Genomic DNA, 72,089 nt, shown 5'->3' on the forward strand with positions numbered 1-72,089 from the left:
TAATCAGCAGCCTGATGACCTAGAGGCCAGAGAGGGAGTATACGTGACATGAACTGGGTGAGTCATGTCAAAGAAATTCTATAGGAAAAGAGACTGCAGATTCTTTCAAACAACAATTGTAATATAAGATTAGCAAAAATGAAGCAATCAACCATCACTAAGAATAGTCAGAGTTGAAAGCGCAACGAACAGAGTTGGCTCTCAGCTTTTATAGAAAAGTCCAACCTCTTTGTCTATGTGGCAGTCAGCAGATGTGTGCAAACAAGGGAACATAGTGTATAAAAGGCGTTTAACTTGTCTGTGCAGATTAAGATAGCTGACGTTGCCACCATTGTCTGTTCCTTCCTGCAAGTTTCCATACAGAGCAGTTCCTGCAGATAGTAAAAACGGGATGTCACACACTCTGGGCGTACAGATAAGAGCCGGGTGCGACCGCAGTCGCACCCGGCTCTTATCTGTACGCCCAGACTAATAACTAAGTCACACGACAATAAGCCTGCATCAGGGGAAAAAAACACTAGCATATTACAATGGACAATTCTCTATGTAAAAACAGCATAGTATGTCTAATTCTGTAATTTTCTACGACAGGCATTTTCTTAAAGAAATATGGCAGTCTTAGCAGCCAAATCTAAACTAGAAATTGAACAGAATTATATAATACTACGTAATTATGCAGTTAAATTAAATCGTAATAATTTTTTAAAACAAAAATACTTTAACTGATTGTAAAAACGTATGGAATACACTTAAGTGCTTACTTGGTACATCCATCTCATCATGCCCATCTAGTGTGGAGGTTGACAGGAAAACAATAACAAAACCAGCTGATATTTCCAATGATTTTGCAGATTTTCCCCCCAAATGTAAATGTATTTACTGAGCGATAGTGTAAACCCCCATTCTTCCAAACAAGCTATTGTCCAATGGTTTGATGATCATATTATGAGCAAAAAAAACAACATATCTTTTAGTCAACACATGGTGTCAGAGGAGATGTTAAACCTATTGAAGTCATTACCCAGTGGTAAATCTACAGGTTATGATCTTATGGACAATATTTTACTTTGCTATGCTGCTCCCCAGATTGCAGCTCCAATCAAATACATATTCAATGGAGCTGCAAGCAGTGTCAGAGGAAAGCCCAAAAAATGGTCAGAGTGACTCCAGTCACCGAAGTCATAGACTGTTTTCTCTGCTACCGCATGGCAAGCGGTACCGGAGCGCCAAGTCTAGGACCAAAAGGCTAATTAACAGCTTCTACCCCCAAGCCATAAGACTGCTGAACAATTAATCAAATGGCCACCCGGACTATTTACATTGACACCCCCCCTCCATTTGTTTTTACACTGCTGCTACTCGTTGTTTATCTATGCATAGACACTTCACCCCCTACCTACATGTACAAATTACCTCGACTACCCTGTACCCCCGCACATTGACTTGGTATCGGTACCCCCTGTATATAGCCTCGTTATTGTTATTGTGTTACTTTTTGATACATTTTTACTTTAGTAAATATCTTCTTAACTCTTCTTGAACTGCACTGTTGGTTAAGGGCTTGTCAGTAAGCATTTCACTGTAAGGTCTACACTTGCTGTATTTGGCACACGTGACAAATAGTTTGATTCGATTTTTTAATTGTTCACTGGAAAAGGGGACATTTCCAAATGTATGGAAGCATGCTAAACTTTGTCCAATCCTGAAAGACAGCAAAGAACCCATTACTCCTGCCAATAGTCAACCAGTTATTCTACTCCCTTCACTCAGTAAGATATTCAGGATATTGTGAGTAGACAAATATGGGGGTATATGGAAAATAATGATCTGATCACAGCCAATCAGCATGCTTATCACAAAAACCATTCCACTACCACTGCATTGGTTGACATGGCTGACCAGTGGCTCAATGCTTTGGATAATGGGTATACTATTTTTTTTAAATTTTAGTGCAGCATTTGATTTACTGGATAATGAAATAATTTTGACAAAACTATTGCATTATGGGTTTAAGGAGGCAGCATTGAATTGGGTACAGTCATATCTAACTGACAAGAAACAGTCCACCTATATCAATGGGTAATTTTCTTCCACTCATGCTTTAAACTGTGGAATACAGCAGGGCAGCTACCTTGGGCCACTTATTTACTTAATATATACCAACTTAATAGAAACTCAAGCTACTATATTTGCAGATGATACTACAATGTATACAGCAAGACAAATCGGTTAAACAGTTTTTTTTTTTATTATAATAATTGAACCTTTATTTAACTAGGCAATACATAAATCTGGGAAATATCAGGGAGTGGGTTTGCCGGAACAACCCTGTTTTGAACACCAAGAAAACAAAGGTTATATTGGTCTGTTCCACCAGGAAAAGGCCAACACAGCATGGGATACAATTAAGTATGAGGAAGGGGCCAAGAAACTAAAATACTAGGGGTATAGCTGGACAATTGCTTATCATGGTCGTCTAAAATAACTATGTAAAAGATTCTTAAGCAAAACAACCCAAACATTAATTGAGAGTCAGGTGAACTACTGTTCTGTGGTCTGTGGAAATGCATCAGCATGTTAAATTAGGAGGCTGCAGATTGCACAGAACAAAGCAGCAGTCTCAACATCAACACTGAAGAGGCGCCTCCGGGATGCTGGCCTTCTAGGCAGAGTTGCAATGAAAATGCCATATCTCAGACTGGCCAATTAAAATAAGATTAAGATGGGCAAAAGAACACAGACACTGGACAGAGGAACTCCGCCTAGAAGGCCAGCATCCCGGAGTTGTATCTTCACTGTTGACGTTGAGACTGGTGTTTTGCGGGTACTATTTAATGTTTTGAATGGTCATCCAACTCGGAATTGGAATTCGGGATGCTTTCTAGAGCTCAACCTGAAAATCACTGACGTCATCATGATTCGACATTGTTTTTTCAGAGTTACCAGTTGTCTTGAAAGCACCATAAATCCAGAGAATGCCAGACTTTGATGACAAAATTTGCCCACCAAGGACCCCCGCACCACCTTCCTGATCAAGTGAGCACAGCACAACAAGGTGAGTCCAAAAATGTCTTGTATGCTGCTGCATTAATGATGTAATATGCCAGGGAGATATGTATACTGTAGCAAGCTGCTAGTAGCCCATGTGCCTCACCCTAATAATTTGGTCCCTTTTCCGGTCTTAATTTCGCTTGTTTGGACGGTGGTGCACATGTAGCCTATAGCCTGCTTTAGAGAAATGTAATCATTGAATATTGTAAAGAGCTTTCAATGTCTGCTTATATGCCCCCTTTATTTATCCTACAGTTCTGACTTGGTGTACAATGAGAATGCTGTAAGAACGGCCCATGTTCTGAATTCTGTCCTAGTTCGCTCATTAATGTCTTAATCGAAATTACGGATTGCCTCCTTTCCTGCTCGTCGTCCCCTTATGCCTTAGTTTGTACATCTTAAATTGTCAGTAGAAATCCCATTTGTTTAAGCTGAGGCTGAATGAACTGTTTCGCTGCCAGACAAGGCTCCGCTGATAGCCAGGTGTAGCAGAGGCAAGGTGTTGGGACAGCTTTATGTAGGCTCTTAATTAAAGTATTGTTTAGTGTTGTGGATTTGCTGGCATGCATCTAAAACATATTTTGTTGCCCCACCAAGATTTACGTGCTAAAATCGCCACTGCATGTAAGTCATTTGAATGGGGGCATCACTACCAGAGCTAGTCAGGGATGAGCTGCGAGCATAGGCATGCAGGCAGCCCATGGCCCTTACTGCCAACTCACCCATCAGCTACGTCAGCAGCTTCCAGCTCAGAGGTAACTGGTTTGGATTTTGAATGTAAATCGATATTTCCGAGACATGTCTGTGATATTTAAAGGATATAATGTGTGTCTGGTAGCCTGGTCCCAGATCTGCAGTCTTGCAACTCCTATAGTCATTGTTATGTTTGACAATGATCAAAAGAGTTGGCAAGATGGGACTACGATCAGGGAACAGGCTATTTATCTGTTTGTATTATGTTTCTCAAGGTGACTGTGTTGAGGTCATTATGAGAAGTCTAGTGTATCCTCGTTATGTCCCCTCTGGTTGAGTTCTACGACGGACCCATTCCCATCAAGGTCACCTTTTGCTCACCTCAATGACAACAAGGAGCAGTTCCTGGCTGAGACATGTGCCAAGTTTGGAAAGGTGGAGATCTTCACCAGCACTAGGAAGGCTAAGGACACGGTCAAACACCTGCATAACATCTCATGGGCAACATTGTTCACACTCAGCTGGATATCAAAAGGCAGGACTTGGCTTTATGTCTGTGTGGTTTGAGTGTTGGGACTTTTTTATTTTATTAATATTGACGCACAGAGGAGTTTTATGGAGACATGAGAAATTATTGTACTCAATATTCCGGGCCTTTGTCAGGGAGGTGGGCCTTGGTCAGGGAGGTGAACAAGAACCCGAGAGTCACCCTGACAAAGCTCCAGAGTCCCTTTGTGGAGATGGGAGAACCTTCCAGAAGGACAACCATCTCTGCAGCACTCTACCAATCAGGCCTTTATGGTAGAGTGGCCAGACAGAAGCCACTCCTCAGTAAAAGGCACATGACAGCTTGCTTGAAGTTTGCCAGTCAGGATCGAGGGAAAGATGAAGGGAGCAAAGTAAAGAGAGATCCTTGATGAAAACCTGCTCAGGACCTCAGACTAGGGCAAAGGTTCACATCCAACAGGACAACGACCCTAAGCACACAGCCAAGACAACGCAGGAGTGGCTTCGGAACAAGTCTCTTAATCTCCTTGAGTGGCCCAGCCAGAGCCCGGACTTGAACACGATCAAACATCTCTGGAGACCTGAAAATAGCTGTGCAGCGACACTCCCCATCCAGCCTGAGAGGACCTGCAGACAAGAATGGGGGAAACCCCCCAAAGTGTGCCAAGCTTGTAGCATCATACCCAAGAAGACTCAAGGCTGTAATCGCTGCCAAAGGTGCTTCAGCAAAGTACCGAGTAAAGGGTCTGAATACTTATGTAAATGTGATATTTAAGTTTATAAAAACCTGTTTTTGCTTTGTCATTATGGGGTGTTGTGTGTTGAGGGCAAAAAACTATTTTATACATTTTAGAATAAGGCTGTTAACAAAATGTGGGAAAAGTCAAGTGTTCTGAATACTTTCCGAATGCACAGTAGATACGTTTCAACACAGATCCAGAAATTGCACGAGACTGAGAAAAACGAAGTACACCATTTATTTCCATCGCTTTTCCCAACCTATTTGAAAGCTTCTAAAACGCAGCAATCACCTTGGTGGAGGATGAGGTTCATTACCATCTCAGAAGTTTTCAGGAGAGTCAAACCAAAACCTTGTAGACGCTTCGTGCAAATGCCAATTTTGGTTCAGTATTAACTTTTGTATGGAGGTATTTAGAGATTCAGCACATAAAAGTAATGGTTTGTAAAAACAAAAACGGGAAGATATTTATATTTTGGCTGGTGCATATGAACACTGACCTGGAAAAAATATTATTTTCATTTCAGCAGGAAGGAGAGAATAATACGTTTGGGAATCGTAACAGAGGTACACGAAGTAACAGAAAAGAAACAAGCGCAGCACAAAACCTAAATGATTCCTATGAGCCTATTTGTGTGATTCTGTATTAGTTATTTTTTGTAGTGAAATGTAACGCGGGACACGTTCGTAGTGTCAATCATGAGTGGATTACAATAAAAGTTCCTTGCCGCAGAAGCTGCTTTAAGAGCTTCCATGAGTCAATGACTGGCAAAAAGCACACTGATCTACCCATGGGAGTCTTTTTCTTCCCCGTCACTGAATAAGCACATCGTTGGAACACAACTAAGACACCAAACTGTTAATCTTATAATAAATTCAATTTTGAAATTGTGCAAAGATAACAACAGTGAACATACTAGCATTGAAAACATTTGAGTCAATTGTGGCTTACAAGTCTAATAAGTGGACTCTATATGAAAAAATTACTTTGCTAAACTTGGATCGCTTTAAGAAAAACAAAAGGTACAAAAAAGTAGGGTAGGAAAATAGTGTTATCTTGCATCAAACAACAATAATGACATGAGGATCCCGTCCGTTTTGTTTCTTATATCTCCCTTTCTTTACCGACAGTAACATTTAACAGTAACGCACCAATAAAATATATCCCAACTAAAATTGCACATGGTTAATCCAGCAGATACCGTACTACTTGAACCTGCTGTTATAGAGCGTCTTTAGGCTGTCATAGGCGTGACATAGCAGCAATGTACAGTATTATTCCATCGGGCTAAATGTCCAGAACGTTGGAGACATAAATGTAATGTTAAGAGCTGATAAGTGTATACGACTATTCTTGAGGACAGAATCATATCAATATTACAAAACTTGTTTCTATCTGGACATTGCACCACCCTGAACAGACCCCAGGTGTCGTTGGTGGTAATAATACCTTCTAGTGTCATATACAGCGGTAGTCAGCCTAAGCATAACAGCTTATTACCATTAACAGTTATGACTTTTCTATTTATTTAACTAGGCAAGTCGGTTAAGAACAAATTCTCATTTACAATGACGGCCTATCCCGGCCAAACCCTAACGACGCTGGGCCAATTGTGTGCCGCCCTATGGGACTCCCAATCACGGCCAGTTGTGATACAGCCTGGAATCGAACCAGGGTCTGTAGTGACGCCTCAAGCACTGAGATGCAATGCCTTAGACCGCTGCGCCACTCGGGAGCCCTTATAACAGATTATATAATTTATGTCATGCTTTTAACGACGATGTGAGCGTTCTATGACAGAGTTCCAGGAAAGTGTTAACAGAGATACCCTACAGAGGGTATGTGAAAAAACATGACAGATTAAATGAACAAGGTATTGCACAGATTAATAAAAAGGCAACAATAAATATATACCCAATTCATAGAACATTTACATTACAATTTTAGTCAGGTTTTGGAAGATTTTAGGATCAGTTTAGTGTCAGGTGTGCTCAGGTGGAGGGGGAGGAAAGACTTAACTAGTCATCCCATTCGTCGTCATCTTCAAAATCCTCTTCGTCATCATCATCATCTTCATCTAGGAAATGACAAAACAAATTTGTAAACAAAGCATAGAGATGTACATCTTTATTTTGAGGGAAACTGGCAATAACACAATTCAGTACTTAAATTATTGGCAAACTGGCAATAACACAATTGAGTACTTAAATTCAGCGTCTTGACAACTGCTCACCAATGCCTGCTCGGCACAAGACTTTATTCGGACGTTAAATTAAAGCCTATTAAAGCAAGTACTCAGATCTCAGGCAAGGTTATTCCTCAAGCGAGTGCTGTGAACTGAATCACTTCCATCACACTGACAGTAGGCACCTACCTGAGGAGTGGATGGCTTTGCTCCTCTTCTGCATTACTTCCATAAGTGCCCCCACTATGCCTGCCGAGGGTGCTGGTGTAGGGGAGCCAGAGTCTGGGCCGTCTGGTACCTGACGCACGCGCACACACACACACACACACACACACACACAGTTACAAACATGGAAATGCACACAAACATACACAGGCAAAGATGGTACACTTACAGTTTTGAGCTGGATGCCCTGCCGTATCTGGTCGAGCAGCGCATCGCGCCCCACAGTGGTGGCCGGTGTCTTGGAGGCCGGTGCCTCCACCTTCTTCAGCTGGGTGCCCCCACGGATCTGCTCCAGCAGGGCCAACTTACCCCCCGAGCCCTGGGGTGAGCGGGACAACGGCACACCACAGTCCAACTCTGGAGGGGGCAGGGGTCCAGGTGGGGGTGGTGGAGGTGGTGGTGGAGGGGCTCCCCCACAACCGGAGGGTGGTGGTGCTGGTGGGGGAGGTGGTGGTGGGGCCTGGGGTGCTGTGCTGGCATGCAAGGGTGGAGGAGGAGGTGGTGGTGGCTGGTGGTGGCCCCCTCTGGTGGGGGGCGGGGGTGGAGGGGGTGCTCCTAGGGCACCAGGCCTGGAGGGTGGGGGTGGGGGAGGGGCCGAGGTGGGGGCCCGTGAGGGTGGAGGTGGCGGGGCACCCCGGCCACCTCGCAATGGTGGTGGTGGGGGAGCTGGGCCCGAGCTGTGGGGTGGTGGAGGGGGAGGTGGGCCTCCCCGAGAGGGAGGGGGTGGTGGGGCTGTGTGGGACAGAGAGGGAAAGAGAGAGAAATCCGTTAAGGAGTCGCAATATTCCATCCAGCAGGGTTCAAATTACTGGGGTGCACAAGAGTACTGCACGGTCCCAATACAAATCACAGTTCTTTCACTTAATAAGCACTGAAAATAAATGTTGTTTCCAATTATACAGTGGGGAGAACAAGTATTTGATACACTGCCGATTTTGCAGGTTTTCCTACTTACAAAGCATGTAGAGGTCTGTAATTTTTATCATAGGTACACTTCAACTATGAGAGACGGAATCTAAAACAAAAATCCAGAAAATCACATTGTATGATTTTTAAGTAATTAATTTGCATTTTATTGCATGACATAAGTATTTGATACATCAGAAAAGCAGAACTTAATATTTGGTACAGAAACCTTTGTTTGCAATTACAGAGATCATACGTTTCCTGTAGTTCTTGACTAGGTTTGCACACACTGCAGCAGGGATTTTGGCCCACTCCTCCCTACAGATCTTCTCCAGATCCTTCAGGTTTTGGGGCTGTCGCTGGGCAATACGGAGTTTCAGCTCCCTCCAAAGATTTTCTATTGGGTTCAGGTCTGGAGACTGGCTAGGCCACTCCAGGACCTTGAGATGCTTCTTACGGAGCCACTCCTTAGTTGCCATGGCTGTGTGCTTCGTGTCGTTGTCATGCTGGAAGACCCAGCCACGACCCATCTTCAATGCTCTTACTGAGGGAAGGAGGTTGTTGGCCAAGATCTCGCGATACATGGCCCCATCCATCCTCCCCTCAATACGGTGCAGTCGTCCTGTCCCCTTTGCAGAAAAGCATCCCCAAAGAATGATGTTTCCACCTCCATGCTTCACGGTTGGGATGGTGTTCTTGGGGTTGTACTCATACTTCTTCTTCCTCCAAACACGGCGAGTGGAGTTAGACCAAAAAGCTCTATTTTTGTCTCATCAGACCACATGACCTTCTCCCATTCCTCCTCTGGATCATCCAGATGGTCATTGGCAAACTTCAGACAGGCCTGGACATGCACTGGCTTAAGCAGGGGGACCTTGCGTGCGCTGCAGGATTTTAATCCATGACGGCGTAGTGTGTTACTAATGGTTTTCTTTGAGACTGTGGTCCCAGCTCTCTTCAGGTCATTGACCAGGTCCTGCCGTGTAGTTCTGGGCTGATCCCTCACCTTCCTCATGATCATTGATGCCCCACGAGGTGAAATCTTGCATGGAGCCCCAGACCGAGGGTGATTGACCGTCATCTTGAACTTCTTCCATTTTCTAATAATTGCGCCAACAGTTGTTTCCTTCTCACCAAGCTGCTTGCCTATTGTCCTGTAGCACATCCCAGCCTTGTGCAGGTCTACAATTTTATCCCTGATGTCCTTACACAGCTCTCTGGTCTTGGCCATTGTGGAGAGGTTGGAATCTGTTTGATTGAGTGTGTGGACAGGTGTCTTTTATACAGGTAACGAGTTCAAACAGGTGCAGTTAATACAGGTAATGAGTGGAGAACAGGAGGGCTTCTTAAAGAAAAACTAACAGGTCTGTGAGAGCCGGAATTCTTACTGGTTGGTAGGTGATCAAATACTTATGTCATGCAATAAAATGCAAATTAATTATTTAAAAATCATACAATGTGAGTTTCTGGATTTTTGTTTTAGATTCCGTCTCTCACAGTTGAAGTGTACCTATGATAAAAATTACAGACCTCTACATGCTTTGTAAGTAGGAAAACCTGCAAAATCGGCAGTGTATCAAATACTTGTTCTCCCCACTGTAGGTTACAACTTGTAAGTCGCTCTGGATAAGAGCGTTTGCTAAATGACTTAAATGTAAATGTAAATGTTACCCCCCAAGAGTTAATGTGTCATCCAAACCCTGTCATCCAGATACTGTTTCAAATCACTCCAATACACAGTCAAAACAACTCCCAGCACAGCGATGTGGCATTTAACATCCAAAATCAAACAGTGCTAAAAACTAAACACTCTACCACAATTCTCCAATCCATGCTTGATTTTCTGAGTCGAGTAGTAGAATACCTGGATCCCCATTAAGATTTTTTTAAATGAGTTATACTTCTGGCACGTTGAACGTTCAAGAGCTCAGAAATTCACTGAAATTCTGGCACCATTTTACATTATAGCCTTTCAACTCTGTTAATTAATAATTCAGACAAACCACAAGCTAGTTAGCTTCATCCGGTCAAGCATGTCAAAGCTCACAGTCAACACCTGAGGCAGAAACACACCAACCACAACTCTATGGAAACACAGTCAGTTACCCACCACACCACCTGCGCGGCCCTGGAAAAATACCACATAATTAATCCCCATCTGGCTTGCACCATCTCATTACCAGTGGAGTGCATTCTCAACAAGGAAGTTCATCACATTCACAGTGGGTGGAATCCTTAATACTTGAGATACACGGAACTCAGAGGGTGGTTCTGGTGAGCTCACCTTGCCTACGGAGCTCGTTCTTGACGGCCTCCACCCCTCCTTTCTTTTCGATGAAGTCGTAGATGACCTTGGAGGTCTCCTTGTCTTTGAGTTGAGCCTCTGAGATGCCACACATGTCAAACAGGTTCTTCAGCTCTGGGTCCAGGTTATTCAACTGGGACAGAGAAAGGGGGACAGAGAGAAAGACCTGTTCAGGACAATCCAAAAAAACAGACAGGCTAGCATCTGTGGTGTTTTGTAAAGGGCTAAAATGACGCTGTACAAACATGGCCTAAAATAAAAAAATGCAATGCCAATATCATTTAACTCAGAAAACTTCATATTGAGCACACAATAATCAAATGACCTTGTCAATCTTAGTGCCATTCTGCCTTCTGGTGGATTAAAAGGGGAATTGCACCTGGTGGTGCACACAATAACCCCACGCACACATCAAACTCCACAAAGAAATGGTACATTGAACACAAAATCAACATTTTGCAATGGCCATCTCAGTCTCTGGACTTGAAACCCATTGAACACCTGTGGTTTGAATTTAAGAAGTTAGGCCACAAGAGCAGACGAAGGATATCAAGGATCTGGAAAAATTCTGTATGGGAGGAATGGTCTAACCCTCCCAATGTGTTCTCCAATTTCATAAAACTTTTTTAGAAAAAGCCTCTGTCATTATCCTCTCAATGGGCGGGTGCTAGAGCCCCAATAAATTTGACCCATATATTTTTTGTATTACTTGTTAAACAAAATCTGTTAGTAATTGTATTAGTATAAAATAATATAATAGCTCAGTATTTGTATTATTCATTTTATAGTATTTTTTGCTCATCTTTATAAAAGGGTGCCAATAATTACAGACCTGGCTGTTTATTCAGTGTCTGCTAAATGGAATATTTATATTATACACAGTGTACAAAAATGCTGTTTCAATGACAGACTGACCAGGTGAAAGATGACTAGTTAAATCCACTTCAAATCAGTGTAGATGAAGGGCAGGAGACATGCTAAAGAAGGATTTTTAAGCCTTGAGACAATTGAGATATTGTGTACGTGTGCCATTCAGAGATTGAATGGGCAAGACAAAAAAGATTTAAGGGCTTTTGAATGGGGTATGGTAGTAGTACCGGTTTGTGTCTAGAACTGCAAAGTTGCTGGGTTTTTCAAGCTCAACAGTTTCCCGTATGTATCGAGAATGGTCCGCCACCCAAAGAACATCCAGACAACTTGACAACTGTGCAAAGCTTTGGAGTCAACATGGGCCAGCATCCCTGTGGAACTCTTTCGACACCTTGAAGAGTCCATGCCCCGATGAACTGAAGCTGTTCTGAGGGCAAACTAATTGCTCACAGCTGCACCTGCTTGCCAGACAGGCAGGTCTTGGCGGGGGAGCTGTGCTTTGATGAACGTTGGGCTTGTAGCCTTTGCAAGTATCCGCATTGTACTCACCATAATGGGGAAAGGTTGTCGTTCGCTGCTGGGTAGGGCAGCCGGCGACGAAGGCCGGTTGTAAGTGAGAATTTGGGGAACCAGATAAGATAGCGGGGTTGCTAGGAGTGCGAGCCATCACCCCAGGGTTTGCAAACAGAGCGTGCTGCGAGTGTAGTGCGCTCCTCTTACCTACGTAATTAATCACACCAAAACCTACGCTGATCAACCTGATTCAGAATATAGCCTGGTTGTTGTTCCTCTCCAGTTTGTAGCCTATTCAGTGCACCGTGTATTAGCCTGCCACTATCCCCTGCCAGTCTGCCTCCGACCGCCCCAACGGTGGTGGACATGCCCAGACCCCATGAGGGGGTCCCGTAAACTAGGAGAGCTGTTTTTAAATGTTACATTTAAAATGTTCAATGTTGTCTATGCCCTCTTTCATTGGCCTAGTCTTGTTAAATGTTTTTAGAATATATATATATTTTTAAATCAGTCAGCATCCACAGCGTGGGTTATGTGGAGCGAACAAAACGGGTATGTTCTATGACTTCACTATCAGGTGTGGGTCTCTGAACAGTGTGTAGGCTATTATGACCCTTGGGGTGCAGTGAATTTGCATGTTTGTACAATTGCATTTCATTAGGCTACAGTGAAGTAGTAGTAGAACCTTGGATGTTCAGTTCTCCCTAACCTTATTATCTCATCAGTGTTTGTAGTATCACTTTTTACCACGTTATCACACTTAAGCCTGTGTGCCTTACATCTTCTTCGGGTCATTGCAGCACTTCCGATTGGGTTATGGACAGATTATTATATCTTTTTTTTTTTTTAACATACAAAATATTTCCACATGACCTTCCCCTTGTACTGTACATTTTTTTTACATAATTACCCTCAAAATAATTTTCCACCAACAGGTTTCTGTGCCAATGCACAACACAACGCAATCCATGTCGGTATTGGTTAACACCACAATAAATAGACAAACAGAAAACAGATCCTTCCCTACCTTGTAGGCTTACCCAGTATCAAAGGCTTGGCAATCTCTGAATGTAATTAAACTTTTTGGTGTTTTGTAACAGTCTCTTTCCATTTGTCAAATTGCCTCTGCACAGCTTGGATTGCATATGCTACAGTAATACAAAGGACTGAATGCACGTCTAATTTATAAATCTGTATCTGGCTTTCACCTTATTTTTTAACATGGCTACATCTATGGGCTTTTATGTTTTTCTGTTGTGCGGTAGCCTATATCATAGGCTACGTATTGGATAACGGCACAATCAACTGGGCTTGGGCTCATAAAATGTATTCAATATATGGCTTATCAGGCTCAGGTAGCATCAGGCTTGCATTTTCATGCAGATCAAAGCTCTAATCAAATCCAGACATTAATATGCTTTAGAATGACTCTCCTGGTTTGGGCGGGAAATACTGGGTTACCCGGGAGCAATGTGATTATTCTCGGGATGGAACATTTGTAAAATACCGGGAAAATATTAAACCCTAGTCTGTAGCTTATTCTTTAGATGTTTGGGGCTGCTGGTGAACCATGTTATGCAGGCATAATCAGTGACACTGGACTGGCACACTTGCCATTCTTCAGGGTGTCTATAGGTTTCCATCCAATTGGCAACAGATTTTCATGTGAATATTCAAAAATCTGCATAAAACATGCACATTTTAATTTACCTGACATTTGAGAAATTTACCGGACATCCATATGCATTCAGAACCGACTTGGCACGGCCAGCGCCAACGAGGGATATTATCCAAATGAGCCACATTCACATGTCCCTAAAAACAGCCTATAACAAATTACAAAAACACTATTCCTAGTGTTTCGGTGTAGCATATGCAAAACTTTATAACCACATCCTATTGGTTTTTAGTCTACTTTCCTAAAACAATAATTGTCCACCTCAGGTTCAGCTCCTGGAGATTTGAGCACTAAATGCATCAGGACACTGCATGCATAGGCCTAGTTGTCCACTATGATACTAATATTAACCTCAAAGTCTAAGCCGTTGGGCCTTTACTACTATATCCCATAGAAATGCATTGAATAACACACTCAAAATGGCAAAAAAGACAGTAAAAATGTAATAAGGAATACGGTTTTGAAGTGTCTGTTCTTTATCTAGGAGATAAGAAAGCGAAGGAAATAGTTTTTTTGGACACATTTAAACCCTTATTTTTGTTGGCACAAAACTACCTCCGTACTTCCATTAATTTGTACAGGCTACCTTCAGACGAGTCCCGTGATCATTGTGTTCGTGAGTCATATAAGCTTGTAGGAGAAACAGTTCGAACGCTAAAAACGTTTACATGAGAAGAACGATTTTCAGGATGTCTCATGGTCTGACAAACACAGCTGTAGCTCGGCCACCTTCCACCACAGTTGCGGAAGGCCAACATAAGTGGATGTGGGGGATTGAGACGCAGGCCTTGCAAAAAAACTGATATCTCCATCTTAAAAAGTGACAGATTATGGGGATTTAAAAAAAAATTATGTTACTTAGATTGGGGAAAGTGGAAAAAGTAAGACACACAAATATCATACCCCCAAGACATGCTTACCCCTCACCACTACAACAAGTGGAGGTTAGCATATTTGGGGGGGTATGATATTTATGCCTCTAACTTTCTCACTCACCATTATTCACAATTATCCGTAATCATGGTAGCATTCACATATATATTTTTTTATTTACAATAAAGGTGACTCCAAAAGTACACAATATATTATCTACCATTAATATCTATTGGGTACAAAATACTCTGAAACACAACCAAAACAAACGGCAAATTCATCCAACAAATCTGTAGTCACAAGCTTGATGTAGTCATTGCCTACTAGGAATATGGGACTAAATACTTAACTTTTGACTACTTTGTCAAAAGTACATTTATCCCAATACTTTTGCTCCCCTAAAATGGGGGGACTATGTACAAAAAGTGCTGTAATTTCTAAACGGTTTACCCGATATGGATTAAAATACCATCAAGTTAAAGCTGATAGTCTGCACTTTAACCCCAGTCATTGTATCATTTCAAAGTGCTATGAGTACAGAGCCAAAACAACAAAAATTGTCACTGTCCCAATACTTTTATAGCTCACTGTATTTGGCGCATGGAGGTAGATGAGGAAATTTAGCTAGAATGGAAGAAATATAGTAAAACCTGCAAAGTAGCAAATGTAAACCCCAAAAATAAAAAGCACTACCCTTACCCACAAAAAACAACCCTCCAAAGCAATTTATTTTTGTCAACCCACTATTTTGAACCACACCTCCCCCATCAGTAAATTGCGATCTGTCCCTTACAGAGACTGCAGCAATTTAGTAGGTTGCCTAGCATTTTCCGCATGCGGTCTTACTAAATTGTGTCGTTAATAAAGATCATCGTTTGCTATATCTGTGTTGAGTTTTGGTGTCCTATTCTCTGATGTCGGAACATACCGGTCAAACAAAGGTGGCATCAAGCTACTCTGCTCAATCCAGTACTTGCCCCATGTCTCGGGTCATCGAACATGCTTTATTACATTACTTTGAGAAGTTCCATGGCACAGGTAGCCTAGGTCTACATCTATGCGTAAACAGGTGTTCAGCTTTGACAGGAGTGTGGAATGAAATAAACCAAAACGTGTTTCTCACAAGTGTAACAAAGGTTATCCACTCCGACAATGAGAACAGTAAATGACTAATAATATATTGAATGCATTATCAGAAATTACCGTAACTAAACAATTAGTAGATTAGAAATTATGGGAATGAACAGTAAATGTACTACTAGTGATATGTAATTGGGGAATTGATCGATTTTTAGTCTAAGGGCAAACAATTCACACAATAACGTTATGAAACAAGTGCACAAGAATTGGCGGGAGAGAGCGCATTCTGGAGAGAGATGTGCCTTGTGCATCTAAACTAGGGCTGGGCAGTATACTGTATTTTACTACATACTGGTATTGATGCATGCACAAGTTTGGGTTATTACATAAGAGGTATTTCGTTTTTATAGTTTACGTTGCTACTTGAGACGGCTATACACAATATTTTGGCCCTATCGCTCAGCCATACTCCCCTTCTTCTTGACTCAAGATTTTAAAACTATACTCAATAAAAACATTATCTTGACACATACTGTAGGCCTAACGAATACTCTTACAAACGGTGTCAGGTCCAATGAAGTAACCATTTATGGAAAACAAATGCAATTTCAAAACAAATGCAATTGCACTTATTTTCTCAATTTTACCAAATTGCTTGGCGTGCCAAGCAAATACCCCCGTGGAGCACCTAAAAGTAAATTCACACACTACGGAGACGGAATGTAAGTCAATGTAGTTTTTCATCAATAAAAGGGGTGGCTTCTCCAGTATTCTACGTAATTTTGTACCATCTGAAAATTGGGACACACTGTATTATTCCTTCCGCAGCCGTGGGGGCAGAGTCAAAGATATTTATAACTAACCCCAGATAGTTCATCTGTGTCTTTTCCAGTGGGAGCAAATGAAGCATAAATGGGCAGAACAAGCAGAGGTGGGCAAAGCCAAGCACGAGTAAGCATGTATTTGCATATTTCCGTTAGGGAAAGCCTCCTCTGTGAAGCGCAAGCTTTAGGAGGAGTGCAAACTGAATTCGACCTTGCACTCTTTCTAAACAACGCAACTTTTAAAAACTTTGGCAAAGCATCAACTCTATGAAACTAAGTGCACCATTTTTGTAAAACAGATTCTAGTTTTGGGAACAGAAAAATGTATTGAGATCAGATGTTTGCCCAGTGTCACCAAGTTCCATCCTCTCCCACTACCGGACTTCCTCTCACTAACATATGTGGTGATGAGATATCATTCTAAATGGATGCTTCAGCTTTATAGCCCCTGTGACGTGTCTGGTTTACCCCTTCTGTGGTGTCATCGCTTGGTTCCTTGATTTGATTTATAGGCTATATATCAAAAAGTAGCCGACTTTGCATTGTAAATCGCAGCAACTTTTCAAACAGTAAACCAAACAAGAATTAACCCAAAAAGGTATTTTGTTTAGAAGAAATAACTAGTGATTCCAGGCTATTGTGAAATAGTAGAACCTGCTCTAGCCAGCTGTTTTTTTTCTCTGACAAAAACATGAAGTTCTATTTTTTTGTTGATATCGAATGACTACACAAGCAGGATATCAAACTGGGATAATGTTTTAGGTTACACCGGCAAGTCCAAAAAATATTTGCCAGGATAAATTATTTCATATAAATCGTATTATTTCGCTTGGAGATGGGTGAAGCTAAAAACGATAGATAGAAACTGTTTTTAGCTAGGCTAAAGCCAGCTAGCCGCTACTAGCAAGAGAAGGCAAAATTACAAAAATCTAAAACTTTGCCATCACCCCTTGTGATTGGGAGTGGGAACAGTGAGGATATTATGTTACCAAAAGGTGTCCGTCCACTGCTCCAAAAATATAATTCCACCCAGGCACGTAGAACAGAGTGAACCTTAACATTGACGGTGACAGTCTTAAGGAGTGATGGACTGTGCCATCCCTGCGGCCTCCGCAATGTATTAGTCCACTGAGACAGACGCGAATCAGAGAGGTGTCTCGTGTGCCATGTTTTTAATTTTTATTTTGCGACCGACTAAAAACAAATCTCTTGACCAACAGTCTATCGTCCAAACAATAAACCAGTCAACTAAATGGGGTTAGCACTATTATATATTACACAGTGCCTTCAGAAAGTATTCACACCCCTTGACTACCCTTACAAAACAAGTTTTTGAAACTGCAGTAAAAGTGCAGTCGACTGGTATTTTGGACAGTGATTGCAGAATAACGGCAGTTGTACTGCAAAATTACAGCAATGAAAAAAAAAAAAACTTTGCCGCCTCCTGCAGTTATACTGCATTCTAACTACAGTTATACTAGTGTACTGCAGTTATACCACACTCTGACTGCAATCATTTCCCCACATTTTTTAAAACCGTTTGAGTTTAATGGTTGTGATAGGAAAAAACTGAGGATGGATCAACAACATTGTAGTTACGCCACAATACTAAACTAAAAGAAAGAAGTCTGCACAGAATAAAAAAAATCCATCCTGTTTGCAATAAGGCACTAAACTAATACTGCAAATAAAATGTGGCAAAGAAATGAACTTTTTGTCCTGAATACAGGACAACAGACAGTGGGAGACAAATTCACCTTTCAGCAAGACAATAACCTAAAACACATGGCCAAATATACACTGGAGTTGCTTACCAAGATGACATTGAATGTTCCGGAGTGTCCTATTTACAGTTTTGACTTAAAATTGTCTAGAAAATATATGGCAGGACTTAAATGGTTGTCTAGCAATGATCAACAACCAACATGACAAATTGTTTGGTACCCTTCCCCAGATCTGTGCCTCAACACAATCCTGTCTCAGAGCTCTAAAGACAATTCCTTCGACCTCATGGCTTGGTTTTTGCTGACATACACTGTCAACTGTGAGACCTTTTATAGACAGGTGTGTGCCTTTCCAAATCATGTCCAATCAATTGAATTTACCACAGGTGGACTCCAATCTAGTTGTAGAAACATCTCAAGGATGATCAATGGAAACAGGATGCACCTGAGCTCAATTGAGTCTCATAGCAAAGGTTCTGAATACTTATGTAAATAAGGTATGTTTTTTTATTGTAATACATTTGCAAAAATTTCAAAAAAACTGTTTTAGCTTCGTCATTATGGGGTATTGTGTGTAGATTGATGAGGGAAAAAAATATTTTATAAATTTTAGAATAAGGCCGTAACGTAACAAAATGTGGAAAAGTCAAGGGGTCTGAATACTCTCTGAATGCATCATATGCATATCTGTTTCAACAACTGTTAGATTTAAAAACACTGATCTAGTAGGTTATTTTAGGGAAGTATGAATTATTATTTCTCACACACACACACACACTTCAAGGCATCTTAAAAGTCAAAATCAAATAGCAATGATCCTTGGTACAGTGGCTTGCGAAAGCATTTTTCCTATTTTGTTGCCGTACAACCTGGAATTAAAATAGATTTCTTGGGGGTTTGTATCATTTCATTTACACAACATGCCTACCTCTTTGAAGGTGCAAATTATTATTTATTGTGAAACAAACAAGACAAAAAAAACAGAACTTGAGCGTGCATAACTATTCACCCCCCCAAAGTCAATACTTTGTCAAGCCACCTTTTGCAGCAATTACAGCTGCAAGTCTCTTGGGGTATGTCTCTATAAGCTTGGCACATCTAGCCAGTGAGATTTGTGCCCATTCTTCAAGGCAAAACTGCTCCAGCTCCTTCAAGTTGGATGGGTTCCACTGGTGTACAGCAATATTTAAGTCATACCACAGATTCTCAATTGGATTGAGGTCTGGGCTTTGACTAGGCCATTCCAAGACATTTAAATGTTTCCCCTTAAACCACTCAAGTGTTGCTTTAGCAGTATGCTTAGGGTCATTGTCATGCTGAAAGGTGAACCTCCATCCCAGTCTCAAATCTCTGGAAGACAAACAGGTTTCCCTCAAAAATGTCCCTGTATTTAGCGCCATCCATCATTCCTTCAATTCTGATCAGTTTCCCAGTCCCTGTCGATAAAAAAACATGGTATTCTCGGAGTGATGAGAGGTGTTGGGTTTGCGCCAGACATAGCATTCTTCTTGATGGCCAAAAAGCTCAATTTTAGTCTCATCTGACCCGAGTACCTTCTTCCATATGTTTGGGGAGTCTCCCACATGCCTTTTGGCAAACACCAAACGTGTTTGCTTATTTTTTTCTTTAATCAATGGCTTTTATTCTGGACACTCTTCTGTGAAGCCCAGCTCTGTGGAGTGTATGGCTTAAAATGGTCCCATGGACAGATACTCCAATCTCCGCTGTAGAGCTTTGCAGCTCCTTCAGGGTTATCTTTGGTCTCTTTGTTGCCTCTCTGATTAATGCCCTCCTTGCCTGGTCTGAGTTTTGGTGGGTGGCCCTCTCTTGGCAGGTTTGTTGTGGTGCCATATTGTTTCCATTTATTAATAATGGATTTAATGGTGCTCTGTGGGATGTTCATAGTTTTGGATATTTTTTTATAACCCAACCCTGATCTGTACTTCTCCACAACTTTGTCCCTGACCTGTTTGTAGAGCTCCTTGTTCTTCATGGTGCTGCTTCCTTGGTGGTGTCCCTTGCTTAGTGGTGTTGCAGACTCTGGGGCCTTTCAGAACAGGTGTATATATACTGAGATAATGTGACAGATCATGTGACACTTAAATAAAGTCCACCTGTGTGCAATCTAACTAATTATGTGACTTCTGAAGTTATTTTTTCCTTTCACTTCACCAATTTGGACTATTTTGTGTATGTCCATTACATGCAATCCAAAAAAAAATCTATTTAAATTACAGGTTGTAATGCAACAAAATAGGAAAAACGCCAAGGAGGATGAATACTTTTGCAAGGCACTGTATGACCTTCTTAAAACAATTAAAACAAAAGCTTAGTAGAACCCCCCCCCCCCCGGCTTAGACAGGGTATAGACTGTAGAGGGTTAAGTTCAAGGTAGGAAGACGCATAGAGAGAAAAGTACATGAAAATCGACTACCGGTAATGTTCCATTCATTTGCGCTTACCTCAGGTCGGAATCGGGGAATATGTGCTTACGCCAACTTCTCTGACAGTTGTCTGAATGGCATGACAAATATTGGCAAAAACACTTCTTTGGTGACCGAGCAGAAACATTGAGTTTTGGGCAACACTCCCAAACATATGTGATGGTGATGATTGATGAACTGCAGAACACAGGTATTTCTATGAGGATCGACTGACTTGTGACTTGCGCTACTGAAGCATAGCTGCCCAAAACAGTGACCAACAATTTTCTGGAATATTCTAGGTTGCAGGAGAGGCTTGTATGACGGCATTGGATGCATGATAAATATGCGCTGTATACAAATGAGGCCATTGTGTGGGCCAATCATGAGTCGGCCACACAGGTCACCATTGTGTGCCCATGAAGGATCCGGTGTGTGTGTGTGTGGTACTCACATCGAAGCCTGTGTTTGGGTCCCAGCCCACATGGCCGATGTGCCTGAAGAGAGAGACACAAGACAGACAGGGATGAGCACATACATACACGTGTACCCACAAGCAAGCAGATTCACAAACGTGTGTGGGTGTGCATTGCACACGCAGCAACAATCATGTGCAAGCACAGACACTCATGTAAGACCACTCACTTGTGCACATACACACAAACAGAGGGGCAATTATGAATGCAGACAAACACAACTGAGCCATTGAAAAGATTCTCAAGACACAAAGAACACCCTCAAACATGAGTGACAAGCTCAATACGTTACACAACATACATTCAGAATGTACACTCTCTACACAGACCCGTCTGAAGTGTAATCTCGGCGGAAGTGTGGTCCACTCACTGGAAGTTGCTGGGGGTGCCGATGTCTGCCTTGGTGAGCTTCTTCCTCTTGCACTTGACTTTCTTCTCCTTCTTGCTGAGGCTGCTGTGCAGCATGTTGTTGATGTGGTGTGGCTGAGGCTGCTGCTGGGAGTTGTGGAAGCGCACATTGTTAATCTCTGGGTTCTTGATGTCCACTGTGGCCATAGGGAGAGCCGGGCCTATAGTAGGAGGGAGGGTAGAAGGAGGGAGAGATGGAGGAAGAAAATGAGAAGCTTCTAGAACTAGAAGCTCAGAACCACTGCTGGGAAGCTCAGAAGCAGTGTTTCTCTCACGAAATGAGGTGGAGTCAATCCAAAAGGTCGTCCTTTGATTTCTTAGCATACTGGACAAGTTATATTACACAGGCCAGATAGATCATACACAACCCCTTTCAATTATTAATAAAAAAAGTAACATTTAGTTTGCATACTTAGACTGGTAGTAAAAAGACTACTGTATAACTTGGCCTGTGTTGAGACTATGGTAGTCTCTGAAGCCCATCAATATTGCAATCTTAAAATGTTTTTAAATATAAATATATAGAAACAAGTGAAAACGTTTAAGACTGAGCAAGACAGCCAACAATGCAGGACCACACACAATAAAACAGTCTTTCGATGTATTTAACACTATTTCAAAATAGTGTACAGGCAACAAACAATAGAGGGCACCAATTGTCTATACAAATGCCAGGGCCTTTGTGAATATCTACTGTAGAAGCCAAACACCAGCATAGGTGCCAAGCAACAAAGTCAGTACAAATTCCATTTAAATTATAATTCAAAGTTTTCACATTTATGCAAAACATTGATGCAATTATGTAAATCATGTGCATTAATTTCTTAATTCACTAGAATTTAAATGGGATCATGAACATGAACTCTGACGACAACCCTACCGTTAAACACCTCTCTCAGCCAGCTCTTAATCCTCGGCTCCTCTAGCACCACACACCCCTCATTTGCCTCTTCATCATCCTCTTCCTCAAAAGGACAAGGGCGGGATGGACATGAACTCTGCATGACGACAACTCGACCATTAAATACCTCTTTAAACCAGCTCTTAATCCTCGGTTCCTCTAGCACCACACCCCCCTCCTTTTCCTCTTCATCCTCCTCCGCTCTCTCTTCCTCAAAAGGACAGGGGCAGGACAACAGCATATAAAGCCCATCCACGAGCAGCACTGGACACCCAAGCAGACCCAACCAGTCTTCCAACTTCAACTCACTGTCCAATGACTCTGTTAAAGACAGGCTTGATAAAGAGGTTGTGCAATACATCCTTGTGCCATCCATATGATACAGTGTTGGGTAGACCAACCGACTGGCGAGGCTCTCAGACTGCCTGTGGCTACACAAAGGAATAGCACAGCAGTCTTTCACAGACAACTAAAGAAACGGTGACAGAATCAAACTGGCTCAAAGACAGTGCTTGTCCTCCCATTGTGTGTGTTTGTTCCTTATGTGACATCAGTTGAGTCAAACCCAGTCATATAAAAAATTTTAAAAAAGAGCTTTGGCCAACTTCAGAGCTGGAAGCCATGTTGCTCCTTGGACAATTCAAATATACTCATGTTGACCATCTATTGCTTGGTTTAAAATTCTGCTAATTCTTTGGACCGTTAATTGTAAAAAAATACCCAGGAGGCACCAACATGGCTGCTATAAAATGTACACGATGTTGTCTAGGAACATTATAATAATGACTTCTGATTGAAACTGCAATAGCCAACAAACAGAGCTACAGTAGTTCTGTGAACTACTCTTGCATGAGGAATAACCTTACATGAGACCTAGGTTAGGCTTCAGTTCAGAGGGATAACAGTCTTATGGCATGCAAATGATTTGGGTTTAACCCCAGTTAGTCACACAAACTCTCAATACATGGTGTGGTCAAACCTCCCCCTGTCCCGGCATTTGATTACGCTCCTCGAGTCCATGTTAATCTCCACAATATGCAGATGGGTCAGACATAAATCAGTAATCTACAGCTAATCCCAACCAAATCCCTGGATTTCCTACAAATGTTAGAAGTCTCAGCTATCGACGAGGACTTTGAAAGCTCCTTCGCCATGAGACATGTTTACCCTCATTATTGTACTTCACCGGAAGCTTGTAGTGGTATCCATGTAGTGGTACCATACAGATGGTTGTCTTTGGCTGTATGAAAGTCAATGATTGACAGATAATGTCAATGGTTGTCCAGTCCATATTAGGGTTCAGAAACCTCCTAAATGTAACGATTAAATATCACAAATATTAAAGCGCACACTGTCAGCATGACAGTGAATTATGACAAGGAAAACAAATTGGGGGAGGGAAGCAAAAGACCTCAAGACCTCTCCATCAGGGTTGACAACTCCACGGTGTCCCCATCGCAGAGTGCAAAGAACCATGGAGTGACCCTGGACAACACCCTGTCATTCTCTGAAAACATAAAAGCGGTGACACTCCTGCAGGTTCATGCTCTGCAACATCTTTAGAGTATGACCCTTCCTCACACAGAAAGCGGTGCAGGTCCTAATCCAGGCACTTGTCATCTCCCGTCTAGACTACTGCAACACTCTGTTGGCTGGGCTCCCCGCTTGTGCCATCATACCCCTGCAACTTATCCAGAATGCCGCAGCCCGCTTTGGGAGAACTTGGGAATGTTGAACACGTCACCCCGCTCCTCTGCACAATCCACTGGCTTCCAGTCGAAGCTCGGCGCCACCACAAAACCACAGTACTTGCCTACGGAGCAGTAACGGGAACTGCTCTTCCCTACCTTCAGGCTATGCTCAAACCCTACAACGCAACCCAAGCACTACGTTCTGCCACCTTCGGTCTCTTGGCCCTCCCCCCCTACGGGGAGGTCTTGTTCCGCTCAGCCCAGTCAAAGCTCTTCTCTGTTCTGGCACCCCAATGGTGCAACCAGCTTCCCCCTGACGCTAGGACAGTAGAGTCCCTGTCCATCTTCCCAAAACATCTGAAACCCTACCTCTTCAAAGAGTATTTTAAATTAAACCCACAGCGATGTGTGTGTACACATGCGTGTACACCAATACATTTGATTTCACTTGACTGATTATAGGAGAACTATGCTTTTAAATCGTAAAATAACCAAGGATTACGTTTCAATAAAACATGTTGAAGGTCAAATTTGGACTATACAAATTGGTACAAATCAAAGAATGGACAACATACCATTTGCAGGGTCACATCTTTTCTCTGCAAAACAAAAATGGGAACAATTATAATTTCGCAGCCAATTCAAGTGTGCTTTGGCACAGCTATCAGAGCAACGGTGAGTGTAGATGGAAGTGTCGAAGGACAAGCAAAGTGTCTGGAAAGTGTTCAGAGTGAGTTTATGAGAGTCAGATGGACAGACGGAAATAGGATGAAAGGCCACGGAAAGGTAGCCACCGCAGGTTGGAGAAAATACCAGTTCCATTCAGATCCTGGGCGCCAAATGCATTTCACTCAGGAGGAGAGGATGCATTTTCACTAGTTCAGAAAATATGCACAAAAAAAAGACAAGTACTGGAAGAACAGTACAGAATGAAAGCTAGTGTCCCTACCATACCATTACAGTAGACCCCTTCCCTGCCCCACGTCTTTGAAAGCACACTCCTCACAGCAAGAGCAGCAAACTTCAAAGGCCGGCATGGAGAGAGAAACAGAGAGAGATGTAGAGAAGCCAGAGAGGAACACCAATGCAGCCTTTAGCGCAGAAAGACACTCTTCTGTTTTTACTGTACAGACAGAAACAGTGCCTTCGGAAACTATTTAAACCCCTTGAATTTTTCCACATTGTTAAGTTACAGCCTTATCCTAAAATTTATTACGTCCCTTTTTCCCCCTCAATCTACACACAATGGGAGTAAAAAAATAAAAGTTTGCTAATTTATTAAAAATAAAAACATTTACATAAGTATTCAGACCCTTTAACGCAGTACTTTGTTGAAGCACCTTTGGCAGCGATTACAGTCTCGAGTTTTCTTGGGTATGACGTTACAAGCTTGCCACACCTGTATTTGGGGAGTTTCTCCCATTCTTCTCTGTAGATTCTGTCAAGCTTGGTCAGGTTGGATGGGGAGTGTTGCTGCTCAGCTATTATCAGGTCTCTCCAGAGATGTTCGATCGGGTTCAAGTCCAGGCTCTGGCTGGGCCACTCAAGGACATTCAGAGACTTGTCCCGAAGCCACTCCTGCTTTGTCTTCGCTGTGTGCTTAGGGTCGTTGTCCTATATAAAGGTCCCACAGTTGACAGTGCATGTCATAGCAAAAACCAAGCCATGACGTCGAAGGTTTTGATCGTAGAGCTCCGAGACAGGATTGTGTTGAGGCACATATCTGGGGAAGGGTACCAAAAAATGTCTGCAGCATTGAAGGTCCCCAAGAACACAGTGGCCTTCATTCTTAAATGGAAGAATTTTGTAATCACCAAGACTCTTCCTAGAGTTTGCCGCCCGGCCTAACTGAGCAATCTGGGGAGAAGGGCCTTGGTCAGGGAGGTGTCCAAGAAGACGATGGTCACTCTGCCAGAGCTCTAGAGTTCCCCTGTGAAGATGGGAGAATCTTCCAGAAGGACAACCAATGAGGCCAGTGCAGCACTCCACCAGAGGCCTTTATGGTAGTGGCCAGATGGAAACCACTCCTCAGTAAAAGGCACATGACAGCCTGCTTGGAGTTTGCCAAAAGGCACCTAAAGACTCTTAGACCATGAGAAACAATTTTCTCTTTTCTGATGAAACCAATATTGAACTCTTTGGCCTGAATGCGAACAGACACGTCGGGAGGAAACCAGGTATTGTCCCTACGATGAATCATGGTGGTGGCAGCATGCTGTGGGGATGTTTTTCAGTGGCAGGGACTGGGAGACGAGTCAGGATCGAGGCAAAGATGAACCGCGCAATGTACAGTGAGATCCTTGATGAAAACCTGCTCAGGATCTCAGACTGTGGTGAAGGTTCACCTTCCAACAGACAGGTGTGTGCCTTTCCAAATCATGTCCAATCGATTGAATTTGCCACAGGTGGACTCCAATCAAGTTGTAGAAACATCTCAAGGATGATCAATGGAAACAGGATGCACCTGAGCTCAATTTCGAGTCTCATAGCAAAGGGTCTAAATACTTATGTAAATAAGGTATTTCTGTTTTTTAGAATATGGCTGTAAGGTAACATGTGGAAAAAGTTAAGGGGTCTGAAAACTTTCCGAAGACACTGTATATCACTGAGTTTCCAACAGCAACCAGCAGGAAAAATTTGACACAATTCCAAACCAATTCCTAGACCGTTGTTGACCCCAAATGAACCCCCTCGCAGATCTGAGTTACAAGATAGGTCTCAGGTAATAGAGGGATCGGTTTGGGATCGGGCCCTGTGGTCTTGTCAGTAGTAGCGCAGGAAGAGAAATTGAAGCTTCCTCCCCTTCCTCTGTCCAGAAGGTGAAAGGTTGAGGTGGTGAGAACGCAGAGGTAGTGTAGACTGAGCACACGGAGCAACTGTAGTTACCCGTTTTACGTTGGCGTCTGCCGAGTAGGTCGTTAAGTGCGGCTCTAAATCGCTTGGCCTCTTCCTCGCTAGCGAAGTTCAGGCCTACCTGGCAGTTCTGGAGATAAAGAGAGTAAAGAGAGATCATTCTTTTTTTTAGGACACTGTCTACGTGGGGTCCAAAAGCTTTCAAGCGGCGGGATATCATACTTACATCTCCTGCGAATGAAATGAAATACGACCTAGAGCTGTTGATTGAGAAGTTATTGTAGAGCTCCTGTTCAAACATGGTTTTCCCTTCCTGAAAAGAGAGAAATAACATTAAGTAGTGAACTGCCTTTTGGCAGCAGAGGGAATTCCTCAGGAAAGGGACTCAGTGTTAGGCTAGCTTCAACCATCCTTCATCTACTTCACTCACCTTGATGTCAAAGACCCTGATGAAGTAGGACCTGAGAGGGTTATCCTTGATCAGACAGGCCACTCCGCAGCACCTCTTCATCCAGGATGAGCTCCTGTCTGCCCCATACACCTGGACTACCGCTGAGCACAGGGTCTAAGGACGAATTCACAGTGGGAGTGTGGGAGCGTTACAGCAAAGTAAAAACACTAGTGACACAGAGAGACAAAGAGCTTGTAAAATGTTTTGATAATTAAATGTGATTAAGAAGTGCAGCATTGGATTGCACATTATCTTCGGTCTTCACAAAACTAGCTTAACTAGTGGAATGCCTCTAGGGGGAAATGTGTAAATGATGGCCATATAGAGGAAGAGGACCACATCCACGAACAGGAAACACTGATTATTTGCCCGAGAGTATAGTACAACGGTTGCAGATAATACACCCTGAGAATATCTGATAGAGAATGATGACAGACATAGCCAGTGGCCACACAATCTAAAGCTTTGTTTGCTTCAAGGACACCGAGAGCGACCTGTGCCAATCACAAAACGAGATGATGAGGAAGAGGAAATACCATTCTAGCTCACTTCCTCTTCAGTGATTTATTATTGCGGGTAGGAGAGAAAGAACATGAGGAAGCACTTCTCTCCTCAAACTCACACCTCATCATAACACAGGAAAGGTCACTGGCCAGACCATAGGCCACTAGCCAGACCATAGTACATTGGATTTGATTAGTTAGGACCCTAAAACAATATGGGTTTATTTTTTTGCCTGACTCCATTTAGTTTTTTCCCCAAATTCTGTTTACCCTATTGGTTTTTCCAGTTCTCAGGTTTCCACTCTCAAAAAAAAGAGAGATGTTCTAAGACCACAAAAAATGCTTAGATTAGGCTGGCAATAATATAGTGCCTATAAGAACATCCAATAGTCAAAAGGTATATGAAATACAAATGGTAGAGAGAGAAATAGTCCTATAATAACCACAACCTAAAACTTCTTAACTGGGAATATTGAAGACTCATGTTAAAAGGAACCACCAGCTTTCATGTGTTCTCATGTTCTGAGCAAGGAACTTAAACGTTAGCTTTTTTACCTTCTTCTCCAACACTGTGTTTTTGCATTATTTATACCAAATTGAACATGTTTCAATATTTATTTGAGACTAAATTGATTTAATTTATGTATTATATTAAGTTAAAATAAAATAAAATGTTCATTCAGTATTGTTGTAATTGTCATTATTACAAATATATATATCACACTCTATATATCCACACTCTCCACACTCACACTCTCCAGGGTTTTTCTTTATTTTTACTATTTTCTACATTGTAGAATAACAGCGAAGACATCAAAACTACGAAATAGCACATATGGAATCATGTAGTAACCAAAAAAGTGTTTAAAATATATTTTGATTTGAATGAGATTCTTCAAATAGCCACCCTATGCCTTGATGACAGCTTTGCACACTCTTGGCATTCTCTCAACCAGCTTCACCTGGAATGCTTTTCCAATAGTCTTGAAGGAGTTCCCACATATGCTGAGCACTTCTTGGCTGCTTTTCCTTTAATCTGCGGTCCAACTCATCCCAAACATCTCAATTGGGTTGATGTCGGGTGATTGTGGAGGCCAGGTCATCTGATGCAGCACTCCATCTTGGTCAAATAGCCCTTACACAGCCTGGAGATGTGTTGGGTCATTGTCCTGTTGAAAAACAAATGATAGTCCCACTAAGTGCAAACCAGATGGGATGGCGTATCGCTGCAGAATGCTGTGGTAGCCATGCTGGTTAAGTGTGCCTTGAAGTCTAAATAAATCACAGACAGTGTCACGAGCAAAGCACCCCCACACCATCACACCTCCTCCTCCATACTCGACGGTGGGAACGACACGTGGAGATCATCCATTCATCGTCTCACAAAGACACAACGGTTGGAACCAAAAATCTCAAATTTGGACTCATCAACAAAGGACAAATTTCCACCGGTCTAATGTCCATTGCTCATGTTTCTTGGCCAAAGCAAGTCTCTTCTTATTATTGGTGTCCTTTCGCCTCTTTGGGATAGGGGGCGGTATTTTCACGTCTGGAGTCCTTTAGTAGTGGTTTCCTTGCAGCAATTCAATCATGAAAGCATGATTCACACAGTCTCCTCTGAACAGATGAAGTTGAGATGTGTCTGTTACTTGAACTATGTGAAGCATTTATTTGGGCTGCAATTTCTGAGCCTGAAACTCTAATGAGCTTATCCTCTGCAGCAGAGGTAACTCTGGGTCTTCCTTTCCTGTGGCGGTCCTCATGAGAGCCAGTTTCATGTTCTTTGGCGACTGCGCTTGAAGAAACTTTCAAAGTTCTAGAAATTTTCCAAATTGACTGACCTTCATGTCTTAAAGTAATGATGGACTGCCGTTTCTCTTTGCTCATTTGAGCTGTTCTTGCCATAACATGGACTTGGTATTTTACCAAATAGGGCTATCTTCTGTATACCACTCCTACGTTGTTAAAAACACAACTGATTGGCTCAAATGCATTAAGGAAAGAAATTCCACAAATGTACTTTTAACAAGACACCTTTTAATTGAAATGCATTCCCTGGAATGAGTAGGTGTGTCTAAATTTTGGACTGGTACTAATACACACACACAAAAGTTTGGGGTCACTTAGAAATGTCCTCGTTTTTTAAAAAAGAGCATATTTTTTATCCATTAAAATAACATCAAATTTATCAGAAATACAGTGTAGACATTGTTAATGTTGTAAATGACTACTGTAGCTGGAAACGGCTGATTTTTAATGGAATATCTACATAGGCGTACAGAGGCCCATTATCAGCAACCATCACTCCTGTGTTCCAATGGCACGGTGCTAGCTAACCCAAGAGTATCATTTTAAAAGGCTAATTGACCATTAGAAAACACTTTTGTAATTATGTTAGCACAGCTGAAAACTGTTGTACTGATTAAAGAAGCAATAAAACTGGCCTTCAGACTAGTTGAGTATTTGGAGCATCAGTATTTGTGGGTTCGATTACAGGCTCAAAATGGCCAGAAACAAAGACCTTTCTTCTGAAACTCATCAGTCTATTCTTGTTCTGAGAAATTAAGGCTATTCCATGCGAGAAATTGCCAACAAACTGAAGATCTTGTACAACGCTGTGTACTATTCCCTTCACAGAACAGCACAAACTGGCTCTAACCAAAATAGAAAGGAGTGTGAGGCCCCGGTGCACAACTGAGCAAGAGGACAAGTACATTAGAGTGTCAAGTTTGAGAAATGATGAAGCTGCCTCAACTGGCAGCTTCATTAAATAGTACCCGCAAAACACCCGTCTCAACGTCAACAGTGAGGAGGCGCATCCGGAATGCTGGCCTTCTAGAAAGAGTTGCAAAGAGAAAGCCATATCTCAGACTGGCCAATAAAAAGAAAAGATTAAGATGGGCAAAAGAACACAGACACTGGACAGACAAATCTAAGTTTGAGGTCTTCTATCACAAAGAAGAACATTCGTGAGATGAAAAAATGAAAAAACAGAAAAAATGCTGGAGGAGTGCTTGACGCCATCTGTCAAGCATGGTGGAGGCAATGTGATGGTCTGGGGGTGCTTTGGTGGTGGTAAAGTGAAAGATTTGTACAGGGTAAAAAGGGATCTGGAAGAAGGACGGCTATCACTCCATTTTGCAACGCCATGCCATACCCTGTGGATGGCGCTTAACTGGAGCCAATTTCCTCCTAGAACACGACTCAAAGCACAGCTCCAAACTATGCAAGAAATATTTAGGGAAGAAACAGTCAGCTGGTATTCGGTCTATAATGGAGTGGCCAGCACAGTCACCGGATCTCAACCGCATTGAGATGTTGTGGGAGCATCTTGACCGTATGGTACGTAAGAAGTGCCCATCAAGCCAATTTAACTTGTGGGAGGTGCTTCAGGAAGCATGGGGTGAAATCTCTTCAGATTACCTCAACAAATTGACAACTAAAATGCCAAAGGTAGTAATTGCTGCAAATGGAGGTTTCTTTGACAAAAGCAACATTTGAAGGACAATTATTATTTCAATTAAAAGTAATTATTTATTACCTTGTCAACGTCTTGGCTATATTTCCTATTCATTTTGCATGGAAAACAATGACATTACTAAGTGACCCCAAACCTTTGAACGGTGGTATATATATATTTTTGTTTTGTTTGTTGTGGCAGCAATGATTTAGCAGCAGTGGACCGCAGCTGCTAAATGATTCTAGGGGAAACACTGTTAAACCACATCAGGAGACCACTTCAATTCAAGTGCACACCAGTCAGAGACCATTATTTGGTTAGCGATGTTTCTATAGTGCTCATGTGATTGCAGAATTTGCAAAACAAATGGCCACTGGATTGATGCAAATAATCACGATATCATTCTGCCAGGTAGGAATAGGCTACTTTGTAGTTTAATTGAGAAGGTTTGCGAGTCAAAGTGTACTGTAGACCGATATGTGCACAGCACACAGACAGGGGCATAAGTCAATCCAGATCAGTATGTTCCCAATTCCCATGGTAGGAAAAATGTTAAGGGATAAAAAGAACACACACATCAAGCTATGGCTCTGTCTTACTAGACACTCAGCTTTGACTTATGGCAAATGGTGATATGTTATTTATTTAGACAGTAGGCTATAGTAGTTGTTCCACTGGGCTGCCATTTGACACTTATTGTAATCTAATGCAGCTTCTCAATAAACTGATTTGACTTTCATCCTTACAAAAACAATTGCAGTAAAAGTGCAGTAACTACAGTCAAATATTTTTGAATGCAGTATTTGCAGCACACTGCCCTCCGACTGCAGTTATACGGCAATCCCACAGCAATCTTTTTTTTCGTAAGGGCACAACTACCTTCATAGCCTTTAGCATTGGGAAAATAGTTGCTTCTTCCCGCAGCGAACCTGTGTTATCTGTGTAAACAATGGCTCGTGTAAACAATGGGACGAAGCAAGGATAATATGTATGTTCTTAACATATTCCATTGTGCAAACACGGATTCGACAGCGATCGTTGTCAAATAAAAACAAAATACTGACGTGCAAACATGCCAGACTGCAGTACATCAGTTGGTTGAGTAACGTTAAGTTGTCAATTTTATATCCCACACACACACAGTAGCGTTCAACCTTAACTTAGGTCAACACTATCGGTCATGTTTATTAATGATGGGGTATGTGCTGCATAGGCTAAAAACAGTAACGTGTACATTACTGTTTACAGCCAAGCCAGGCGAAAACGACTAATCCTCCAGAGGCACACGTTTAGATTTCCAAATCCATTATATTCCAGCAAATCCATCTGACAGGCAAACAGTTCTGCTTGCCCAAACATCGTTCCAGCAAAGCCATGGAAAGATGCTGAGCTGTCATGCGTCTTATCGGCCTACAGCCAGGTTATTTCCTAACGTTAGCCTACATAACACTAACATTTAGCCTAACACATTATTTTTTTGCAACGGTGCAGGTATACAAATTGCACTTGAATTTGAGAGCGTGGCATGGTCGTAAACAAGACAACTTACATTGCATTTCCTGCCCAGGTAGTTGAATAGGCATTCGTTCTCTTGCGGGGTGAGGAGTATGGAGCCAATATTTCCAACCCGCCGCTGCTGAGAATGGCTATTCATGTTCGTAAATAACTTCTCAATAAACAAAATGAACTGTTTTACTCTTGAACATTACATCAAATTCGTGCAGCTTTTGGTCGCCATGGCCTGCAACCGGATCATCTCATGACGTTGTTTCTAAGGTAGAGGTCTGCAAAATGAAATATTTCAGGATCCTGGTTGTTGGATAACAACCTCCATGACCCAGGCGCCTTGACTAAACCGTGGGAACCCCAATCTTTGCAGAGTGCAAATTCTAAACTTTCATTCGGAACTCCAGCTGCAACATCGATACATCCATCCAACATGGCAGTGTAAAGGAACAACCATTCCAATGAAGATAGGGGTCATGGAGAAATATACAAATAATATACAATTGAAGAGCAGGGCTTTCCGAACGAAATTAATTTCCATTAAAAAAAAGATGTTGCCTGTCGTCTTTAAATGTTCTGATGTTAGAATATAACGAGGATGCCAAAATATCCCGAACTATGAAATGGTCTAGCCCTATTTCCCAGTGGATTTTGTAACATGAATGCAGTATACTGAGGGGTTGCGCGTGGAGCTGAGCAGGGACTGGTGTTTGCTACTTATGAGGGAGGAGCTACTGCTGTTGTCATATTTTTAAAGATAGGGATACAATGTTACATATGTACAATATAGCCTACTTCTTTATTACATTTTGGGCACAAATACTTGATATTTCTTATAATTGCGCTCTCTCTCACCCCCCCCCCCCCCCTCTCTCTCTAACACACTGAGGTCAGTGAGTTCAATTGTTATCAATATGGATATATTGGAGTTTTAAAACAAGTCCAAAAGCTATATCATAATTTGAACATGGGGGCATGGCTAACATGACTCATGTTTTCAGGTTTAATGTCCTCTAGCCTTATGCTACCACACTGCACAGTCCTTCAGTCACCCCAACAACTGAGCCTCAATACCCCCTGGGGTGTAGATTTGCCTCAAAGTGCCCTCCATGTCTTCCATCTAGCATACAAAAAGGGGAGGAAGAGAGATAGACAGATGGACAGACTTTAACTGAAGGGGCTGTCCTACCAGGTGCCACCTGGCCCTTGCTTAAACCCTGTCAATGATGTATTAGCAAATCATTAATCTGTTAGGCTAGCAGCCCCTCTTGTGTTTGTTTGTGTTGTTAAAAAGGTATAAGTCAAAATGTCACATGCGCCAAGTACAAGATGTAGACTTTATAGTGAAATGCTTCCTTACGAGCCCTTTCCCAACAATGCAGAGTTAAAAAGTAAGACAAATTTGCAAATAAGAAGAAAAAAGTAACACACAAAAAAGAACTGTAAGACGGCTCTATAAAAGGAGAAGGTACCAAGTCAATGTGTGGGGGTACGAGGTACAGTTGAAGTCGTAAGTTTACATACACCCTAGCCAAATAAATTTAAACTCAGTTTTTCACAAATCCTGACATTTAATCCAATTAAAAATTCCCTGTTTTAGGTCAGTTAGGATCACCACTTTATTTTAAGAATGTGAAATGTCAGAATAATAGTAGAGAGAATGATTTATTTAAGCTTTATTTTTTGCAACACATTCCTGGTGGGTCAGAAGTTTACATACACTCAATTACTATTTGGTAGCACTGCCTTTAAATTGTTTAACTTTGGTCAAACATTTTGGGTAGCCTTGCTCAAGCTACCCACAATAAGTTGGGTGAATTTTGTCCCATTCTTCATGATAGAGCAGGTGTAACTGAGTCAGGTTTGTAGGCCTCCTTGTTCTGCCCACACATTTTCTATGGGATTGAGGTCAGGGGTTAGTGATGGCCACTGCAATACCTTGACTTTGCTGTCCTTAAGCCATTTTGCCACAACTTTGGAAGTATGCTTTGGGTCATTGTCCATTTGGTAGACCTATTTGCGACCAAGCTTTAACTTCCTGACTGATGTCTTGAGATGTTGCTTCAATATATCCACATGAATTTCCTCCCTCATGATGCCATCTATTTTGTGAAGTGCACCAGTCCCTCCTGTAGCAAAGCACCTCGACAACATGATGCTGCCACCCGTGTGCTACACGGTTGGGATGGTGTTCTTTGGCTTGCAATCACCCCCCTTTTTCCTCCAAACATAACGATGGTCATTATGGACAAACAGTTCTATTTTTGTTTCATCAGACCAGAGGACATTTCTCCAAAAAGTATGATCATTGTCCCCATGTGCATTTGCAAACCATAGTCTGGCTTTTTTATGGTTGTTTTGGAGCAGTGGGTTCTTCCTTGCGGAGCGGCCTTTCAGGTTATGTCGATATAGGACTTGTTTTACTGTGGATATAGATACTTTTGTACCTGTTTCCTCCAGCATCTTCACAAGGTCCTTTGCTGTTGTTCTGGGATTGATTTGCACTTCGCACAAAAGCACATTCATCTCTAGGAGACAGAATGCATCTACTTCCTGAGCGGTATGACAGCTGCATGGTCCCATGGTGTTTATACTTGCATACTATTGTTTGTACAGATGAACGTGGTACCTTCAGGCGTTTGGACACTGCTCCCAAGGACGAACCAGACTTGTGGAGGTCTACAATTTTTTTTCTGAGGTCTTGGCTGATTTCTTTTTATTTTCCTTTCCCATGATGTCAAGCAAAGAGGCACTGAGTTTAAAGGTAGGCCTTGAAATACATTCACAGGTACACCTCCAATTGACTCAAATGATGTCAATTAGCCTATCAGAAGCTTCCAAAGCCATGACGACATTTTCTGGAATTTTCCGAGCTGTTTAAAGGCACGGTCAACTTAGTGTATGTAACTTCTGACCTACTGTAATTGCGATACAGTGAATTATAAGTGAAATAATCTGTCTGTAAACAATTGTTGGAAAAATTACTTGTGTCATTTAAAAAAAAAAAATATTTCACCTTTATTCTTTTTTCATGCACATAGCAGATGTCCTAACCGACTTGCCAAAACTATAGTTTGTTAACAAGAAATTTGTGGAGTGGTAGAAAACAAGTTTTAATGACTCCAACCTAATTGCATGTAAACTTCCGACTTCAACTGTAGTTGCAGTAACTGAGTAAAATTTACACGTGGGTAGGGGTAAAATTGACTAGGCAATCAGGATATATAATAAACAGAGTAACTGCAGCATATGTGAAGAGTGTGAGTGTGGCGGTGGAGGCTGCTGAGGGGAGAACGGCTCATAATAATGGCTGGAATGGAGCGAAATCAAACCCATGAAAACCATGTTTTTGATACCATCCCAGCCATTATTATGAGCCGTTCTCCCCTCAGCAGCCTCCGCTGGAGTGTAGGTAGTGTGTGTGACAATTTTTAGGTCCTTCCTCTGACACCGCCTGGTGTAGAGGTCCTAGATGGCATGGAGCTCAGCCCCAGTGATGTACTGGGCCATACTCACCATCCTCTGTAGCTTCTTGCGTTCAGGTGCCTTGCAGTGATGCAGCCAGTTAAGATGCTCTCAATGGTGTAGCTATACAACTTTTTACGGATCTGAGGGCCCATGCCAAATCTTTCCAGCCTCCTAAGGGGGAAGAGGTGTTGTCATGCCCTCTTCACAACTGTGGTTGGACCATGTTGGGTCTTTTTTTTTCATTTTATATTTAACCTAGCAAGTCAGTTAAGAACAAATTCTTATTTACAATGACGGACTACCTTGGCCAAGCCCTAACCCGGACAACGCTGGGCCAACTGTGCGCTGCCCTATGGGACACCTCTAGCACTGAGTGACACCTCTAGCACTGAGATGCAGTTCCTTAGACCGCTGCACCACTCGGGAGCCCAAAGGATACGACACTAACTAACATTAGTGTGGAGAGACTTGCTGTGTCATAAGTCTGACCACGTGGTAGCCACAATATTCTCTCTCTCTCTTTCTCACTCACACACACACCGCATGCATACACACACACGGACACACACCTTTTGACCTCTTCACCATCTTTCGTTATCTCGCATACACGCACACACGACTTGACCTGCACACATACAAGGCAGACAGAAATAGTGGTGGAGGGCACACAATTTTCCACTAGTGTTGTTTTGTCTGTGGTTCAACACTCACAGACTAAAGCTAGTGGATTATGTAACAAAGACAGACAGAGAAATGTCATTAAGACAAGACAAGAGAATGGGCTGAACAGAGGAAATTACGAAAGGAAATACCCTAGTTTTGAGACATCCACCACTCCCCCTCCCTTTCCCTAGGCCTCTTCTGTGCAGTACCAAGATTGATTCGTCACTGTATTCTTCTCTACGTCAGATGGGTCATGTCATTACAGGTGGTGACTGTAACATGTGGGCTGGTGATTATTAATTCATTCTCAGCACAAGTAGATTCTGTGCTGCATTCATGAAGCCGACATCAGAACAATATGGTGGGCACAATGAGGCCATTCTCTGTCATGCACTCATCATACTGTAGGTCAGTGTTCCCTCTACAAGGCCTGGAACACTTCAGTCAGAGGTTTTAGCCAAATCATCACTATCTATAGTAGACATTGGATATAACAATGGATTTATAACATTACATTTAAAGGCTTTCAAATCCTTCATAAACTCTTTATAACCCTTTTATACCACACGTTGTTGATGACATGTTTCTGATTGGCTTGGGCATTCTAGAATGGACATTAAAACCAGATATCAGGACACCTTGCAATCATGATGCCAAACTGAAAAACTGATATTTGTTTTGTTTATTGTCCGAACAATGCAAATGGACTACATTTACTGTGTTGAACACTGCAATTGCAGACTTTTTTAAAAACGTAATTACTTTCATCTTATTTGGTCAATGAGGCCTGGGCATATGTTCATAAATTATCTCAGAGTAGGAGTTTGAGGGTAGGAGTTTTGCCTTTAAGATTAAATTGGACTGAGAGGCGGGACCTGGGTTTATATCAGTACTCCTACTTGGTTAAATCACTGACATTGACAACCACGGACATGCCACATGTCACCATACAGACTAACAAGCTGATTAGAATATGGTATTTTGTTTAAGATGGTATGGTCAATTTTTCAATTACTTATTTTACTGAACCTCTTTCACTTACAGTAAGACACCAAATTATCCACCACTAGATGGAGGTAGACACTGCATTAGGCCTGGGATCTATTCAATTTCAACAGTTAATTAATGAAATTGATTGAATTTCTATTCATAAAGGTGGTGAAAAAATGCAATAACAGGCCGTTTCCATTTCATGAAGTGATGAATTGACCCCACCACTGGGTCATTCAGAGAAAGATTCATCAGAAGTCACACTATAACATGGTACACTGTAAGAATAGAAAGTTTCAAAACACCATGATTGTGTAATGAAACCAGGACAAGTGGTGCACCTAAGCTGAGATCTGGTGTTTGAATGTAAACCCAATGTTGTCACGATCTATCACAAGGATGACGCTGGAGAGACGAAGCAGGTACGGGGAGTAACATTTAATAAATAATGGACATGGAACGAGACATAAACAGCTTAGCAAACAGAAAAACAATCAATGCAGAAGCCGGGAACAGAGCTGGGGAACTGACACATATAGGGGAGGAAATGAACAGGTAATAAGAGAGTCCAGGTGAGTCCAATAACGCTGATGCGCGTGACAAGGAAAGGCAGGTGTACGTGATGGATGGCAGGAGTGAGTGATGCAAGGCATTCTGGCGCCCTCAAGCGCCAGGGGGAGGGAAGAGCGGGAGCAGACGTGACAAATGTAAGTGTTTTAATACAGATAATGTGTTTTAAAATATAAATAAAGTACTCTGAAACACCCAAAGTGATTCTTCAACCTGAATATTGGTGTTTTTAAGAGATCATCTAACAGGCAGCATCAAAACACAAAAACTGTGTTTTTCATACAATCAATGGTTTAGAAATGCAAATGCTTTATGGCCTAAATATTGATTGATGATAAGGGCCTATAGAGAATATTTTTTATGGACTTCCACCTTTATTTTTTTATGCTTTATTTTGACAGATTAGGAACAGGAGGGGCAGTAAGATCAAAATCAAATCAAATCAAATGTTATTTGTCATATGCGCCGAATACAACAGGTATTGTACCTTACAGTGAAATGCTTGCATACAAGCCCTTAACCAACAATGCAGTTAAGAAAATAAAAGTAACAAATAATTACAGAGCAGCAGTAAGATAACAATAGCGAGGCTATGTACAGGGGGTACCGGTACAGAGAAATATTAATGTGCGGGGGCACTGGTTAGTCAAGGTAATTCTGATAATATGTACATGTAGGTATGGTTATTAAAGTGACTATGCATAGATAATAACAGAGAGTAGCAGCAGCAAAGAAGAGTGGGGGGGGGGGGGCAATGCAAATAGTCTGGGTAGGCATTGATTATTAGATGTTTAGGAGTCTTATGGCTTGGGGGTAGAAGCTGTTAAGAAGCCACTTGGACCTAGACTTGGCGTCCCGGTACCTCTTGCCGTGCGGTAGAAGAGAGAACAATCTATGACTAGGGTGGCTGGAGTCTCTGAAACTTTTTAGGGCCTTCCTCTGACACCGCCTGGTATAGAGGTCCTGGATGGCATGAAGCTTGGCCCCGGTGATGTACTGGGCCGTACACACTACCCTCTGTAGTGCCTTGCGTTCTGAGGCCAAGCAGTTGCCATACCAGGCAGTGATGCAACTGGATGCTCTCGATGGTACAGCTGTAGAACCTTTTGAGGATCTGAGGACCCATGCCAAATCTTTTCAGTCTCCTGAGGGGTAATAGGTTTTGTCATGCCCTCTTCACAACTGTCTTGGTGGGCTTGGACCATGTTAGTTTGTTGGTGATGTGGACACTAAGGAACTTGAAGTTCTCAATCTGCTCCACTACAGCCCCATCGATGAGAATGGGGGTACATATGGTACATTTCGTTGACATTTTACCCACTCAACCACACAGGCACAATGTAAGAAATGATTTTGGGGTGAAGTGAATGAATGCGGCAGGTAGCCTAGTGGTTAGAGCATTGGGCCAGTAGCTGAAAGGTTGCTATGTCGAATCGCTGAGCTGACAAGGTAAAAATCTGTTGTTCTGCCCTTGAACAAGGCAGTTAACCCACTGTTCATAGGCTGTCATTGTAAATACGAATTTGTTCTTCACCGACTTGCCTAGTTAAATAAAGGTTTTTAAAAAATGCAAGTCGTGCAGAGCCTGTGGTCAAGCGGTAATGCACCCGGCTTAGACGTGTCACCCCTCTCCCCACTGAAGATCGGAGTTCAGACAAAGGGATCTAATTCTGCAGAAGACAGGATTCAAAACCTCATAATGGTGTGTAGAAGCTTTAGAGAGAGGACACGACGCCAAAAGAGAAGGTATTTATTTCTATACTAAACAAGCCTCGAAACACCAAAATTGTGTTTTCAACCTTTTCTGCCAGTGCTCCCAGTCCCTGGCAAGGTGTTGCACAACACTTGATTAAGTGGTGTTACAACACACCATGTAATGTTTTAAAACATCTCATGATGATGTGTTTCAATGCTCCAGCAAAGTTCATGTTTCTTCTCCTTCAAGTTGGTGAAAGCTCAGTTGGCACTAGTTTTGGTGTTACAAAGCACTTCATTTTAAGAGTGTAATCTAATGTTGTCTGCCACAGAAGGCCTTGATGTAATTAACTTGCCTATGGTGTTTCCTTCTTCTTTTTATAAAATTGGTATCTAGACTCCGACAACAACAAGTTAAAGACTTCCTAAATATATCTGCTCCCATGATGTCTATTTAATTTGTCTTACCCCTATTCTGAATGCAATCTGTAAATTGTCTGTCCCCTCTGTGACAAAGACATTGGGCATGTACCAATATTAATTTGATCTCTATGGACCTTTCTTCAGTCTGTTGATTAATTGTTAGGAAATAAGTGCATTAGAACTCTTGGGCGCATGAGCCCTTCCTACTCTTATCAGTGCAGATCCATAGTTCACAATGTCCATGACTGCTTGAAACAGAAAGCTGAATGTAGTCATTTATAGATGCAGCCATAGTCGTTTAAGTTCTCATTGATGGATTAGGGTACTACTGATCATCTATAGACTGACTTTTGGACTCCAACTGCTGTGTCCCACAAAGTTCAAATAATCAAGTCATTCAATTCAGTGATGACCTGAAGCAAGATTTTGGGAAAAGAACACCTTGCTAGACAATGTTATTCCATTCTCAATGTCTGCCAGTGTCCACACAATGTTAATAACAGCTGAGCTCTGTAATTGGTATATTACTGGAAATGTTCAAAGTTTACCAGTAAACTACAAGAATTTTGGTAACTTTCAAAGATTTTATGAATTTATCACATCTAGTGGCCCTTTTGGGTACTTCAGATGATCACAGGTGTCTGTAATTATCTCTGGCCCTTTGTGTGAAATACATGAAATAATCAAATAAGATAATTTTAAAATAGAAAATAGAATGACGAAGCTGTAAAACATTATACTAAATATAAACCATCAACTTAATGAATACCATTAGTGTTTAATATGAAGGGTTCAGCATGAAATATCCTTTATATATATTTTTTTACACACTTTTATTTATTTTACTATGTCAATATGTCTTTGTTGTAAATGTTTTGCAGCCAAACTAGTGGTAGTTGTTGAAAAAGTCAATAGTTGGAAGAGTTGCAAAGTTAATTGAAAATAAAGCCATTGTTGATTGGATGGTTTCTTCATTAATTCGGCTATTTTCTCTTGAACCATATGGTCTATCTATTAGAAACTCATGGACAATATGGACACAGATATAAACAATGAAGACTATATATTAACACATTTTTTTTGTTATTCAAGTATAAATGACCAAAGTTACCATAGATTGCCTTAATTACCACAATTATAGAACATTCCGTTAACTTTCCGGTACAGTAGCTTTGCAACCTTCGACATGCTTATAACTCTTGTAAACAGATTGTAGATGTTGTACATTTCTTGGGTGCTGAAATAATGATATCACATTAATAAAAGTACATGAAAGTGCTGTGAGGGATGTTTTCACAATGGTTAAAATAAAGATGAACTTTGACTGTACCAAGATTTCTGCTAAATGTAACCCATTTCAGGAAACTAGGCGTATGTCGCGGGTCATTACTTCACAGGAGAGCCATTTCAATGTAAACTTTTTTTTTGTTAATCAAAATGCCTTGTCGAACATGTGAAATTTTATGTGCCTTAATAACAAACTTGTATGCCATCTGTAAATACGAATAAAATTGTTAAATTACGATCCTAGATGGTTTAGCCAAAGAAAAAGTCAGCAAACTTCCCGCTAGCCATGATTGGCTTAGATAATGAGTGGGCTGGACATGCTGCGAGATGAGTTTGGATTGGACTGCCATATAGCTTGCTTCTCTCTATTTGAGCAGGTCAGTATGTCTAGGTAATCCTGTCTAACGCAGCTTTCTTTATGTGTTGTGTATTAAAACTGCACAAGTGCTGCTCTCCACTTTTTGGAGGACTGAGTTTTGAAATCAGTGGAATTGAAATATGATAGCTTCCAGATTATAACTTCAAACTATGGCCAACCATTTCATCCGACAGGAGAAGGGTCCAACCATGATGAATACGGGTAAGAGTCTGGATAGCTACATTATCAGATATTACATGTTTCTAATTGTGACAGAAAGAGCAATTTACTTGGCTAGCTATAGCCTAATGTTAGCTAGCTAACATTGAACCTGGTTGGTTAGCTACAGCGCCCTCCACAAAAATTGGCACCCTTGGTAAATATGCGCAAAACGGGCTGTGACTATTTTTTATTTGCTGCTTATCCTCTTAGTCTTTTATTCAAAATATTCACACAAATTGAACCTTTATTTAAGTAAAATGTTTGAAGAAAAAAAGTGAAATAAAATACATAAATACTTTTCTTCGAAACATGTGTGCCACAATCTTTGGCACCCCTAGAAATTCTTATGAGTAAAATCTAACTGGAGTATATTCCCATTCATGTTTTACGTTTTTAAGTTCACCTGAGTGATTAGGAACACTTAAACGGTAAGCCATGACTTCCTGTTTCACTGGGGTATTAATACGATGTGACACACAGGTCAAGTTCCCATAGACATCCATCACTATCGGAAAGACCCGAGAATACAGTAATGATCTGCGACAAAAGGTTGTTGAGCTGCACAAATCAGGAAACAATCGGCCTGGAAAAGGACGTGTGTCTATATTGACCCCAAGCCCAGTGAGGAGGATGGTTTGAGTGGCCAAAAAATCTCCACGGATCACAGCTGGAGAATTGCAGACGTTAGTTGGGTCTTGGTGTCAGAAAGTCTCCAAAACTACAATCAGACTACATAACCACAAGTTGTTTGGGAGGGTTGCCATAAAAAAGCCTTTGCTGTCATCAAACAACAAACTCAAACTCAAGAACTTTGAATGGGACCGGGTTCTATGGTCAGATAAGACCAAAATAGAGCTTTTTGGAAACAAACACCAGAGGTCGGTTTGGTGTAGACAGAAAAATAGCCATGCAGAAAAGTACCTCATCCCTACTGAGAAGTATGATGGTGGATCTTTGATGTTGTGGGGCTGTTTTTCTTCCAAAGGCCCTGGACAACTTGTTAGGATACATTGTATCATGGACTCCATCAAGTACCAGCAGATATTAAATGAAATTAATTAATGAAAAAAAAAAAAAAAACCTGACTGCCTCTGCTAGGAAGCTCAAACAGTGGAATGAGCTGAAGAGGAGAGTCCACAAGCGTGGACCTCAGAATCTGAAGGATCTGGAGAGACTCTGTATGGAGGAATGGTCTCAGATCCCTTGCCATGTGTTCTCCAACCTCATTACACATTATAGGAGAAGACACAGAGCTGTTATCTTGGCAAAGGGAGGTTGCACTAAGTATTGACTGAAGGTGTGCCAATAATTGTGGCACACATATATTTGAGAAAATGATTTGTTTTATGATCATACATTTTATCTTTCAATTATTTTACTTTAATTAAAGGTTAGACTTTTTGTGAATATTTTGAATAAAAAGAACAAGAGGATAAACAAATAAAAAATGTCACAGCCCGTTTTGCTCATATTTACCAAGGGTACCAATATTAATGGAGGGCACTGTACCTGCAGATTCATGCAGGGTAGTAATGCCATGAATTGTGTTATGGTTAATTGTTTACCTAGCTAGCTAGCTACATGTCTTAACAAAATACTCCACTATGCAAGTAAGCATTTCTTGTGCGTTCGTAAAATCAGTCTGGCCATCTACTCCGATTTCAGAGAACTCTCGTCTGTGTGCCAGAGAGCGCAGAATAACTGACCAATTTAAGAACGTTCAATACCCGTTGAATATGGCCGGTGTCAGTAAACATCAGCAAACTCATCGACCAGAGCGTCCGCTGTGTACTATGAACGCGTGTACTCTGAATTTACGAACAGACAATCTGACAGCACAGTTGCAGTCACCAACGCTCAGGATAACATAACAGCCTAACCAGCTCTACTAGGGCAAGTAATGTTCAGTGAGCTGTTCTCTCTCACTTAGATGTCTGGAAGTAGCTAGCAAGTTAGCTTGGGTGCTTGACTGCTGTTGTTAGTACATTCGGATCAACCCTTAAAGAGATGGGTGGGGCTAAAGCTTAAGAGGGTGTGAATGGGTGTAGACAAAGAGGGCTCTCCAATAGTAGTACCAAAACATTGAAAGGCCATTTTGTCAAAAGTGAGTTTACAAGTTTAACTTTCAAAGCAAAATGACTTTCCCATTGTTCCTCAACTGTAGTGTATGATATACCATTTTGTAGCTCTGAGTCTCTACTTTTATCCAATGTAAAAAAACACAATTTGAATTTTTGCTCCATGAGACCGATTTGAGCCAGTCGGTCACATATGAAACTCCATGTTACATCTTCTCCATATGCACCTCAGCCACCTCGTAGATGTAGTTGTGAGTTCTAACAGTACCAGTGGTGGAAAAAGTACCCAATTGTCATACTTGAGTAAAAGTAAAGATACCTCAATAGAAAATGACTCAAGTAAAAGTGAAAGTCATCCATTAAAATAGAGCTTGAGTAAAAGTCTAAAAGTATTTTGTTTTACATATACTTAAGTATCAAAAGTAAATGTAATTGCTCAAATATAGTTAAGTATCGAAAGTAAAAGTATAAATCATTTCAAATTATTTATATAAAGCAAACAGCACTATTTTCTTGTTTTTATTTTATTTACGGATAGCCAGGGCACACTCCAACACTCAGACATCATTTACAAAGGAAGCATTTGTGTTTAGTTAGTTTGCCAGATTAGAGGCAGTAGGGATGACCAGGGAAAAGGGTGTAAATTGGACAATTTTTCTGTCCCGCTAAGCATTCAAAATGTACATTTTGTGTGTCAGGGAATGTGTATGGAGTAAAAAGTACATTCTTTTCTTTAGGAATATAGTGAAGTAAAAGTAAAAGTTGTCAAAAATATAAGTAGTAAAGTAAAGTACAGATACCCAAAAGAACTACTTAATTTGTACTTATTAGTACTTTTAATTAAGTACTTTACACCACTGAACAGTACCCAAAACCCTTCTGTGATTGTATTTGACAGTGGAAAAAAATTGCTTTGTTTCAATGTGACAGGTTTCTATTGAACTTGGGCCATGGTCTACTTAATAAAGTCCATTATACATGTGATCTGTTTTCATGTTTTAAAGGTAACACTTTTCTGTGGAAATCCTCCAGTTGAGAAGAGATAGTAGAGTGAGAGTGACTGGCAGAGACGGGTTCCCTCTCTGGCAAGAGCGGTGCACCCATCTCCACTGCCTGAGTTAGTCAGGTCAGTGAGGAGGAGCCAAGCCAACAAAAGAGGGGCATCGCTGGCCCCACAGACACCAAGGGTCCCAGGGGAGATCCAAAGTGAAGGGCACTGCTGGTCCCCAAAAACCCAGTTAGAGGGGCATATAGGAGAGAAGAAAGCATTGAACCCTTATCGTTTCAAGAAGACCTGGACTGGTTCCTCAGGATCAATGGGACAAGGCTAGATCAGTAGGAGCTTTGAAAGAGGTATGTGAGACTTTAGATCAGGGCTCGCCAACCTTGTTCCTGGAGAGCTACACTCCAGTAGGTTTTCAATCCAACCCCAGTTGTAACTAACCTGATTCAGTTTATCAAGCAGCTAATTATTAGAATCAGGTGCACTAGATTAGGGTTGGAGTGAAAACCTACAGGACGGTAGCTTTCCAGGAAGAGGGTTGAGCAGCCCTGCTTTCGATCATACATCTTCCTCATAGTATTAGATCTAATGGCTCAGATCAAATGTATTTCTATCATAAAACTGTTTAACTTCTATAGCAATTAGTTTTACAAGCCATTCGTTATAATTGAGGAGATAAATATTTTACTCAGTAGTATCTGATAGTGATCATTTTTAAGACTTACAGGGTCATTAAGCTTGAAACTCAGAGATGACGTGTTGAACCAAAAGTATGGTGCCACAGTAGATGAACTGACAGGGAATATTAATAAAACCACCATCACATATGGAAATGATATTCACCAAACTGAAGGGTTCAGAGAAAGACCGCAAGATGTGAAGACAGCTAAATGTGAACATGATCAAGGCTTCAGAACAGCCCATTCGTTCATGGGTGGTGGTGTGTATGTGTGTGTGCGTGTGTGATTGTGTGTGTGCGAGCGAGTATGTATGTGCGCGTGCGCATGTGTGCGTGCATGTGTAAATTATTTAGGGACGGTGTTACTGGAGCACAGTTTGTTCTAGTGTTAATGAGAACTGGAAAAGTGACAAGTGCATCAAGTCTACAGTATGACAGGCCAATAATAGCCTGCTTTCATCAAAGACCAATCTGTTTCATCACAGTTGTCAGACACAAGATTAGATACACAGACACAGACACAGCTATACATGCATACGCACGTTTGAAAAGTGAAAGACCTTCCATATGATATGCAGATCACAGGGATAGCATCAATAAACACATCTCGCTGGATGCTGACTAGCTGTGGATCCAAAGGATGCAGAGAAAGAGTCTGACTCATCGGTTCTGCCCGGCACTGCTATGCAGATTAGTGTCTCCACATGTTTACTTGTATTTCCACACTCATTCTTTTCAACATTTAACCTCACGCCATCTCAGCTCCCTCAAAAGCACATTCACTCAGACATTCACAAAAAGATCCATGGTACATAAAGATGGTCCATTTAGTTCCAAGGTTGGTCTCATACTTTCCAAATGACATGAACAGCCTGTGAATTACAGGTTTTTCCAATGGCTTTGGGGCAATTTTCACGCGTATGTGGTACATTTTCACAACGCTTAGTACAAAACTCAAAAGAGATCATCAAAAAGACGGTTGTTTCAAAAACTTTAAACACATTTTCAGTTGACAACTCACAAAATTATACAGTCACTTTATCACCAAAGTTAGTGTTTCATCTAGAAATACATGTTTCACATTTAAAATCCATTTAACTATTACTTAATCCAACTGCTCTTAATTGATAATCACTTAACCATTTGGTAAACTTATAGATTTTAAACTGGTTTGTCTAGTACAGATCTTGAGAACGACATAATTAAAATCTATGTTTGTGTAGTGTGAACATATAAATGATGATATGTACTGTTATGATTTTACTTCACAGGAAAAACACCAAAAACAGATATTAACAAAAAACAGAGATGTATTTGTATGTAACAAATGCATCCTCTAAACAGTAAACATGTATCCAAAATTAAGTTGCTGGGGTCTTTTTGTTGCTGGTTTTTTATATTGCTTTATTAATACGGCATTGGCCAAACAGTAGTATATACCATTTACATAGCAGGCGCTTTTATCCAAAGTGACAACAGTGAGTCGACATATTTTCATACTGTATGTGACCCCAGTGGGAATCAACCACATAACTCTGGTGTTGCTAGTACCATGCTCTAACTAACTGAGCCACACAGGACCACGACCAGTTTGGAGTTTTGTACCGAGTTTAGAAAATGTACCACATAGTTGTGAAAATAGTACCAATGCGATGAAAGAAAACTGTAAACACATGTGAACTGGGTCTCCATAGTTATATAGACCAACATACTCTGAGTGTACAAAACATTAGGGACACCAACATCCTAATATTGAGTTGCACCCCCTTTTGCGATCAGAACAGCATCAATTCATCAGGGCATGGAGACTACAAGGTGTTGAAAGCGTTTCACAGGGATGCTGGCCCATGTTGACTCCAATTTTGGCACACACACAATCCATGTGTCAACTGTCTCAAGGCTTAAAAAAAAAAAACATCTGATTTTCAAACAGTCCATTTATATTTTCCAACGGGGCTATAGATTTGGGTGAGGTTTTTTTCTCACCTGAGTAGCCTAGTTTCACTGCCAAAAATAAAATTAAACCATCTAGTGTTCAGCGAAATAACAACACAATATCAAATACAGGTAGCCTAGTCAAATAATTAAAATCCAATCACATTAACCATTACTCTCTCGCGGGAATTCCACTAACGGTCCGTATGTAGCCAAATGTAGCTGCTGCTCGTTCCGTTTGCTCGAAAATGTATAAATGGTTAAAAAAAGTAAGGCCCGCGTCCATAGAGACACATACCAGCTCTACTGGTAGTACTGCTACTACCAGCAGTACTACACCTGCACCTGTCGACGACACCATTTGTTCTGCTTCCACGAGCACATCCAATGCTAGCATCAGTAGTTCTACATTTGTTGTTAGCCCAGCTAGCATGGACACTGACAGTTGTGAATCTGATGCAGCCGAAGAGATACTGCCCCCTTACCCGGGAAAGCACCGAATAACAGACCATCGAAGAGGCACAAATATGATGAGAACTACATTGGTTTGGGGTTTACTTATATTGGGACAAGTGCCTTTCCTCAGCCACAGTGTGTTATATGTGCAAAAGTACTATCTCACAACTCAATGAAACCTTCACTCTTGCGCAGACATTTAGAAACAAAACATGCCAACTTGAAAAATAAGCCACAGGAGTTTTTTGAGTGAGAATTAAGACAACTTTTGAGTAGTAAGACATGCATAAAAGCAACAGTTACCATTAATAAGAAGGGGCTAGAAGCGTCTTATATGGTGAGCTACCGTTTGGCTTGGACAGGCAAGCCACAAACTATTGTGGAGGACTTAATTCTTCCTGCTGCTGCGGATATGGCTGAGACAATGCTGGGGTAAAAGGCAAACTATACAGACAATGCCTTCATCAAACAACACTGTTTCACGACGCATCAGTGACATGGCAGGAGATGTTTTGAAACAATTACTGCTTCGCATACAAGCCAGAGAATTCTATGCGTTACAGCTGGACGAGTCCACAGACGTGGAGGGCCTGGCACAGCACTGGTATATGTCCGTTACGTTTATGGGGAGTCAATTAAGGAAGACATCCTCTTTTGCAAACCACAGGAAACCAGGACAACAGGAGATGATATTTTTTAAGGACTGGACAGCTTTGTGCCATCAAATGGACTTTGGTGGTCAAGATGTGTTGGTATCTGTACTGATTGCGCAAAAGCCATGACATGGAGACATAGTGGAGTGGTAACGCGCGTGCAAGCAGTTGCGCCCGACACCACTTGGGTACACCGCAGCATCCACCAAGAGGCTCTTGCTGCCAAAGGAATGCCTGACAGCTTGAAAGATGTTTTGGACACTACAGTGAAAACGGTTAACTTAGTTAAAGCACGGCCCCTGAACTCTCGTGTATTTTCTGCACTATGCAATGATATGGGCAGCGACCATGTAACGCTTTTACAACATACAGAAGTGCGCTGGTTAAAGTATTGACACGTTTTTTTTAAAATTGAGAGACGAGCTTAAAGTTTTCTTTACTGACCATCATTTTCACTTGTCAGACCGCTTGCATGACTGGCCTATCTGGGTGATGCTTTTTCTCGCCTGAATGATCTGAATCTAGGATTACAGGGACTCTCCGCAACTATATTCAATATGCGGGACAACATTGAGGCTATGATTAAGAACTTGGAGCTCTTCTCTGTCTGCATTGACAAGGACAACACACATGTCTTTCCATCATTGTACGATTTTTTTGTGTGCAAATGAACTCAAGCTTAAATGTGATATAGCACCTGAGTGAGTTGGATGCGCAGTTATGCAGGTACTTTCCCGAAACGGATGACACAAACAACTGGATTCGTTATCCCTTTCATGACTTACCTCCAGTCCACTTACCGATATCTGAACAAGAGAGTCTCGTCGAAATTGCAACAAGCGGTTCTGTGAAAATGGAATGTAATCAGAAGCCACTGCCAGATTTCTGGATAGGGCTGCGCTCAGAGCATCCTGCCTTGGCAAATCGCGCTGTTAAGACACTGATGGCCTTTGCCACCACGTACCTATGTGAGAGTGGATTCTCGGCCCTCACTAGCATGAAAACTAAATACAGGCACAGACTGTGTGTGGAACATGATTTAAGACTGAGACTCTCTCCAATACAACCCAACACTGTAGAGTTATGTTCATCCTTTCAAGCACACCCTTCTCATCAACCCGTGGTGAGTTATTCACCATTTCTGATGAACAAATAAAGTTTTATATGTAAGATGGCTAAATAAAGAGCAAAATTATTGATTATTATTATATTATTATTTGTACCCTGGTCCTATAAGAGCTCTTTGTCACTTCCCACGAGCCGGGTTGTGACAAACTGACAATCATTCTTATGTTTAATAAATGTGTCATATAGTGTGTGTGTGGCAGGCTTACAGTGATGGCAAAAAACAACATTTGAGAGTGAGCTGATCCTGGTGCTAGAGGGGGTACACAGCTGGCAGTTGAATGTTTGAAGGGGTACGGGACTATAAAACGTTTGGGAACCACTGATCTACACTGATTGAAGTGGATTTAACAAGTGACATAAATAAGGGATTGTAGCTTTCACCTGGATTCACATGGTCAGTCTATATCATGGAAAGGTGTTCCTAATGTTTTGTACACTCAGTGTATATTGATGACCAACATATTTATGTCAATTGCACATACATGGCGATGATAATGCCAAAGATATATTTATTTTTCCTACCACAAACTATCGGCAAGGGACTTATTTCATTTTAGCTGCTCCCGGCATTTTATGGGAAGGAAAATAAAATGTTTGATGAATTACAATGCACGGTTAGCAAAATGACAGTTCATATGTCAAAGTATGAAAGTTCTATGAACAGTTCTAAGAACTGAAAGCTAGCGATGACACAAGACACAACTGTCAGTATTACTAAGTAATCACACTAATAAAGGATCATTTATAATATAACGTTTGTACATTGACTGATTGAGTGATTAGGATAATTTACTTGTCAGGTCATTGAAGGTTTGAGAGAAGGGTTAGCTTCCATTCTTAAAGTTCACCGCTGGTACGTTCATCTGGAGTCAATCAGCCCAGTCAGGAGACTTGGCTCCGGTTTGAGTTCAGTTGTGTCTTTTTGAGGAAAAACATGACATCAAATGTGAAGTCTTTTGTCTGTTTGAGCTCAGACATTGTTTTTTTGGGGGTCTTTTTAGTGGCCAGGGCGAGTGGTGTTCTTGGAGGCACTGGGACTATTTATGGTTTGAGGACGGCCTGAGAGACTTCACCACGGACTGTTTGTCTTTGACAAGGATTACTGTACAAGAACAACCATATTGTTCTTTCTGGTGTTAAACAGGTTATAAAACCTCCAAGAATCAGATATTGGTCAAAAAGATACTGAAATCTATCTAGATTATTATCATTACACCATACAACGTACCTATTGCATATACAGTATACAGACAAGGATGCTCTCCTAGAAGTGAAGGAATTATTAAATAAATGAAGCAATCGCAATCCCATCAGCGGTGGATTAAAATTATGGCCGATTTTCCATGCTCTATTGAAGACAACGTCAGTGGCCATGTATTCTGAGAGTGGGGTCATGGTTTCTCCCTGGACTCGGAAAAAGGCACTAATTGCAATTAGGTGTGGGGGCATCTTACACAAGAATCTGGAAAGAGTTATCCTGAAAAGAGTGAGCGTGTGTGTGTGTGTGTGTGTGTGTGTGTGTGTGTGTGTGTGTGTGTGTGTGTGTGTGTGTGTGTGTGTGTGTGTGTGTGTGTGTGTGTGTGTGTGTGTGTGTGTGTGTGTGTGTGTGTGTGTGTGTGTGCCTGGTGATGGATGGGAATCATTGTTAAAACAACAGACGCAACATTTCTCATTAAGTCCCGCTCTGATATGTAAATATCTTCATCGTGGTCACATTAACGAAGGCCAACTCAAAACGTCTTTGTTAGGAAAATATGACAAACTAAGCCCGGCAGACTTGATAGATCTTGACAGGAGCACATCCAGTCAAATGGCACCTTTCTCTGAGAAGAATAGAGGACCATTGTACAGTGTGTGCAATCTAGAGCAGTGCAGCTCATTGACCCTCACTCACATGTCCTTTCCAGCCTTGATTATCCCTGCCTACTGAAGCCCATGATGTGTTTACTTTTTTTCCGCAAAAAGATGTGGTGATTTCTATCCTGTTCTTTTTCCTTTTCATGTTGGGATAGGACGACTAAGAGTCTAGGGCGATGGCGCTGATTCGCCGCTGTCTGCTGGTGGTAGTGTTGTGGATTGGGGTCAGAGAAGGGGCCGGTGGTGAGCAGATGAAGCAGGCCCAGGCTCCTCTTATCCCTCATCGGCCCTTCATCGTAGTGTGGAACGCCCCCACAGAGTCCTGCCGCCTTCGCTTCAAGGTGGACCTGGACCTCAGCGTCTTTGACATCGTGGCCAACCTCAACGAGACCCTTAGCGGGCCCAATGTCACCATCTTCTACCATAGCCACCTGGGCTATTATCCTTACTACGCCAGCTCTGGGAACCCCATCAACGGGGGCCTGCCCCAGAACCAGAGCCTGTCCAAGCACCTGAGCAAGGCCAGGGCCGACATCGACAAGCTCATCCCTCACAAGGACTTCCGAGGCCTGGGTGTCATTGACTGGGAGAACTGGAGGCCCCAGTGGGTGCGCAACTGGGGCTCAAAGGACATCTACCGCAACAAGTCCAAGGAGCAGATCCGGAAGCTCCATCCAAATTGGCCTGAGAGCAAGGTGGAGAATGAGGCCAAGGAGGCCTTTGAGAGGGCTGGACAGGCCTTTATGAACAATACTCTACTGTTGGCCGAAAGTCGACGACCTGACGGACTCTGGGGCTTCTACTTGTTCCCCGACTGCTACAACTATGGCTACAAGACGCACCCGCACCGCTACACAGGTGAATGCCCCAACGTGGAGCATGTCCGTAATGACCATCTGATGTGGCTTTGGAGGGAGAGCACAGCTCTCTACCCCTCCGTGTACCTAGACTACGAACTCAAGTCCTCGGCCAACACCGTCAAGTTTGTCCACTACCGCGTCAAAGAGGCCATGAGGATTGCCTCCATCGCACGCACCGACTTCACGCTGCCTGTGTTCGTCTACTCTAGACCCTTCTATGCCTACACCTTCACAGTCCTCTCAGAGGTGAGAAGGATTACTAATAACTGGTGATGTTGGGCAACTGATAACTGCTGTTGCTGTTGGTTCAAGAGTGAAAATAATAGTGTTAGAACAGTGCCAAATATTCCAACACATTTTTTTGCGCTTTTTAAGAAGTTAGCGCTTTTTATAAATTGTGCAAGGTTTGTATTGCCTTTCAGTTATTGTGATAAACTACCTAACCTCTGCATTTTTCTGTTAAGTCACTTGTCTTGTCTCCCGCCATGTTCTGCCCCCTAGTCATTGTGGTGGATAAAATGCTATTAATCTCCCAGAAGCTTCTGGAACTGTCACAGAGTGATGAGTGGATTGTTTAGTCTCAGCTATGAAATCTCACATGACCTTTAATTGATTTACAACACATGGGCTCAATCCAGAAACATCCCCTAGCCCTTAACCCCTATAGGCACTTGAGTAGATATGAAATAACTGGATAGTTACAGCATTTCTACCTTGCCCTCTGATTGCCTGGGTGGAATATTGTTTACCTAAAGTATTTTAACATTTCAGGTGTATTAAAGTACCTATAGAGAGGGGATATAGGGCTTATTCTGGATTGGGCCATGATCTCTATTTTGAGTTTCAGGGGGTAAAACATGAGAATGTACCAGTCAACATTGATCACTGGAGCAGGTCAAGTATTCACCTCACTTTGACCTGAAGGGGAGACTGTGTTTGCAGTGTTACATCTTTTATTATGTCTCTCCTAGAGTGACCTGGTGCACACTATTGGAGAGAGTGCAGCTCTTGGGGCGTCAGGAGTGGTACTTTGGGGCTCCTCAGAATATGCTCGAACTCAGGTAAAGAAATTACACAGAAAACTATGTGCGATATGATTGTTTTTATTTATTAATCCCGGATCTGAGGACCAACAGTGGGGCACAGTTTTTTCCTGCCTGGAAACACGTGATTTCAACTAATCATGTTCATAAAATGATAGTCTTATCAAGGTATGTCAAATCACAATTGATATTCTAATGTGATCCAAACATAGAAGTCTATAATGTACTGTATTGTACTTTACTGTACTCTACTGTACACTACACTTGCGTAGAGTAAAGTACAGTACAGCACAGGAAAGTAGAGTATAGTACAGTACAGTGGAGTACAGTAAAGTACAGTATGGTACTCTACTGTACTGTGCTGTACTGAACTATATTCTACTGTACTGTACTGTACTCTACTGTGCTGTACTGTACTGCACTATACTCCTATAGAGTTTCTTACAATTCACTGGGTCTATATTCTTACAATAATTATTTTGGATTCATTACTAGCCGTGCTATTTTCAATGTTCCTGATTAGGGCTATGGCGGTCATTAAATTTTGTCAGCCGGTGATTGGTTGCTATTTCATTGGGGCCAGGAGTTGAGAACCTAGACGAAGATGTCTGCTATCTAACTTGTTTGACACAGTAACAATGGGAGATGAACTGATCTGCTGGTTTATTCTTGTCGGTTTTCGGTTGCAAGCAAGTTTGTTTTAACACGCTGGTGCATGTAATCTCTCATTAGTAGCATTTTAGGAAATCCAGCGCTAACCTGCAGCTGCACATTAAGTTCTGCATGTTGGTTGCAATTGACCCAATATGTTTTACCAAGCTCATCCTGTGTATTAGATTGAACATTTCAAGCCTTGATTCCCTCCATTCCAGTTTTAGAGGAAATAAAATGGAGAGAAAAAAAGAAAAGCAAGTCAAGTAAATGAACATACTGTGGGTGACATAAGGAAGGTTCATTCAACGGAACTATTATTCCCAGTGAACTGCAGACCTATTTTTAGCTATACTTTCACAGACACCAATACTTATGCTGTGTATTTATGCTGTGCATCACATTGTGTTTGTGCCTCTGCCTGTCTATGTGCACCTCCAGAGAAACTGCCTGACCGTGAAGAAGTATATTGATGGCCCTTTAGGCCACTATGTCATCAACGTCACCTCAGCCGCCAAGCTGTGCAGCAAAGCCCTGTGCAAGAAGAACGGCAAGTGTGTGAGGAAGAGCCTCGACTCAGGGGCCTACCTCCACCTCAACCCCCGCTTCTTCCACATTCGCCGCAACCTGGGCCCCCGGGGGCCCCGCTTCCACGTGAGCGGCCATCTTAACAACCACGACATCCTGGACATGAAGCACAAGTTTACCTGCCAGTGCTACCAGGGCTGGACGGGGGTCTACTGCGAAATGCCCCAGATGCCACCGCTCCCTCCCATGCCCCGACCCAGGGACAACAGCCTGCTAGGGGACATACTGGTCATCCTGTCACTTCACTTCTCCTGTCTGTGTGTCATCATGTTCCTTGGTCTCTGCCTCATCATCAAGTGTTTGATACTGTAGAGACTACCCAGCAAACTGGGAACATTCCCAGGACATTAAATAACATTCCTATTAAGGTCTAGCTAACATTAGGATGATAACATCCCACAAACATTTTTTACCACCAAATATTTTTTATAAGAAAATGTTTCAAATTAAATATTATTGGAATGTGCTCCTAACATTCACTAAATTGTTGTGCACAACATCTGTAAAAACTACCACAGAACATTCCCCTAAGGTTCACATTAGGTTGCCAAGGAATATAATAACACAACATTGCGGTAATGTTCTCAGAACTTACTGGCGCAACAAAATGTGGATGAAATAGTGGTTGTGTGGAAACATTACTGGAACGTTCTGCTGGTTTTGATGGAAATGTTATTCAAAACAACCACACCAACAAGAAGGGAATAGTCCTACAATGGTCTCATAAAGTGGTAGTGTGACATTATGACATGATGTTCCAAAAACATCTCCGAACAAACTTCAGCAATTCGCTCTGGATAAGAGCGTCTGCTAAATGACTTAAATGTAAATGTAAATGTCTGGATTCAATTGAATAGGTTCTGAAAAATCTGCCCCAATCCTTTGAATTTTAAATATTTGGAACTAGATATATTTCCTGCCTGTCATCAATTGCCAGAAACTATAACAGAATGCTTAAATCAATTCAATCTGACCCCAGTAGATAGACTAACATCCCAATTGCTTTCACTGGCAGAATATCTATTGTCAAAATGAATATATTGCCACAGATGAATTTCTGTAGGTCAATGCATCCCATGTCTCCCCCTTCTGGCTACTGGGATAACATTCATAGTGTGGTTTCAAAATGTATATGGGAAGGTAAGGATCCAGGATAAAAATAAAACATTTACAAATTTACAAAGAGGGAAAGACGTAGGAGGACTATACGTACCAAACTTTAAATTGTATTTCCAGGCACTGACATTTCGCCCCATCCTAAATTGGTTCACTGATATATCCCTTAAACAATGTAAACTACGCTTTGGTCCTATTGTTGCTCATACAACTTCTATTTGGCACATAATGGTTTCAGAACAGTCCAAGATTTGAAAAACACATTTCCAGGCATCTCCTTCTTTCTATATTTACAACTTCGGTCAGCTATGCTGGCCTATGGAGTATCTCGGGAAACCCAACTACCGAAGCATCCAATGATGGGATTTATCTATAAATGATCGGGGCTACCAAAAGGACAATGATCTACAGATCTAAGTGAATCTGAATAACCCTTTAACTGGAAAATAATATGGAAAAACATAACCTTAGCATCCCAAAATCCGAACCATCAATGTATATATTTTACATTTGTTCACAGACTGTATTTAACACCAAGGAAATGTTTTACTATGAAATTGGCCATAATTTATTTTTTATTTTCCTGTATATACAGAATTTATTATTACTTAAACTCTAAAATATTATCAAAACTATCAATACTTTGTAGTTATGTACCTTTTGTAATGTTTTTTTTCTTTCAAATGTTTCTTCTTTTGAGTGGCAGCCCATAGGTACAATGTGTAAAATAATGAATTGAAAATATATGAACGGAATATGACATGATAAACATTTAACCCCCCCAATGAAAAAATGACAAATAAATACAAATTTGGTCAAAAACTAAAAGAAACATAGTGCGACTGTTAATGGAGAAGCCATTCTAAATACCTAAAACAACATGAAGGGAACATTCCCACTAGACTCTCATGAAGTTATAGTGTGAAGAAGGCACAGTGATGGCGAAACGTTAAATTACTGGGAAGTTATACATATGGAGTGTGCGACTCTCTTTGCTTTTGTAGCTTACAGTTTATTCACCTCTACACTAAATCATTTTGTGAGAGTCTTATGAAGATATTCTGTAATGTTATGACATGATGTTCCAATAATGTTCTAAGAACATACTTCCATGATAATGGAAGTGGCTCTGAAAACATTACTGCAATGCTCTGCCAATATTGATGTGCCATATTATTATACGAAGTTGCCAAACTTTTAAACTTCAGTATTTTTACATGATGCTATCTAATTAGGGTATTGTCCAAATATAGTTATAACTAGGGCTGGGCGACATCGCCAAAATATAATATCACAATATTTTTTTTATTTCTGAATCTATTTGGCAGTATTTTATGTTTATTTTTTTTAAATGGGGAAATTTCAAATGCAATTTGGTAAATGGCAACAAAAAAAAGGGTTAGGGTACTAGGGGGAAACTAGCCCGCCTAAGAACAATGTCTAATTGCTGACACAAAAAGCTACTTTTTTAAAAATGTGAATGAAGGTCATGTTTAGGCGAATAAACTATAAAGGGAAATAAACGGCTACAGTCTACACTTTTTTAGTTATTTTATGAAATGTTGTTTTTAGAAAAGAGGCATTTGTTTTAAGTTCCCGGAGAAACTGCTCCCGGAGTTGCCAGTTACCCCGGTAGAAGATTATGGCATAGTGTTTCACACAAGTTGTCACGACTCAGATGCACGATAAGACCCAGATGCAGACAGTATAAATAACAGACGTTTATTATAAAACAGGGGGCAGGAAAACGACAGGTCAAGGGCAGGCAGAGGTCGGTAATCCAAGGCAGAGTCCGTAAGGTACAGAGTGGCAGGCAGACTAAGGGTCAGGTCAGGCAGAGGTCAGTAATCTAGGGCAGTGTCAAAAGGTACAGAACGGCAGGCAGGTTCAGGGTCAGGGCAGGCAGAATGACCAAAACCGGGATAACTAGAAAATGGGCTCAAGAACACAGGAGTATTTTTTTTTAACTAAACAGGTGTGGCTCAAAACAGGTGGGGCTCTGCCCTGAATGACGGGTTGCCACTGATTACAGTACATGGTGCAATGATCAATTCTGTTTGAGATTAGGCAGAGTAGCCTAGTGGTTAGAGTGTTGGACTAGTATCCGAATGGTTGCAAGTTTGAATCCCGGAGCTGACAAGGTTCAAATCTGTCGTTCAGCTCCTGAACAGGCAGTTAACCCCCTGTTACTAGGCCGTCATTGAAAATTAGAATTTGTTCTTAACTGATTTGCCTAGTTAAATGAAGGTAAAATAGAAGAAAAAAATGATGTGCAGATTATTATAGCAATTGTGAAGATTTCCACAGGCCTGTGACCCAGATGCTTTCTATGATTAAATAAGAATACATTTATTGTTACAGTAACTTTATATGGGGCCATGGATGTGTTACTCATTTTAAGGTTGAATAAATACTGTTACATGTGTTTGATATGAGACTTAACATTAGGCTATTTAGTGTTCTACAAAAGTAATATTGAATTGTGTTTGATTGACAATGCAGCCAAATATCAACATCTAAAGGAGATGTATCTACTGCTTGAATAGTTCCATCAGCCACTGGCTTAATCCTATTCTTTAACTTGTATTTTTGTTTGAGATGGAGATGTGAATCCAACATATCATTTGTTAACCAGTTATAAGGCTATTTACCATATTGCAAAAGTGATATTGAATTGTGTTTTGTTGTCAACGCAACAAAATTTCAACATTTGAAGAAGATGTATCTTCTTGTGCCACTGATTCTGGCTTGTCACGCCCTGACCACAGAGAGCCATTGTTTCTCTCTGGTGTAGTAGGTAAGGGCGTGACCAGGGGGTGATCTAGTATATCTATGTTGTGTTCTAGTTTATTTTTCTATGTTGGTGTTTTGTATGATTCCCAATTAGAGGTAGCTGGTAATCGTCGTCTCTAATTGGGGATCATATTTAAGTAGTTATTTTTCCCACCTGTGTTTGTGGGATCTTGTTTATGTGTAGTTGCCTGTTAGCACTCCATTGTCTTCACGCTTCGTTCATTCTATATTGTTTTTTATTTGCGTTTCAGTAAATAAACATGTGGAAACCATATCGCGCTGCACCTTGGTCCGATAATTCTTACGACGAAAGTGACATGGCTTTCATTCCAGATTGTCTTCAAATTATTAATTGATAATTTGATTAGGATCCCATTAACCGCCCTTGCTATCTCTGTCTGGCCGGCTCCTCTCTCTCCAATGGGATTCTATGCCTCTGACCCTAATACGGGGGCTGAGTCACTGGCTTACTAGTGCTCCTCCATCCCTAGGAGGGGTGCGTCACTTGAGTGGGTTGAGTCACTGACGTATCTTATGTCCTGTTTTGCGCCCCCTCGGGCTCGTGCGGTGGAGGAGATCTTTGTGGGCTATACCCAGCCTTGTCTCAGGGTAGTAAGTTGGTAGTCTGTTGATATCCCTCTAGTGGTGTGGGGGCTGTGCTTTGGCAAAGTGGGTAGGGTTATATCCTGACTGGTTGGCCCTGTCCGGGGGTATCGTCGGACGAGGCGATACCCCCCCTTCTCAACCTCCAGTATCTATGCTGCAATAATCTGTGTGCCGGGGGACTAGGGACAGTCTGTTATATCTGGTGTAATTATCCTGTCTTACCTGGTGTCCTGTGTGAATTTAAGTATGCTCCCTCTAATTCTCTCTCTCTCTCTCCCTCCCGGAGGACCTGAGGCCTACGACCATGCCTCAGGAGTACCTGGCCTAATGACTCCTGGCTGTCCCTAGTCCAACTGGTCGTGCTACGGCTATGGAACCCTGACCTGTTCACCGGATGTGCTACCTTGTCCCGGACCTGCTGTTTTCGACTCTCATTCTCTCTCTCTCTCTCTCGCTCTCGCTCTCTCTCTCAATTCAATCGAAGGGCTTTATTGGCATGGGAAACATATGTTAACGTTGCCAAAGCAAGTGAAGTAGATAATAAACAAAAGTGAAATAGACAATAAAAATTAACAGTAAACATTACACTCGCAAAAGTTCCAAAATAATAAAGAAATTTCAAATGTCATATTATGTGCAAAAAGTTAAAGTACAAAAGGGAAAATAAATAAACATAAATGTGGGTTGTATTTACAATGGTGTTTGTTCTTCACTGGTTGCCCTTTTCTTGTGGCAACAGGTCACAAATATTGCTGCTGTGATGGCACACTGTGGTATTTCACCCAATAGATATGGGAGTTTATCAAATTGGGTTTGTTTTTGAATACTTAATGGATCTGTGTAATCTGAGAGAAATATGTGTCAAATTTGTCTCCACCTTTGTGGAGTGAGGTGATCAGTCCTTGGTTCCAAATATTGGGGAAGATGCCAGAGCTTAGGATGATGTTAAAGAGTTTAAGTATAGCCAATTGGAATTTGTGGTCTGTATATTTTATAATTTCATTGAGGATACCATCAACACCACAGGCCATTTTGGGTTGGAGGGTTTTATTTTGTCCAGTAGTTCATTCAATGTAATTTGAGAATCCAGTGGGTTCTGGTAGTCTTTAATAGTTGATTTTAAGGTTTGTATTTGATCATGTATATGTTTTTGCTGTTTGTTCTTTGTTATAGGGCCATAAAGATTGGAGAAGTGGTTTACCGATACATCTCTATTTTGGATAGATAACTCTTCATGTTGTTGTTTGTTTAGTGTTTTCCAATTTTCCCAGAAGTGGTTAGAGTCTAAGGATTCTTCAGTTACATTGAGCTGATTTCTGATGTGCTGTTCCTTCTTTTTCCGTAGTGTATTTCTGTATTGTTTTAGTGATTCACCATAGTGATGGTGTAGGCTCAGGTTTTCTGCGTCTCTATGTTTTTGGTTGGATAGGTTTCTCAATTTCTTTCTTAGGTTTTTGCATTCTTCATCAAACCATTCATCTTTGTTCATTTTTGTCGGTTTTCTGTTTGACATTTTTAGATTTGATAGGGAAGGTGCGAGGTCAAATATACTGTAAAGGTTATCTACTGCCAAGTTTACACCTTCACTATTACAGTGAAACGTTTTGTCCAGGAAGTTGTCTAAAAGGAATTTAATTTGTTGTTGCCTAATTGTTTTTTGGTAGGTTTCCACATTACTTTCCTTCTATCTATAGCATTTCTTAATATTATTCAGTTCCTTTTGGCTTTGATGCCTCATGATTGAGTAATGCTCTGTTCAAGTAGACTGTGATTTTGCTGTGATCTGATAGGGGTGTCAGTGGGCTGACTGTGAACGCTTTGAGAGACTCTGGGTTGAGGTCAGTGATAAAGTAGTCCACAATACTACTGCCAAGAGATGAGCTATAGGTGTACCTACAGTAGGAATCCCCTCAAAGCCTACCTTTGACCATGTACATACCCAGCATGTGCCTAGGGGGGCATATGGGGGAGGGAATGCTGTCACCTCCAGGTAGATCTTTGTCTCCCCGTGTGCTGAGAATGTCAGGTTCTTGTCCAGTTCTGGCATTTAGGTCGTACATGTCCTTGGGCTTGGAAATAATTGATTTCCCCCTCCAGGATGGAGAAGCTGTTATCCCCCTCCAGGATGGAGAAGCTGTTTTCTCCCTCCAGGATGGAGAAGCTGTTTTCCCCCTCCAGGATGGAGAAGCTGTTATCCCCCTCCAGGATGGAGAAGCTGTTTTCCCCCTCCAGGATGGAGAAGCTGTTTTCCCCCTCCAGAATGGAGAAGCTGTTTTCCCCCTCCAGAATGGAGAAGCTGTTATCCCCCTCCAGGATGGAGAAGCTGTTTTCCCCCTCCAGAATGGAGAAGCTGTTTCCCCCTCCAGAATGGAGAAGCTGTTATCCCCCTCCAGGATGGAGAAGCTGTTTTCCCCCTCCAGAATGGAGAAGCTGTTATCCCCCTCCAGAATGGAGAAGCTGTCTTTATTTCTGTTGAGATTATTTCCTTTTGAATTTCTAGCCAAATGTAAAATGTTCCTGTTTTGATAAATTTAATAGAGTGAGGTCTGCTAGGTCTGCTCTATACCAAATTAGCGTACCCCCTAGGTCCCTTCCCTGTTTCTCACCTGGTAGTTTGGTGGATGGGACTACCAGCTCTCTATAACCTAGAGGGCAACCAGTGGGTCCATCTCCTCTATACCATGTTTCTTGTAGAATGATAATGTCTGTATTTCTGATTTATTTGGTGAAGTCCAGGTTCCTGCTCTCCTGCTCTCAGGTCTGGGAGATTGTCTCTCTGAGCTGATGCTCCTGTGTGAGGTGTTGGGACAGCGGTTGAGGGCGATCTCCCGGGTGGCGCAGTGGTCTAGGGCACTGCATCGCAGTGCTAGCTGCGCCACCAGAGTCTCTGGGTTCGCGCCCAGGCTGGGCTGGGTTCGCGCCCAGGCTCTGTCGCAGCCGGCCGCAACCGGGAGGTCCGTGGGGCGATGCACAATTGGCATAGCGTCGTCCGGGTTAGGGAGGGTTTGGCCGGTAGGGATATCCTTCTCTCAGTATGTAAAAAAAAAATAATAATAATAATAAAATGTATGCACTCTACTGTACGTCGCTCTGGATAAGAGCGTCTGCTAAATGACTAAAATGTAAAATGTAAATGTAAATGTCCTTTAGGGTTCGGGCGAAGGTGGGAACTGCTGCCTTGTATAGGTGGACATGGTCGTAAAGGCTGTTCAAGTCCAGGGTGGTGTAGGGGCCAGGTAGACATTTGGTTTGGAGGCACAGTTATGGGAAATACTTGCATTTACCCGCTGTATGGTAGCAGTGTGGAAGTCTTTTCATGGTAGCAAGGTGGAGATAACCACTTGTGTATTGGGGAAAGTAGAAGAAGATTTTTCAATCACTCTCTTGAGTGCTGTGGCCACCCTTTCCTGCTGTGTTCTCTGGTCGTTTGTGCCTGTGTGTATTATTATGTGGCTGGGTGACCCTAGTTGGTCCTCAGACAGAAGGTCTAGGGCGCGCTGGGTGTTTGGACACCAGAGTTTAGAGACTGTGTGTTTGGGAAAAAGTTTATTTTCTTGTATATATTTCCCGTTTGAGTCCATAAAGGGTACAATCTGTGGCTTGTACCCTTTACGGAGTAGTACTCTGTGCTGGGAGGTTGACTTTCCGCTTGGGGTTGCTCATCTGTGGGGTTGTACTCTATAATGAAGAGGTCAGGTCTGACACGCTCGGGGTGGGGGTATCTTTCTCAAGAGAGAGCTTATCCTGCTGAGTTACTTTACAAATTACAAACTTGTACCCCCGCACATTGACTCTAACTCTTAATAATTTAATAACATGCTGAAAATGCAGAAGCTCATGTGCTCTCTCTCTCTCTCTGTCCTTTCATCTCTCTCTGTCTTCTCTTTTTCTCTCCCTCTCTATCTCTCTCTCTCTTCTCTCTTTATCTGTCTCTCTCTTTTCTTTATCTGTCTCTCTCTCTTCTCTTTTTCTGTCTCTTTCTCTTCTCTCGTTCTCTCATTCTCTCTCTATTAGAAACCCAATGTTGATTCCTCAACCGCACCTGCTGTCTCGACCTCTGAATGCTCGGCTATGAAAAGCCAACTGAGATTTACTCCTGAGGTACTGACCTGTTGCACTCTCTACAACCACTGCAATTATTATTTGACTGTGCTGGTCATCTATAAACATTTGAACAGCTTGAAGAACAATCTGTCCTTAAATGGCCATGAACTCTTATAATCTCTACCCTGCACAGCCAGAAGAGGACTGGCCACCGCACAGAGCCTGGTCCCTCTCTAGGTTGTTCCTAGGTTCTTGCTTTTGTAGTTTTTCCCCCCTAGCCACCGTGCTTCCACATCTGCATTGCTTGCTGTTTGGGGTTTAAGTATAGCAATTTGTGACATCTGCTGACGTAAAAAGGGCTTTATTAACAATATGATTAATTGACTGATTGATAGCTCCACACACAACATGAAACATGACATAATACAGAACATTAATAGACAAGAACAGCTTAAGGACATAACTATATACAGTACCAGCCAAAAGTTTGGACACACCTACTCATTCAAGGGTTTTTCTTTATTTTTACTATTTTCTACATTGTAGAAAAGTAGTGAATACATCAAAACTATTAAATAACACATATGGAATCATGTAGTAACCAAAAAAGTGTTAAACCAATCAAAATATATTTCATTTTTGAGATTTTTCGAAGTAGCCACCCTTCGCCTTGATGACAGCTTTGCACATTCTTGGGATTTTCTCAACCAGCTTCATGAGGTAGTCACCTGGAATGCATTTAAATTAACAGGTGTACCTGGTTAAAAGTTAATTTGTGGAATTTCGTTCCTTCTTAATGCGTTTGAGCCATTCAGTTGATTTGTGACAAGTTAGGGGTGGTATGTAGAAGATTTGGTAAAAGACAAAGTCCATATTATGGCAAGAACAGCTCAAATAAGCAAAGAGAAACGACAGTCCATCATTACTTTAAGACATGAAGGTCAGTCAACCCGGAAAATTTCAAGAACATTGAACGTTTCTTCAAGTGCAGTCGCTAAAACTATCAAACGCTGTGATGAAACTGGCTCTCACGAGGACCGCCACAGGAAAGGAATACCCAGAGTTACCTCTGCTGCAGAGGATAAGTTCATTAGAGATACCAGCCTCAGAAATTGCAGCCCAAATAAATGCTTCAGTTTTATCCTCCAGAAAAGATAGAACAAATATTACAACAAATGTTATGGTTAAACTCAAATATACTGATTAATAAAAAAACATTAAAAAAAAAAAAAAAAAATGGTATTATATTTTTTAATGACATTATGAATAGAAATGGAGGAGTTATGTCACATATGCAGTTATCGTAAATATATGGGAATATCTGCTCAATCCAAATTTACAACCAACTGATTGCAGCACTACCACAAAAATGGAGGAGGCAAGTAGAAAAGGGAGAAGGTAGGGAACTTGTTTGTCTGCTATATATTAAAGATACAAATTGGCTGAAAGGAACTGGCATAAATAGAAAAATATAACAGTTTCATTTGAGGACAACAAAAAATGGTGCCCTTGTTGAAGGGGACCATTTTAGTCACTTAGCAGACGCTCTTATCCAGAGCGACTAATATTAGTGAATGCATACCTTTTCTTACTGGTCCTCCATGGAAATTGACCCCACAACCCTGGCTTTGCAAGTGCCATGCTCCACCAACTGAGCGACACGGGACCACAATATCAATATCAATATCACAGCCATCCAATATCACAGCCTAACTACTTAACCATAATGTTCCCTAACCTTGACATTGAAAATCTACATCTGCTTACAATGTTCGGATTGGGTGCGTAATATAAGCAGACACACCTCTGTTGTCTTAAGATCAAATCCTAACCCATAACTCCCAGATTTAACACTTCCCTTCCAGGAGAGGTAAAATGAACCTGGAAGCGGTCTGTCTCAAGCATCTTAACATCAACTTTAATGCTGACTATAGGTCAATATGACTGCAGACACACGGACAGTAACTGTTACCTTGTGAGAGATTAACATATTTATTTGAGTCTCCGTTCATTTATAAGTCTTGAAACAATCATGAATCCGTACAGAACATTCTGAACACCCACTATCAGAGGTTCAAGGGTGGCAGGACACACCTAGCAGCTGTGTTTTGGCTGCAGACAGATCCCGTAACAGGAAAAGGCTACAGGATCTGTAGATGATAGAATTCCTCTTTGACTTTTGGTGGAGTGTGAAAGTCACATCCAATACAAGCAAAGACAGACCCACAGGGGGGAAGACAGGAAAGAAATGTCAACACAAAGGGCATGAAAACCATATGACCCAATAATCTTGGGGGAATTCAAAGGAATAGCGTGTGTATGTAAAGTTTAAGGACGGCGCACTGCTTGCTCAGTGAGCATCCCTTCCTCACCGATTCAGCCTATACCTGGCGTGAACTCAGGACCTCTGCCATGCCAGCACACATGACCACCCTCCTGAAGAGTCTTACCAGTCGCACACGCCATAAGCTGGCGCAAGTTGGGACACTTCATGCTGAGGAGTAAGTTTCATACATCCCTGTCTGCCACACCTGAGCATGTGCGTGCGTGTGTTTCGGACAGAGAATTGAATACACTAAGTTTGTGACTCATTTACATAACTTTTGGGTATCTCATCCTTATCACCACTATAATCATACCAAACTGGATTCATAGGGACACAACATAAGCCTAGCTACTATAATAGTCTGCTGATAAATAAAATGTTATTTGTCACATGCGCCGAATACAACAGGTGTAGACCTTACCGTGAAAATAAGAGTTAAGAAAGTATATACTAAAGAAACTAAAGTTTAAAAAAGTAACACAATAAAATAACAATAACGAGGCTATATAGATGGTGTTACGGTACCGAGTCAATGTGTGGGGGGGTACAGGTTAGTCGAGGTAATTGAGGTAATATGTACATGTAGGGGCAGTCTTACGGCTTAGGGGTAGAAGCTGTTAAGGAGCCGTTACAATCTTCAGCTAACTTTAGCCACCGCTAGCTAAAAGGTAATGTGTGCATGTGTGCATGTTTTAAAAAATGATGTCAAAATCACCTGAAATCAACTCCATAATTGGTTTGATGCTACTTAAAGGTGATTTGGCCATAAAAATGTAAAAAACATGCACACATGCCCAGATCACTTCCATAGATTTTTAGCTAGCAGTTGCTAAAGTTATGTAATAGCTGTTTAAAGAGAACTGAAACATGGATTACAGTTTATTCTGGCCCATAGACTACTTTCAGGGTGAGGAACCATCTAACATCAAGTTGTAAAATAGTAAACTACTTCTTAATTAAAGAAGAGCGTGTGAACGAGTTTTACATTTCTCTGTGTTTAGCACGGTTAAAGGGTTATGGTGATTGACAGCTCAGGGGGCTACTAAAGCTTATATTATTACCAACATGAGTCCTAGTTTGTCCTGATATTTTCATCGAACAACAAAACACACAAACCCTGATATTAACAGTTTTATGAGAAAGTAGGGGGTCTCATGACAAAGCATACAGCACTGGATGACAATTTAGTGTTGTACTTTTAGTGTGTGTGTGTGTTAATCTGTTGGTCTCTCATTTCTGCGGTATGACTATCAGGCTCATCTGTTTGAGGAAATGATTGTAGAGGAGAGGAGGAGACTGCAGAGGTGACGCTGGAAATGTTTGCACTCTCTCAGAAAAACCAATAGGCCCATCTCACACTACACACTCGTCATTGCTAGTTGTCGCCGACATAAATCTATAGTTGACTTCAGCAGACTCTTTTCCTTGATGAGCAGCATTTAGTGCTAAAGACTGACACATCATCATTATCATTACAGAGCTTATTCACTCTAGAGAAAACAGGTTTAGCTGACACTTTGCAATCCTTTTTTGTAAAACCTGTGTTGGCCAAGATAGAGAGTCAGAGAGGAGTCTTGGTAACTCTTTCTACAAACCACCTGTTCGCGAAGCATTAGGAATGCATCGATTACCTTAATGCAGTGGTTCCCAAACTTTTTATAGTCCCGTACCCCTTCAAACATTCAACCTCCTGCTGCGTACCATACCACTAGCACCAGGGACAGCGCACTCTCAAATGTTGTTTTTTGCCATAATTGTAAGCCTGCCACACACACACACTATATGATGCATTTAAACATAAGAATGAGTGTGAGTTTGTGTCACAACCCGGCTCGTGGGAAGTGACAAAGAGCTCTTATAGGACCAGGGCTCAAATAATAATATAATAGTAATCAATAATTTTGCTCTTTATTTAGCCATCTTACATATAAAACCTTACGTATTTATCAAAAATGGTGAATAACTCACCACAGGTTGATGAGAAGGGTGTGCTTGAAAGGATGAACATAATTCTGCAATGTTGGGTTGTATTGGAGAGAGTCTCAGTCTTAAATCATTTTCCACACACAGTCTGTGCCTGTATTTAGTTTTCATGCTAGTGAGGGCCTAGAATCCATTCTCACATAGGTACGCGGTTGCAAAGGTCATCAGTGTCTTAACAGAGCGACTTGCCAAGGCAGGATGCTCTGAGCACAGCCCTATCCAGAAATCTGGCAGTGGCTTCTGATTAAATTTTATTTTCACAGAACTGCTTGTTGCAATTTCGATGAGGCTCTCTTGTTTAGATATCGGTACGTGGACTGGAGGTTGGGCATGAAAGGGATAACGAATCCAGTTGTTTGTGTCGTCTATTTCGGGAAGTGCCTGTGTAATTGTGCACCCAGCTCACTCAGGTGCTTCGCTATATCACATTTGACATTGTCCGTAAGATTGAGTTCATTTGCACACAAAAAATCATACAATGATGGAAAGACCTGTGTATTTTCCTTGTTAATGCAGACAAAGAAGAGCTCCAACTTCTTAATAGCCTCAATGTTGTCCCGCATATTGAATATATTTGCGGAGAGTCCCTGTAATCCTAGATTCAGATCATTCAGGCAAGAAAAAACATCACCCAGATAGGCCAGTCGTGTGAGAAATTCATCATCATGCAAGCGGTCTGAATAGTGAAAATGATGGTCATTAAGAGAACTTTAAGCTCGTTTCTCAATGCAAAAAAACGTGTCAATACTTTGTCCCTTGATGTTTGTTGTTGTAAAGGCTGTACATGGTTGCTGCCCATATCATTGCATAATGCAGAACATACATAAGAGTTCAGGGGCCTTGCTTTAATAAAGTTAACCGTTTTTACTGTAGTTTCCAAAACGTCTTTCAAGCTGTCAGGCATTCCCTTGGCAGCAAGAGCCTCTAGGTGGATGCTGCAGTGTACCCAAGTGGCATCTGGAGCAACTGCTAGCACATGTGTTACCCCTCCACTATGTCTCCATGTCATGGCTTTTGCGCAATCAGTACAGATACCAACACATCTTGACCACCAAAGTCCATTTGATGTCAGAAAGTATTTAAAAAATATCCTCTCCTGTTGTCCTGATTTCCAGTGGTTTGCAGAAGAGGATGTCTTTCTTAATTGACCCCCCCATAAACGTAACGGACATTTACCAGTAGCTGTGCCAGGCCCGCCACGTCTGTTTACTCATCCAGCTGTAACGCAAATAATTCACTGGCTTGTATGCAAAGCAGTAATTGTTTCAAAACATCTCCTGCCATGTCACTGATGCACCGTGAAACAGTGTTGTTTGATGGAGGCATTGCATGTATAGTTTTTGGGCCTTTTCCCCCAGCATTGTCCCAGTCATTTCCACGGCTACAGGAAGAATTAAGTCCTCCACAATTGTATGGTGCTTTCCTGCCCTAGCCTCTCGGTAGCTCACCGTATAAGACGCTTCTAGCCCCTTCTTATTAATGGTATCTGTTGCTTTTATACATGTCTTACTACTCTAAAGTCGTCTTTATTCTCTCTCAAAAAACTCCTGTGGCTTATTTTTCAAATTGTCATGTTTAGTTTCTAAATGTCTGCCTAACAGTGAAGGTTTCCCGCGAGAGAGTAACGGTTAATGTGATTTGATGTTAAAACATTTTATTTACACGTGAATAACACTTTTATTTAGCAAACCTCTGACGGCATTGCGGGTACCACCCAGTTTGGGAATACCTGCCTTAATGAGAACTTGTTCTCAACTGGCCTACCTGGTAAACTAAAATTTAAAAAAATGAATTTACAAACAACCAGGTGCTCTTCACAATAGCTGTGAAAGAAGGAAAGAAGAAACTAAATTATAAACAGGTGATTCATAGTTTTACGGGAGTGAATTGTCATCGGGCTGAGGTCATCAACGTTTCTAATAGCAGATGAAATACCACTTTACAGATGCAAACAACTGATTTGAAGCACCCAGACCAGTTTGCCAAATGTTCTTGTTGTCTTTTTCTTGGCATTACAGACTATTCAACACCATCTGTATGATGTGAAGGCCTAGGACAGTAATACAGGGTGCAGGATAACACACACTTGTAACATGCAAACAACATTCAAAATAATGTTTAGTGTAGCAAATAAGTCTTGGAGCCTTGTGAAGAATGTTTATTCCTTTAATATAAACGTTCTTATCATTTGGAAGATTACAAAAATGTGGATGGAATTGCTGTGTGTGTGTGTGTGTGAGAGAGAGAGAGAGTGAGAGAGAGAGAGAGAGAGAGAAAAAATCTGGGTTAGTGCTGGGTTCTGTGTTCAGTAATGGTCTTTTCCTTGACCAAGCCTCTGTGGTATGGGTCCTCATCCAGTGTTGATGATAAATGTCTCCTGGAATCTGGATGGGTCTGGGTGTCCTCACTCAGAGCACTGTTTCCCAGCCTCAACATGTTGGGTATTTTCTTAAGGCTTGGCACTGAAAGGTGAAAGGTAATCTGTTATCGTGACATCTTGGTTGGGAAATTCACTCAATTGATCAGAGGGTCGACATAACCTTTCCTCAGCCAGCTGTCCGTTGAATGGAAACATAGGATTTACTAGAGTAATGTATCCAGATACAGGATGCTAACTATAACTAGTTGGACACCAAGACACTGCGAGAGATGCCCTTTTTCCTTTTATAGTATTAGATAGGCAAGGTATCTTGGGCCCCAATTCTATTACAGTAAAACCTTGGACAAAGTCATAACACATGCCATATGTTCATACAAACATGATAATTCAATTCAAATAGCGTGTTCAATGGACATGTACATTTTCGAACCAGAGACAGAGAGAGAGGAAGTTGGAGAGTGAGAGAGTGAGCTATTGGCTCTAATGTCAAGAAACAGCCTTTCATCCAAGGTGGTGGTATAGCAAATCTGGAGTCTGGAGCGAGTATTTCAACCCTAGGCCAAAATAATCACCCCACCCCTCTGACTGTGGAAATGTGGTTTTCTCTGAAATGCTCATAACCACCACCCACCCCCAGACTCTCGCTTGTTGGGGAGACGCTTGTCTCCAAACCGACTGCATGTTATGCTGTTATGTTCCAGCCTTACTTAAAAATGTATTACATAATGTTTTCCCTCATCAATCTACACACAATACCTCATAATGACAAAGCAAAAACAGGTAAAAAAAAAGAATAATAACTGAAATATCACATTTACATAAGTATTCAGACCCTTTACTCAGTACTTTGTTGAAGCACCTTTGGCAGAGATTACAAATCAAATCAAACTTTATTTGTCACATGCGCCGAATACAACAGGTATTGTACCTTACAGTGAAATGCTTACTTACAAGCCCTTAACCAACAATGTATTTCAAGAAATAGAGTTAAGAAAATATAAAAAGTAACCCAATAAAATAACAATAACGAGGGTATATACAGGGGGTACCGGTACCGATGTAATTTGCGGGGGTACAGGTTAGTCGAGGTAATTTGTACATGAGATAAGAGCCTCCTCATATTATCAGTTGAGGTGCTGTTCTTAATAAATCCTACTTGGTCACTATGTATGATATTAGGTAGTGCCTACACGAAGCGTATCGCAAGGGTCTTAGTAAGAATCTTACAATCCACATTAAGGAAGCTGATAGCTATAATATTCCCAGGTTCTGTAGTATCTCTATCCTTTTTAGGAATGATTGATATCAAAGACTCAATAAAGGTGTCCAGAAAGGAGCCATTTTTAAATGCCTCCTGGTAAACCACTGTCAATACAGGAAGGCCATCC

The 72,089-nt window shown here is 41.5% G+C and overlaps 2 protein-coding genes across 3 annotated transcripts; one reads left to right on the forward strand and one right to left on the reverse strand.

The window, feature by feature from the left end:
* Window positions 1-5,212: 5,212 nt before the first annotated feature.
* LOC139530236 (actin nucleation-promoting factor WASL-like) lies at window positions 5,213-33,525 on the reverse strand. 2 transcript variants are annotated; one of them, XM_071326444.1, is made up of 11 exons: window positions 32,890-33,525; window positions 27,357-27,491; window positions 27,153-27,239; window positions 26,960-27,056; window positions 24,649-24,672; window positions 21,444-21,642; window positions 21,052-21,094; window positions 10,592-10,745; window positions 7,571-8,133; window positions 7,366-7,474; window positions 5,213-7,068 (listed from the first exon to the last, which is right to left on the reverse strand). In XM_071326444.1, the coding sequence occupies exons 1-11, from the start codon at window positions 32,992-32,994 to the stop codon at window positions 7,010-7,012; spliced, it is 1,575 nt and encodes a 524-aa protein (XP_071182545.1). In that variant the 5' UTR covers window positions 32,995-33,525; the 3' UTR covers window positions 5,213-7,009. The 2 variants fall into 2 exon arrangements, with proteins under 2 accessions (XP_071182545.1, XP_071182546.1); XM_071326445.1 differs by lacking the exon at window positions 24,649-24,672.
* Window positions 33,526-52,482: 18,957 nt separating this feature from the next.
* On the forward strand, window positions 52,483-55,917 carry LOC139584043 (hyaluronidase-like). Its single transcript, XM_071415578.1, has 3 exons — window positions 52,483-53,417; window positions 54,143-54,232; window positions 55,307-55,917. Exons 1-3 carry the CDS (start codon window positions 52,488-52,490, stop codon window positions 55,763-55,765), a joined length of 1,479 nt encoding a protein of 492 aa, XP_071271679.1. The 5' UTR covers window positions 52,483-52,487; the 3' UTR covers window positions 55,766-55,917.
* Window positions 55,918-72,089: the final 16,172 nt, after the last annotated feature.

The sequence above is a fragment of the Salvelinus alpinus genome, chromosome 9 (assembly GCF_045679555.1).
Source record: "Salvelinus alpinus chromosome 9, SLU_Salpinus.1, whole genome shotgun sequence".
Classification (NCBI taxonomy): Eukaryota; Metazoa; Chordata; class Actinopteri; order Salmoniformes; family Salmonidae; genus Salvelinus; species Salvelinus alpinus.

What these genes read in the sequence shown, in the direction of transcription:
- LOC139530236 (XM_071326444.1), bottom strand. Translation starts at nt 32,994, where the DNA reads ATGAATAGCCATTCTCAGCAGCGGCGGGTTGGAAATATTGGCTCCATA. An exon ending in TCAGGGTCTTTGACATCAAG is followed by an intron (nt 27,240 to 27,356) that starts GTGAGTGAAGTA and finishes CTCTCTTTTCAG; the next exon opens with GAAGGGAAAACCATGTTTGA. An exon ending in CAGACGCCAACGTAAAACGG is followed by an intron (nt 24,673 to 26,959) that starts GTAACTACAGTT and finishes TTTGTTTTGCAG; the next exon opens with AGAAAAGATGTGACCCTGCA.
- LOC139584043 (XM_071415578.1), top strand. Translation starts at nt 52,488, where the DNA reads ATGGCGCTGATTCGCCGCTGTCTGCTGGTGGTAGTGTTGTGGATTGGG. An exon ending in CCTTCACAGTCCTCTCAGAG is followed by an intron (nt 53,418 to 54,142) that starts GTGAGAAGGATT and finishes TGTCTCTCCTAG; the next exon opens with AGTGACCTGGTGCACACTAT. An exon ending in CAGAATATGCTCGAACTCAG is followed by an intron (nt 54,233 to 55,306) that starts GTAAAGAAATTA and finishes GTGCACCTCCAG; the next exon opens with AGAAACTGCCTGACCGTGAA.